The following is a 72089-nucleotide window of genomic DNA, read 5'->3' as shown; positions in this document are numbered from 1 at the left end:
CCTTCCAAGGAGTAAGCGTCTTTTAATTTCATGGCTGCAGTCACCATCTGCAGTGATTTTGGAGCCCCAAAAAATAAAGTCTGACACTGTTTCCACTGTTTCCCCTGCTTCCCCATCTCTTTGCCATGAAGTGATGGGACCAGATGCCATGATCTTCGTTTTCTGAATGTTGAGCTTTAAGCCAACTTTTTTGCCCTCCTCTTTCACTTTCATCAAGAGGCTTTTTAGTTCCTCTTCACTTCCTGCCAAAAGGGTGGTTTCATCTGCATAGCTGAGGTTCTTGATATTTCTCCCGGCAATCTTGATTCCAGCTTGTGTTTCTTCCAGCCCAGCGTTTCTCATGATGTACTCTGCATAGAAGTTAAATGGGTAGGGTGACAATATACAGCCATGACGTACTCCTTTTCCTATTTGGAACCAGTCTGTTGTTCCATGTCGAGTTCTGACTGTTGCTTCCTGACCTGCATAATGCGGGGTAAATTTGGTGGTGTTGTAGCTGCTGCTGCTGCAAGTCGCTTCAGTTGTGTCCGACTCTATGTGACCCCATAGATGCAGCCCACCAGGTGTTGCAGGGAGGAAGCCAATTCTGACTCCGTGTTGGAAACTGTTCTTGTTTTTATTATTATAAGCATATTCAATGGCTTGCCTAGAGGACCCTGCCGCTCTGCTTAATTGTAGACTAAAGTGCCTTTGTTCAGCTCAGGGAGACATAGTTTGCTCCTGCTCACCTGTGAATAGAAGAGATTAACACACTCCTTCTGGAGGCTGGCCATTCCCTGGGAGTTGTTTTGCAAGACAGAACACCCTTTCGCTTAACTTCCCCACTGCATCTCCCTCTCTATTCTGCCTTTTGGCTTTAGTTCCTCATGGCTTCTTTCTCTTTAATCTATACAAGAAACAATGGAAACAGTGAGACGCTTCTTTTTTGGGGGCTCCAAAATCACTTCTGATGGTGACTGCAGCCATGAAATTAAAAGACGCTTGCTCCTTGGAAGAAAAGCTATGACCAACCTAGACAGCATATTAAAAAGCAGAGACATTACTTTGCCAATAAAGGTCCATCTAGTCAAGGTTATGGCTTTTCCAGTGGTCATGTATGGATGTGAGAGTTGGATTATGAAGAAAGCAGAGCACGGAAGAATTGGTGCTTTTGAAACATGGTGTCAGAGAAGACTCTTGAGAGTCCCTTGGACTGCAAGGAGATCCAACGAGTCCATCCTAAAGGAACTCAGTCCTGAATAATCATTGGAAGGACTGATGTTGAAGCTGAAACTCCAATACTTTGGCCACCTGATGCGAAGAGCTGACTCACTGGAAAAGACCCTGATGCTGGGAAAAGTTGAAGGCAGGAGGAGAAGGGGGCAACAGAGGATGAGATGGTTGGATGGTATCCATCCATGAGTTTGAGTTTGAGTAAGCTCTGGGAGTTGGTGGTGGACAGGGAAGCCTGGCATGCTGCAGTTCATGGGGTCGTGAAGAGTTGGACATGACTGAGTGACTGAACTGAACTGATAAAAGAACCTGGCATCCAGGCCCCCAAAAGATGGTTATTTTGCGGTGCTAGCCTGACATCTTCTCAGTCTGCTGGCTCCATGATTACAGTCTCTTCCTTGCCTCAACACCTCATCTCTCGGATTCATTGGCCTATATCGTGTGGTGAGCAGAGCGAGCTTGGACTTGATAACAGTGGCTTTGTCCTTGTCATAGCTCTGGGAGCAGGAACAAAGGATTTATGCTAGGGAGCTACATTATTTGTTTATCTATTTTTGGCTGTGCTGAGTCTCCATTGCTTTACATGGGCTTTCTCTAGTTGCTGTGAGCAGGGGCTACTCTCTACTTGCTTCTCTACGGTGGCTTCTCTTGTTGCGGAGCACAGGCTTTAGGATGTGTGGGCTTCAGTAATTGCAGTCCATGGGCTCAGGCTCCATAGTTGCTGCTCACAGGCTCCAGAGCACAGACTCAGTAGCTGTGTACAGCCTTAGTCACTCTTAGTTGCTCTGCAGAATGTCAAATGTGGAATCTTGTCAGATGAGGGATAGAACCCATGTCCCTTGCATTGGTAGGTGGATTCTTAACCACTGTGCCACCAGGGAAGTCTGCAGCTACATTATTAAAAATAACAACTGAAAAATAGTCAAGAAACATTTTATATTAATACCAAATCATTTAGCTATATCTCGAGTCCCTAAAGATTTGTGGAGTCATAAACTTCTAGGAATTACATACCTTTGTCCATCACTTTTGTTGTTAGTCACCTCATCATGTCTGACTCTTTTACAACCCCATGGAGTGTAGCTTGCCAAGTTCCTCTGCCCATGGGATTTTCCAGACAAGAATACTGGAGTGGGTTGCCATTTCCTTCTCCAGGGGATTTTTCCGACCCAGGGATTGAACCCATGTCTCCTGCATTGCAGGGATCCTTTCCCTCTGAGTTCCCAGGGGAAGCCAAACAATTTTAATGGTTTTGACATGGGCAAATCCAGTCTCTCACCTATGGCATGGTATCCTTGGGGGCAGGGGGAACTAATCCTTGTTCATTTTGGCTGTGTCTAGATGCTTCATCTCTGTTATCTCAGTCCTTGTGCCCTGCCCCTCGCCCCTCATCAGCACAGGTAGGTGTCTCTCCCTACTGTGCAGGTGAGGATGGTGAGGTTCAGAGCCTGGTACCCTGTCCAGTGTAATCATAGCTAAGCGGCAGGAGGTAAGAAAGGTCAGTTCTGGAATTGGAGCTCAGGCCAGTCTGACTTGGAAAGCTTTGCTCTTTCCATTACCCCATGTCATCTTTCTATGGCTTTGGTTCCTGATTTAAAGGTCACACACACAAAATATTCCATCTTTTCAGATCAGGTGGGCCAAAATCCCTGGTTTGGCACTGGCCCCTTGGACTGCATGAATACCTTCAAGGGGAAGCCTGTAATTTTCGCATGTGCCCTCTCTGCCTCCCGCAGCTGTGTGCTAAGTTGGGTTGGTAGGGCAGGTGGCACATAAGGTGGATAATTGATTTTCTTCTTATGAATATTTATTTGAGGTTACTTCTCCATCTGTTCTCCTTCTGTAATTTCTGAATGTCCACCACACACTGTCCAGGAGCATGCCTGTCCCTTTCCTTCTAGGTCACTCCTCTCACCACTGGAGGGGCAGAGCAGAGCCAGGGATCACTGGAAGACTGAACATAGAGCACTGGATACCCTCTCTGGGCTTGGGGCTCTTCCAGATTGCATATCCTTAATTGCACAGAGTTCTTTGGAGCTGTCTGATGAACTGATTCTCAGCACGGTCGTCTGCACAAAAATGCAAGGCTGCTTGCACGGCTGCAAAGCAGTTATGCCCGAATTATGTGGATGAACCTCCAGGCAGCTCTTAGAAGGGGAGAACTCATAGGTCGCCGATAATAGTCTATGATGGAGAGGAAGAGCCATAAAGTGCAGAGGGCTCATTAGTTTTGATGGATTGGACTGAAATAGTATAACATTTTAGTCCCTTGAGTAAAATCTAGGCTAAGTACCAAACAGAAATGTCTCTTTGAGCCCATGGTAATTGCCTCTTGGGGGAGGGGGAAATTTGTGATCCTCTTCCTCTGGTTCAGGGGTTCAGAAGTGACTAAGTTTGTGTAGCAACTATGTCTTTACCTCAGAAAAGGATGTTTTCCCAGTGTTTTATCAATAAGAACTGAATATCAAGCAACTCTTCCCTCATCCATGAAATGTGATAACTGATATTCCTAATAATGACCCTGAAAGATGGAAATACCTTAAATGGCCCCTCTGTAGTATTGTGTATTGTTAAGTCACTTCATTGTGTCCCACTCTTTGAGACCCCATGGACTGTGGCCTGCCAAGTTCCTTTGTCCATGGGATTCTTCAGGCAAGAACACTGGAGTGAATTGCCATTTCCTCCTCTAGGGGATCTTTCCTACCCAGGGACTGAACCCTAGACCCTTAGGTCTCCTGCACTGGCAGGTGAGTTCTTTACCATTAGCTCTGGGAAGCCATAATGATTATGGATGGACAAATTATGTTCACTGAAGTTTCAATGTAAGATGTAGTTCATGGGTTCAATTTTGGGACCAATTACAATGTGTGGGCTTTTTTCACCCACCACCAGCCAATTCTCCTATCCTTAAGTGATTCCAAAAATCCCTTCATTAACATAAACTCAGCTGTGGTGGAAAGAGTTTTGTTATGAATAATGTGATACCCATTACACCTTGATGGTTCTGAAGAGATTTCAGGAACTGAGGACAAAGGACCAAATAGAATAGAAAAACACAATCCCATTGCTTTTATTGCTCAGGACATTTCAAAGGTTTTGGGAGGTGAGCCAAAAACCAAGAAGGATGACCCAAATACAAATCTATTATAATTACAATGACACAATAGGGTACGCATTCTTTACAAGTTGTTAGTCTTTGCATTGCATATTTAGGAATACGCTCAGTGACATGCAGCTTATTTTAGGTTTCTCGTTCAGTATTCATTCTTTCCTCATTAACAATTCACTCTTTCATTCTTTTTTTACACAGTGCCTGGCACAAGGTAAACAACTAACAAAATTTAGATTTTGGTATTATCAAAAAACGTGTTACCTGAGCATCAGTCTTAGGCACCATAATAGGCCTCGGTGATGGAAAGCTGAGTGAGATACAGCGAGTGCTGAAACGGAACATATGGCTAGTGGGGGAGACAGGCCAGGAAATCAGGCAATGAATGCCCCAGAGTGGGTCACGCCGGAGAGGAAGCTTTCCCATCATCCAGGCGACTGTGTGTCTTAGGCTGTATTTTTGTCAGCATTCCTAGCATTGTTGACACAGTTTTCCATTTCAGTTTGCACCGTGCAAAGATTAAGCTGTAATCTGGTGAATTATAGGAATAGGAAGAAGAGTTGTCAAGAGGAAGTGGGGAGGGTGATCTTGAGGATCTATTCCGAGTCCTCCTGGAACTCCTTTCTCTAGCCTTTTTCTGGCCCCTCTCTGCTGGGATGGGTTTGGGCTTGGTGATCCTCATCCACCTTCAGAATTGTATCGATACCCTGCTGTCTGCTATCCATTTCTCAGAGTAGCCTATGGCCCTGGACTGACTGGGGCAATGTTATTTTACTTTTGCTCTACTACAGGCTCCCCTGGTGGCTCAGATGGTAAAGAATCTACCTGCAAAGCTGGTGGCCCAGGTTTGACCCCTGGGTGGGGAAAATGCCCTCTTGAAGGGAATGGCCCCCCACTCTAGTATTCTTGCCTGGAGAAATACATGGACAGAGGAGCCTGGTGGGCTGCAGTCTGTGGGGTCACAAAGAGTCAGACAAGACTGAGCAACAAACACTTTACCATTCATTCACTTTAAATTCTGGTGTTTTCATTTGAAATGTGAAGAGAAACTAGGCTGAGGAAGACAGCTGAGTTGGAACACGATTCTTGGAAGAGAAGTGACATTTTGGCCCTGGGTACATCTGGTGAAACAAATGTTTTCCTTTCAAGCTGAGGTGGAAGAATTTCTTTGATGGGGCAGGAGGAGGCATTGACTTCTGATTCCCTCATATTTGATTCCGAGATTTCAGTGACAACTTATTGTTTTCCTGCATCATCTCCAAGCATTAAGTGTACAGAGCAAAATAAAAATAATTCTTTAATTTCCTTTCTTTCTGAAAACTCGAACAGCTCTGAAAACAGCTCTGATAGCTGTATCAACTAAAATTCTCCTCTTCTAAAGCCCATCCTACCCTCAACATTTGCCAGTTTAGTAGATTGAAGACAAAGTGTAAAGTTAATACAGGCTCATTGTACTGTGTGTGAAACAATACAAAGCTGTATGTATGTGTACATGTTAAGCTGCTTCAGTCATGTCTGACTCTTTGCCACCCTATGGACTGTCGTCTGCAAGATTCCCCTGTCCATAGGATTCTCCAGGCAGCAATACCGGAGTGAGCTGCCGTGGCTTCCTCCAGGAAATCTTCCCAATCCAGGGACTGAACCTGAGTCTCTTGCATCTCCTGCATTGGCAGGCAGGTTCTTTACAGCTAGTGCCACCTGAAAAGCATATATAATAGCTAGTAATATTCTGTCATCCAGCCTCTTCAAATTGTGTTCTGTTGAAATAGACAGTATTAAAAGCCTGATAAATATAGTCTTCAACATCTTTCTTCATACTCATGCAAGCCTACATAAGCATACCTGATACTCGTAGGTGCCTCTTGTAGGTTCCTTTTTTCCTTTAAACTTGAACTCTATGATCTAATGTTCTCTACTTTGCATTTCCCTTGGGTGAAATGACCAGGGAATGGTTTTCCTAGGGAAACCAAATGACCAGGTTTCCCTAATGTTGTTCTGTGCAGTACAGTAGCTACTAGTCACGTGTGAGTATTGAGCATTTGACATGTGACTAATCCACATTTCCAGGGCTTAGAATTAAAATAAAATAATGTAAACTGCCTTAATGATTTTTGTTGATTGCATGTTGAAATGATAATATTTTCAATATATATTGAGTTAAATAGCATGTATTATTAAAATTAATTTCACCCATTTCCTTTTACTTTTTAAAATTGTGGCTATCATGAGATTCGAAATTACTTGCATTATATTTGTATTCAACAACATTGCTTTAACCTATCCTTTAGAATAGTTAATTATATTCCAAAGAACTTACTTTGTAAGTTGATGATAAGAATGTAAAAGTATTTCTTTTAAAACTTTTTCTATTAGAACAGTTTAACCATTATAGCCTAGAAAAATGGCCATTTTTCTTGAAGAATACAACAAAAAAGTCATAGATAATACCAGACACACATTTCTAACAGGGTACGGAGCTCCCAGCAGAATCCCAACTGCACTTGTTGTACGGGCAATTTCCCCAAGTCCCATTCTTTTTGAGTAGTTGTTGTATATGCAAATAATTTTACAAAATTCCATACTTTCAGTACTGAAGCTGGAGGCCCTGGACCTGCTAGAACAGGCAGAGCTTGGAAGGCTTCCAGGAAGCTTTAAACTTAGTATAGGGCTTGCTTGACAAGAGGCATGTAGTACTGTAATTTGGAAGAATATTCTAGGAGGGGCAGGAACTGGTGAGTCTCAGTGACAAGTTGGGAGGACCTGCAGCATTTTCACCACATTTTGGAATCAGAAGACTTGGGTTAAAATTTGGACTCAGCTATTTAAAAGCTGTCAGATCTCAGATAAGTCACCTAACTTCTCTGGGCCTTGGATGTCTCATGGGGAAATGAATTTAAATGACTCCCCATGTAGCATTCTTTTCTTCCATGTTATGATGCTTCTCAGAGTTGGTGGGAGGAGCTAGTGACTTGAAATGGATAAATGAAATCATCAAATTATTTAATTTCTTTGATTAAAAGCAAAGTCCATTTTAAAATATGCAGCAGTAGTGTTATATATGTATATATATATTTATACTCATATATTAAACTATATCATTTACTTCTAGTTACTTGCATTGTATTTGTAGCTCTCTAATTTTTCTCTGTTTTGTGGTCACGGATACAGAGAACTCCAGCTTGGTCACTGTTGTCCCTACATTAGTGGTGGAGACAGGTCCAGCTTCTCAGTCCTGTCCTTAAATTGATTCCCTGCCCTCTAATACATACCACTACACTGTTTCCTAATCATTTCAAGCCTTCTTCATACATTTCAGTAACTACATCCTTCCAAAAAAGAAAACTATTTTAGGAGTGGAAAATTTGGAGGCTATATATCTTGGACATAAAGTTTGGCTATATAATTTAAACAGGAACTTTAAAACATGGCTTTACTAATGACTATTACAGATGGTCTCACATTCATTGGCAGGGATCTTCTTTGGAGAATTCTAGCTGCCACTGTGCAGTGGTCTTTGCTGTTAGACTCTAGCGTCTGGCTGTGTCTCGCATCTATGGTGCTGTAGGCTAGAGGAAAAGTGGATTTGCTCCATGGCTAATAGAGAACATCAGTCTTGTGATTCTTGCATTGGGTTTGGCTGATGGTCCAGGGTTAATGACCTTGTTGCAGAAACTCTATCAGTCACTGCATAGAGTTGGATAACTTCCATCTGGCAGGCTGGGCAAATTTCAGGGCTTTAGACTAAGTCTTCCAGGGAGAAATGAAAATGCAGAGAAAGGGAGAGAGGGACAGGATTCTGGTTGGGACAATAGGCTTGTGTGTGTGTGTGTGTGTGTGTGTATGTGTGTGTGTGTGTGTCCCACTCTCCAGATATGGGTTACTCTTGGTTACCAGGTGAAGATCACTCTACTCTTCTAAGTTATCTTCAAGTTCTCCAAGAAGAAATTGATCTATTGTAATTCTGAGGGTCCCAAGGCTGACTATATTTCCCACAGTTTCACATTATTCATTTCCAGGAAGTAATTTTGGTTGATTGTCTTGTGGTCCTTTGAATGAGGCATTTTAAGAAATAGGAGAAAATTGAAAGGTTTGGCTCACCATCAAAATATATGCCTCTGAATGCTCCCAAGGGAAGTACAACAGCCACTTTGGGATGGAAACTTATTGGAATTTCCATCTCTGGAGGATTTTAGTAAGATGAGACAACTGTCTTCCTTGGTTCATTTACTTGGATGCCTGTCTGGAACAGATATTCTTGTAGTATTGGGGGTGGGTATCAGGTAACCCTGTAGTCCTTTTCAGTATTGACTTTTATGATTGGGTAGTAGATTCATGAGGAGGAGGCAATGGTACCCCACTCCAGCACTCTTGCCTGGAAAATCCCATGGACGGAGGAGCCTGGTAGGCTGCAGTCCATGGGGTCACTAGGAGTCAGACACGACTGACTTCACTTTCACTTTCACATTTTAAATTATTTGAGGTGCTGCGTTGTGTTTCTTTCATGATCTTTGTGGAAGAGAGAGGGTGGGGGTAAGTTGTGGAGAACGTTTCTGGAGGAGGTGGTGTCCAGGGAGAGAGGAGCCAGGTCCTAGGTGAAAGGAAACCATACTTTCTGAGACTGGTGAGAAAGAATCAAAGGTGATGCGGATGTAAATAAATTAACAGATAACTGTGGGAAAAGTTGAGGGAGATCACACTTCATAACCTCAGCTTCACTGATGGAGAATGGGTGAGATTATCTATTGACAGAAGGAAATAAGGGATAAAGATAGAAATAGAATAGTCGACATTGGCAATAATTATTGCAGAGAATGGAAGAGGGTCCTGACCAAAATAAGTGAAAGCTTTGTTGGCTGGCGCTAGAGATCAGATGCATTTGGAATCCATGAATATATAGTGGAATCAATCCTGAGAGCTGCCTGGTTTTTGTTATCAGGTGCAGCTGCTGGGTACAGGGATGGAGAAAGAGGACTGAAGGATTAACTCAGAGTTGGAATATTCCTGAGAAATGTGGTAGACAGATAATAATGCAAGGAAATTGAGGTTAGCAGACAGAATAGTTTGGGTAACCTATCCAGGTATGTAGGCTTGAATGGGAAGGAAAAGTATTGCTGATTGCAAAAAAAAAAAAAAAAAACCAAAAACAAAAACTTGAGAAGTCAAGATATTGGAATACCTGTCAGGCCAGGGAGCAAGCGTAGTAGGGATAAGAAACTATGAAAACTTAGAGGATAGATGAAGGACCAGAGAGCAGAATATTGCAGTTTGTGATTTTGGGGTGGTGACAAAACCCAGGTGTGGCCATGAGGATGGGTGGTCAAAATGCAGTGGAGAAAATAAGCAAAATTAGGGAGGTCCATGAACTTCAAGATCACTTTGTTGGATGGATTATCACAAGGGTGGTTAATCTTCATGGACATGTGTATCTCCTAGGATTTGGTTAGGAGTAAGAGTGGAAATACAAGACTGGAAAAGGTCAGTTTTCATTCCAATCCCAAAGAAAGGCAATGCCAAAGAATGCTCAAACTACCGCACAATTGCACTTATCTCACATGCTAGTAAAGTAATGCTCAAAATTCTCCAAGCCAGGTCTCAGCAATACATGAATTGTGAACTTCCAGATGTTCAAGCTGGTTTTAGAAAAGGCAAAGGAACCAGAGATCAAATTGCCAACATTCTCTGGATCATTGAAAAAGCAAGAGAGTTCCAGGAAAACATCTATTTCTGCTTTATTGACTATGCCAAAGCCTTTGATTGTGTGGATCACAATCAACTGTGGAAAATTCTGAAAGAGATGGGAATACCAGACCACCTGACCTGCCTCTTGAGAAACCTACATGCAGGTCAGGAAACAACAGTTAGAACTGGACATGGAACAATAGACTGGTTCCAAAAAGGAAAAGGAGTACGTCATGGCTGTATATTGTCACCCTGCTTATTTAACTTCTATGTAGAGTACATCATGAGAAACGGTGGGCTGGAAGAAACACAAGCTGGAATCAAGATTGCAGGGAGAAATATCAAGAACCTCAGCTATGCAGATGACACCACCCTTATGGCAGAAAGTCAAGAGGAACTAAAAAGCCTCTTGATGAAAGTGAAAGAGGAGAGTGAAAAAGTTGGCTTAAAGCTCAACATTCAGAAAACGAAGATCATGGCATCTGGTCCCATCACTTCATGGGAAATAGATGGGGAAACAGTGGAAACAGTGTCGGACTTTATTTTGGGGGGCTCCAAAATCACTGCAGATGGTGACTGCAGCCATGAAATTAAAAGACGCTTACTCCTTGGAAGGAAAGTTATGACCAACCGAGATAGCATATTCAAAAGCAGAGACATTACTTTGCCGACTAAGGTCTGTCTAGTCAAGGCTATGGTTTTTCCAGTAGTCATGTATGGATGTGAGAGTTGGACTGTGAAGAAAGCTGAGTGCCGAAGAATTGATGCTTTTGAACTGTGGTGTTGGAGAAAGACTCTTGAGAGTCCCTTGGACTGCAAGGAGATCCAACCAGTCCATTCTAAAGGAGATCAGTCCTGGGTGTTCTTTGGAAGGAATGATGCTGAAGCTGAAGCTCCAGTACTTTGGCCACCTCATGCGAAGAGTTGACTCATTGGAAAAGACTCTGATGCTGGGAGGGATTGGAGGCAGGAGGAGAAGGGGATGACAGAGGATGAGATGGCTGGATGGCATCACTGACTCGATGGACGTGAGTCTGAGTGAACTCCGGGAGTTGGTGATGGACAGCCTTCCTGTCCTGGTGTGCTGCGATTCATGGGATCGCAAAGAGTTGGACATGACTGAGTGACTGAACTGAATTGAACTGAACTGAAGAGCGGAAAGAAGGGCTGGGAGTGAGGACTTAAAGAGTTATAATGCAGGGAGTATACAGCGCTTTGGGTCTCCATAGCAGGTCTTCTAACTCAGATCTGGGGAGTCTACAGACTTCTAGGGGAAACTGGTAGCTAACATGAGCCCCTATAGACAAGTTAAATTAGCCAAGGTAGGAAAAAGTAGGTCAGGGAAGAGAGTAGGATTGTTTAAGGTAAAGTGAGGAAGAATGTTAAACAGAGCAGTGTTTTATAAAGTGCCTAGGTTCATAAAATTGATGATAATTTGGAGATGCAGAGCCTATTATTAAATAACATAGTCTATAGCTTGGCAATCTTTTCCACTTACAGTAGCCCTTATTCTGTTATTTTTAATTAAATTTTTTTTTATGAACTCAGACTTCTGGGGGCTATGATTTATATCCTTACATTCATAACATCTGGTGAAACCATTTAGTATAAGGAAGGAGATGAACTATTCCCCAGAACCTATCCTCCTCACATACTGTATGACTTACCCTTCTGTTTCCAGGTTAATTTTCAATTACAGAGCAAGTGCATTATTTATCCTATATGACTGAGTTGGAAAAAGGGAAGAGAAAGGCATGGGACTGGCAACGCAGAGAACCTACAGTGAAAGATGAACAGTATAGCCAAGCGCATTATGATGTGTGCCTAGGTGAGATGCAAAGGAGGGGCATGATTTATATCTGCCAATATTCACAGGCTAAAAGTAGATTAAGAAGAGAGAAAAGCATTCAGAGGAGAGAGCCAAAATGTCTGCAAGGGAAAAAAGTCACAAAAGAAGCCAACTCATTTCCACTAAGTAAGGGGGTCATAAATTACATCCAAGGAGATTTAGCTAACGGACATGTTGGACGTGGAACCCACACATTCCTTTTTCCCCCTCGTTCTCACTGTGAAGAGAGCTTGGATGTGGTGCAGTGTGAAGAGCCCAGTGTTTGGACCAGAATGGAGCAGGACCAGCATCCTGGCTCTGCCTCCCTGCTGATGAACGCTGTGACCTTGAGCATACATCTAAGCTTCTCTGAGCCTCCGATTCAGCATCAGTAGAAGAATCAAAAACTTAAGTGGAAGGATGAACATGATGACTGGACATTATGGATGTGAAACACTCAAAACAATATCTAATACATAGGAGGCAGCCAATAAATGGTAGCTATAAGCTATTACTACTGTGGCCACAACTTCTTCTATTACTAAGGCTCCCAGCATTCTGTTTAACAAATGAATCTGTCCATTAGCGGGACTGCCTGCCAGGGATATTTGATATGTTATTTGATGTGTGTATACTATACTCTTAATAACTTCTTGACCGAACAGAGTATTTCTAAATGTGAATGGAACCTCTGCAGTCCTGCAGACAGGGTCATACTTCCTCCAGGAGGCCAATAGATGTCTATCAGTGACCTTATGTGTGTGTGTTTGTGGGGATGGGGTGTTGGGAAGACAAGGTGATAGGGAAGCTGGAAGCATCTTCCTTTCCCTAAATACAAAATCTAGAAGTCTAGCACCATGGGACTTCTGGTAAGTTGACTTAGAGGCATAAGCCAACCCTGGCAGCAATGCACAAACGCCCCTGGGATCCATTTTTCAGTTGGAAGATGTGACTCTTGGCAGCATTCCCAGCTCCTTCTTCAAGGAAAGGTTCAGAGAAGGAGTGTCATTGGGATGCTTGGTGTAAGGACAGTGACCTGGTGGAAGGAGAGGTAAATACCGAGCCTTTTAGTGAGAGCCCACGTGTTGCATATCTGGATGGGGCTCTGTCGATCTCTTTCCTGGCTTCAGCCATGGTATGTGTCCAGCTGGACTGAGTATGATGTATCTTTTGGTTCTAACTGTGCACGTGTCCTTAGTTAGGTGCCAGGGAGCTTCCACCTTCCTGCCTGATAAATTAAGTCAAGTTTAGATTTGTTTTTTTTTTTACATAGTTTCTGGCAAATACAATTTTAAGCATATACTATCTATTTTAATGCCCTTGGAAATAAGAAAAGCAAATTTGGTACATTATAAAAGCTAGGTGAGAAAGGGTCATTAGGGAAATAGAGCAGAAATCAAGAAAAAATGAAAGAGGGGAGAGCAAATATGGGGTTGGTGATTGCAGAACTGGGAAGCACAGTGCCAGGAGGACAAGTTTCTTTTTGGTAAACACGATTAAATTTACAGGAAAATTACCTAAGAAAGCGGTGAGCTTGTCTTCTTTGGACTCCTTGAGGACAGACCTTTGTCTGCTGGGAATACATGAAGGAAGTCTGCCTATAGGCAGGGAGACTGACTAGATAATTGCTGGTCCCACACTGTACCTTTCTGATTCCATATTGAAGAGTAGAGATGCACATTTTAAACAAGGGATTTAAAAATATTTAGACAAGAAGATTTTTGGAGTCATGCAACTCACAAAGTATTAGAGAGCATGCGTGTGCATGCCCATTTGTGTCTGACTCTTTGCAACCCCATGGATTGTAGCCCACCAGGCTCCTCTGTCCTTGTGATTTCTCAGACAAGAATACTGGAGTGGGTTGCTATTTCTTTCTCCAGGGGATCTTCCCTACCAGGGATCGAACCTGCTTCTTCTGCATCTCCTGCATGGCAGGTGGATTCTTTACCACTGTGCTACCTGGATTATATTGTCTTAATTCACATGGGCGAACCTGGCACACATTGGTGGCTGGATGCTGGCAATTGACAAGATGCTCCCACAGGTAGTGATACTGGGATGCATCCTCATTTTTGATGTCCCTTTTTGGCCCGTTACATTTATGCCATTGCTGGCTAAAGCCTCAGGGTCGACAACTTGGTTTAATATCCATTTCCAATTTAGCTCCAGGTCTGCTGCCGGACACAGCACACGAATCTCCTTACTGATCTCTCTGTGACTCCCTTTCACCCTCCCTGGCTCCACCCTGGGTCCCAAGGGACCGAACAAGCAGGACCAGCCAGTGTATTGTCCCCTAAAGCTCTGATCTGTCAGAGAAGCGTGAAAGAATTGTATGAGTCTTTTGGGTTAATATATCTGTTATGGGAAGAACATTCAGGTTACTTCATATGAAATAAACAAGTAAAGAAGACGTAAAATGTAATGTATGGCATGGTGACTATAGTTAATACTGTATTTCAGATAGAGTGAAAAAGTTGGCTTAAAGCTCAACATTCAGAAAACAAAGACCATGGCATCCGGTCCCATCACTTCATGGCAAAGAGATGGAGAAACAGTGGAAACAGTGTCAGACTTTATTTGTTTGGGCTCCAAAATCACTGCAGGTGGTGATTGCAGCCAGGAAATTAAAAGACACTTACTCCTTTGAAGGAAAGTTATAACCAACCTAGATAGCATATTAAAAAGCAGAGATATTACTTTGCCAACAAAAGTCTGTCTAGTCAAGGCTATGGTTTTTCCAGTGGTCATGTATGGATGTGAGAGTTGGACTGTGAAGAAAGCTGAGTGCCGAAGAATTGATGCTTTCAAACTGTGGTGCTGGAGAAGACTCTTGTGAGTCCCTTGGACTATAAGGAGATCCAACCAGTCTATCCTAAAGGAGACCAGTCCTGGTTGTTCATTGGAAGGACTGATGCTGAGGCTGAAACTCCAAAACTTTGGCCACCTTATACGAAGAGTTGACTCACTGGAAAAGACCCTGTTGCTGGGAGGGATTGGGGGCAGGAGGAGAAGGGGACGACAGAGGATGAGATGGCTGGATGGCATCACCGGCTCGATGCACATGAGTTTGGGTGAACTCTGGGAGTTAGTAATGGACAGGGAGGCCTGACCTGCTGTGATTCATGGGGTTGCAAGGAGTTGGACACGACTGAGTGACTGAACTGAACTGAACTGAACAGGGTAAAAGTTCTTGCCACAAGAAAAAAATATATTGTAACTGCATTTGACTCTTGAATGCCAGGGATTTGAACTGCAAGGGTTCACTTACACATTAATTTTTTCCCACTAAATATGTACTGTGGTACTAGAGAGTCTATGGTTGGTTGAACTTAAAGATGTGGAACATAGATATGGAGGTGGGTGGCAACTGCAAAGTTATACCCAGATTTTTAACTGGATGGAGGGTCAGCATCATTAACCTCTACATTGTTCAAGAGTCAAGAGCTTCCCAGGTGGCTCAGTGGTAAAGAATCTGCCTGCCAGTGTAGGAGATGCAGGTTGAATTGAACTCAGGTTCAATTCCTGGGTCAGGAAGATACCCTGGAGAAGGAAACTGCAAGCCATTTCAGTATTCTTGCCTGGGAAATCCCATAGACAGAAGGAGCCTGGTGGGCTACAGTCCATGGGGTTGCAAAGAGTTGGACATAACGGAGTGACTGAACATGCACACATCTACCCATCAATATATCTATTTATCATACGTTACTATCTATCTATCATCTCTCTACTTTTATCTACCTATTTTACTGAGATATAATTAACATACAACATTGTGTAAGTTTGGGGTGTACAATGTGTTGATCTGATCAGTTTATATATTGCAATATGATTGCCTCTGTAGTGTTAGCTAGTACCTTGGTCATGACACGTAATTGTCATTTCTTTTTTGTGGTGAGAACAGGAGAAAAAAAAAAAAAGAAACTTCATAGTGTCTGTGACTCTTTCCTAGAACAAGGACATTCATCTCCTTTACTATGACTTTAGGAAATAAAAGCATACTTGCAGTTCTGCAGATGACATTTACATTTGCAAAATATTGCCTATCAAGCCAGAGAGTCAGGCTCAGCAAATCTACTTTCAAAGCTAATGGTTCTAATGACAGATCTTTTAAGCTGAAAATTTAGCATGGAAAGAGAGGTACACATATGCTCAAACTTACTAGCTGCTTGTAGACACTGACTTTTAGTTCAGAGGATCTGGTGGCAGACTTCCCACTGCCTCTTGAATGGGCTTTGGAAAAGTAGAAAATTCTGGAATCTAGTCTCTTCCCACCAGGAAGGTTCACTGTAGGATTATTACTGCAAACTCATTTCTAGAAAGAGCATCCTGTGAGGAGTAAATTTCTTCCACAAAAGTCTAATCATGATTCTCCTGCTCACTGAAGGGGTGTGCTAGTTCTGGGAAGGAAGGATACCATCAATCAATCAATCGATCGATCCATCAATCATCACTATCACAGTGTCTTCGAAACCACTGTTATGTCCTATCTCTGAGTTCATAAAACAGTGTCATGTGAGTGATCTGACTTGATTCTCCCAACAATCTCAGAGGTAGACAAGTCGGGTATCATTTATCACCATTTTGCAGATAAGTAAACTGTGGCCCAGAGAGGTAAGACACTTGCCTGAAGTCTCATAGCTGAAAAGTGGCAGGACTTGTACTAGAAACCAGCTCTCTGAAGTCTGAGTCTTTGCTTTTGTTTTGTGCCATTCTGCATTGAAAGTAAATACAGTTACACCGCAAGGGTCCTGTTAAGTGCTTCATAAGGTTGATGAATCATCATGCTAAATGCCTAGGGACTGTCCAGCGTTATTAATCCTTTCACTTCTGATCCCTGTCTTTAGACTCTCCAGAGAGGAGATCCAGCCTATTAACACTCCGCATTACTTGGTCATGCCCTGCATTATGCTGATGGGGTTCATCTGTTCTTATGCAAACAGAGCCTGCAACTCTGGGGTCTGGCTCTGGCAAGTCATGAGCTGCCCTGGCCAGGAGAGGCAGGAACTCAGGACCACCATCAATCATTCAGCTTAACTGTGGCTCTCTGATTCTTGGAACACCTGTCTGTGGCTAGTGACTTCATCCAGGGGAATTAGGCCACCATAGAAAAAAGACGAAAACAGATTCATAAAAATGAGCACACGATAAAGATAAGGATATACTTTGCTACATCTTTTACTCCAGGCCAGAGATGATAGAACATGGCACTATATCGCGTGCTGATGCCCACAGCAGAAAACAAGGATGTAAATAGCTAGAAAGAGCCCTGAGCTGGCAGCCAGCAGCATTCTGATTCTGGTTCTCCTTGTCAAGTGTCTTCAGCTATAACTACATCCACCTGTCCCTTATATACCTCTCTACTCTGCCATGCTTTTTAGGTATGTAAAATGAGGAAGATCTTGCCTAATATCATCCTTTTTTGTAGGATGAAGCAGATTGCAGATTTAAAGTGTCTGAATGAAGTGTTGCATAGACAAGATGATAACCAACATCTCTGGCATATGTGAGCGAATATTTACAAGATGTCATTAGCTGGTATTTCACAGTATTTTATGTAACATTTTTGAGTACATTTTTCCTTTGGATGCCCCAAAATTATTACTCATTTTTGCCTTTTAGACATTAGGAAATGGGGCTAATGCCCAGGTCAGTATAGTGGTAAAAGTCAAGTTCACGGTGGCTCCTGACTCTGAAATACCTGCCCTTCCTCTTAGGATGTTTTCTCCCTATGGAAGGTCCAGGTTAGGCTTTGGGCTTGACTCTGATGTAAGTATTCTGCATTTTGGACAGCTGCTTGAGTGCCTTATTTCTGTGTTCTCTGCTGTTTTGAAATATTGGAAAGGTTTATCTTCTACTTTGTTTTAGTGGGAAGGACAGCTCTCCAGCTGGAGTCTGCATCCTGGCACTGAGCAGAAACACAGACCCAAGATGCTTTTTGCATGGCTTCATGAAGACCACTGGGGTATAGACTCTGGTGCTGTTTCAGGGCCAATATTGTTAGCGTAGCTGCAATTCTACTGCATTCTTGGGTCAGAGGTGAGGAATAAATGGGGTGCTACTTTGTGATACTCAAACCTTGGGGTTTACTGTCATTTTCACAGTAATATTGCTTTACTAAGAAAAAAGCTGGATGCAATCTAAATGTCCGTCAAGAGAAGATGGGTTAAATTATGATACATCATCATTAAACAGAATAAAGTAAATTTCTATGTGCTACTATGGAGAAATATCCAATTAATAGCATTAAGTAAAAAGGGATATATATTTTACTATGATTCCATTTTTATAAAGAGCTATCTACCTATAATCCATCTATCATCTATTTTAATATTCTGATAGATAAAAATTTATGGAATGATATTCTTAATATAAGGGAGGATTCTTAAGAAAATGTTAGTGGTTGTTAGTTCTAGTGAGTAGCCTGAGAGTTGAAGAGGGAGGGGAATTTTAACTTATTTCCTTATTTTTTGAAATTTTAACCATAATCCTACTTTCTGTGTGCCTTGGTTTCCTCATTTACAAAATGGGGATAATAATAAGTGGGTGAAATTTTGGTTCATGACAGTCAAACCTTGGGGTTTACCCTTGTCTTTCATTGTAATACTGTTTTTTGTTAAGAAAAACATCAGAAACAATCTAACTGTCTATCAAGAGGGGATTGGTTAATACCTCATAAGATTTTTGAGGGGCTTGAATAATTAAATACATATAAAATGCTTAGGATGCCTAGCACATAATGAGTGCTCAACAAAAGTTAATGATGATGACTTCTGGAATTTTTAGTGAAGAGGAATAACTGCTTACATTTCAATTCTGCCAGAACAATATGTCTATAAGCAGAACAAACACTCACTCCTAGGTCTTTCCTCATTTGAGCCTAGTGAGAGATGACAAACTCAGCTTCAAACAATTCTGTCTCTTTCCTCTTACTGTGGCAGATGGCAACTGGTTTGTACTTTGAGAGTTGGACTGTGAAGAAGGCTGAGCGCCGAAGAATTGATGCTTTTGAACTGTGGTGTTGGAGAAGACTCTTGAGAGTCCCTTGGACTGTAAGGAGATCCAACCAGTCCATTCTGAAGGAGATCAGCCCTGGGATTTCTTTGGAAGGAATGATGCTAAAGCTGAAACTCCAGTACTTTGGCCACCTCATGCGAAGAGCTGACTCATTGGAAAAGACTGTGATGCTGGGAGGGATTGGGGGCAGGAGGAGAAAGGGACGACCGAGGATGGGATGGCTGGATGGCATCACGGACTCGATGGACATGAGTCCGAGTGAACTCCAGGAGATGGTGATGGACAGGGAGGCCTGGCGTGCTGCGATTCATGGGGTCGCAAAGAGTCGGACACGACTGAGCGACTGAACTGAACTGGACTGAACTGATGTAGAAAATATTGTGAAGGTCAAGTGGATGACATTTTCAAAAAGTTTGTATCGTATAGAGGAATAACTGAATGTGGTATCATAAAGAATATATCTAGTATTCATCGCTGGTTCTTGATACGGAACTTCAAAAACCCTTGGAATTTCCTAAGTGTCTTTCTTATGCTAATGAGCTTAATCGTGGTGGACTCCTCCACAGCTTGAAGATGGAGGCTGGTCAATAGAGAGACTAGATTTGTGATTAGGAGTTTGGAACCTTGGACCAACTCCCTTCTGAGGAAGGGAAGGGGCTGGAGATTGAATTCAATCTTGCGGCCAATGATTGAATCAATTATGCCTGTGTAAGGAAATGCTGGTAAAAACTCTGTCTATGGAGCTCAGTAGAGCTTCCTGGTTGATGACCCAGTTGCTGTGCTAGGAGGAAGATGTGCCTGATTTTACAGGGCGAGGGCCAGAGGCCGTGACTCCCTCCTAGGCCCAGCCCTATGTGGATCCTCTGTAACACCCTGCGATCGTAAGTTAACACTTTCCTGAGTCTGTGAGCTCTTCTAGGGAATTATTGAACCCAAGAGGGTCCTAAGAACCTCCAAATTTGTAACAAGGTTGTCAGACATGTGGGTGGCCTGGGACCCCTGTAACTTGTGGCTGGAAGCTGGAGTAGGTCGGTCCTGTGCAGGACTGAATCCCAAACCCGTGGAGTTTGGTAATAATCCTGGATGGTGAGTGCCAGAATTGAGTCATAGTATACCCAGGTGGGGTGGAAGTGGAGTCCAAGTCATTTGGTTGAACTAGTCACTAACAAGTTCTCTCACTCTCTTTCCTATCAGCTAGAAAGCCCATCTCACTGTTGTTATTATGGAGCACAGTAACCCAGACCAGAGGCTGGAAGTAACAGGATGTTACCATGAGCCTCTTTCCCTTACTTTTTCTCACTCTCTGTCCTTTGATGCTTGTGAGAAGTCGTCATTAGAGAAGATGGTGAAGCCTCTTAAGTGCCGTCTTTCCATTTGTACCCAGGAACTTTTCTACACATTGGTCAAACGCAGTCCTTAGTGTACAAATTGCAGTAATCGGGTTTTCTTGTTTTTATTTTCCCACTGGCTGTCCTCAAATAGGGACTGCCAAGGACATATGCTTGCTGAATAGGAATTTCATTTGCAAGACCTCTCTGATCTGTTAGACTTGGAGCTCACACAGAGTGGCTGCTCAGGTTTAAATGTAACTCATTAATTATAAGACATGTTACTGATCCTCAGTGCTTACATTTTAAAGTAGTGCAAGTAGCATCTTATTTCAAAGCTGGGAAAAGCAGCCCACAAAGTGCCAAAATTGTCTTGACTGGTTTTAAGTAATTGCTGAAGCAAGGTATACAAACCCTCTCACCATGGACTAAATAGCATCCTGTGTCCTGATGCCAAAGGTTGTTTTTATTTTTCCTGTTTTTAAGCTTGATCATCCGTCTGCAAACTAACCACCATTTCCCACCACCATCAGCGTATTACAGCGTTTCCTCCTGTGAAAAACAAAATGAAACCGGTGTGTATTTAGGAAATGCATACCCATTATATTACGAGTATCACGAAACAAAATAAATGTGAGCGTGTTAGCAAATATGTGTAACACAAAAGCACCTCAGGGCCAAATAGGTCCAGGTGTTCAGATATTCTTTAGGTCATATGACTCTCTTTGGGGGAACAGGATGGGAATGTGGCAAACCATATTAATGAGAACTGCATAGAATTAAAACATCTTAGAGGTGAAAAGATCTTACCTATGAACCGCCTGTACCATTCCCGCTTATAAAACGTCATTTGGATTCTGTAGGAACAGTTAAAATCCAGTGGGTCTCATGGAACTCTGGGTGGTCCACCCTCAGTGAGATGAGCGACTCTAACAATTACATGGTTCTTTTTATGTTGAGCTATGTCTTGCAGCCAGTGGTTCTTGCAGCCAGTGTTTCTTCCTGCTGGTCCCACACAGAGGGAGTGTACACCCTGCTTGATGTAGAGGTCATCTCATGTGGGGAGGCATTTCCTTGGTACGCACCAATACTGGTTTCCTGGGGTTGTTGTAATAAAGCACCATGAACTGTGTGGCTTAAAGCAACAGAAATTTATTGGTACGTAATTCTAGGACCTAAAAGTGTGAAATCAAGGTGTCAGCAGTGTTGCAGCCTTTGGAGGGAGGAGCTGTTTCATGCTTCTAGCTTCTGGAGATGGCAGATGTCCTCGGAGGTCCTTGGCTTGTCAGTGCATCACTCCAATCTTTGCTTGCTTCTTCAGATGGCATTTTCCCTGTGTCTCCACATCGTCATTCTCCCTCTGTGTCTCTGTCCATTTCTTATCAAGTCACCAGTCATATTGTATTAAGGGTCTAGCCTACTCCAGCATGACATCATCTTTGTTGTTGTTCAGTCACTAGGTCAAGTCAGACTCTTTGGAACCCCATGGACTACAGCCCTCCAGCCTCCTCTGTCCTTCACTATCTCTTGGATCTTGCTCAAATTCACTTCCATTGAGTTGGTGATGTTACCATCTCATCCCCTGCCACCTGCTTCTCCTTTTGTCTTCAATCTTTCTCAGCATCAGAATCTTTTCCAGTGAGTTGGCTCTTTGCATCAGGTGGCCAAAGTATTGGAGCTTCAGCTTCAGCATCAGTCTTTCCAATGAATATTCAGGATTGATTTCCTGTAGAATTGACTGGTTTGATCTCCTTGCAGTCCAAAGGACTCTGAAGACACCACCTTAACTTCGGTAATTATATCTACAACAGCCTTATTTCCAAATAAGGTCCTATTCTGTGGTCCTGGAGGTGAGGCTCTAAGTGTCTTTTCTGGGAGACACAACTCAACCTAAAACAGTACTTGAGTCCCCTTAACTATTCTTGAAGAAACAACGCTTCCTCTCTCCTCCTTACCCAGTTCATTTCCATTCACAGGATCCAGGTTGTCAATGACCCTCAGGGAACTATCTTTTACTCTCTGAGTCTAAGAATAAAACATGACTAGTTGTAAGTGTTAGAAAGGGTCAGTTTCGAAAGAATGTTTTCAGGCAAATGAAACTTTTAAAAGTCCTGTTTATCTGTTAATATGAAAGTGCCTCGCTGTCTCACAGAACTGAAACCTCCTTTTCTCAAAGGCTTCTCCTCTCCTGTCTCCATCCCTGGCTTTCTCAGGATCCTAGAGCATTGTATTGCCTGCTATTCTGTCTGCAAAATGATTGTTCTGGAAAATGCATGAATGTTAACCAAACTCAGAGAGCAAAGGAAACAACAAGAGGGCAACCTGTGGAGTGAAGTCTGAATGGTGGGACATGAACCTCCAGGGCATTTATGTTGGTGGAGTCGATTCTCTAAGATCTGTTTGTGGCCACAATGAGTGATGAGTCCTTTCTACACAGAGACCACCCCTCTCCTCCCACCCCCGGCAGGAGTGCAAGGGAGTAGTTCTGCAGTTGTTTGTTAGCGGTTCTGTTGCCATGACCCTGTCCACGTTCCTTTCTGCAGAGCCATGTGCAGCATTTGGAAACCTTCCTTGTTCTTGTCCCATTTCGGGACCTGACCTTGTCGTTACTCACTCGGTCATGACCTAAGCCACAAACGAGGATTTGGTGGTAGAGGCATGGGAAGGGGATTATGGAGAGTGGGTAAAAACAACCAGTGAATCACTACTTATGCTAAGGTAATGGTGCTTTCTATGTATCCTGGCATCAATATGCCTACATTACAACCACCATGCATATGAATCAGAAAAATTCTCAAATTTATTTTTATAGCTTTTAAGAAACATTTAAATTCTTGCCACATACACTATCCTGCATTCTTAATAGGAGGGAGTGTAATTCCTGAATGGGCGTTTGTTACAGAATGCATCAATAATGCATTGAGTTTTGGAATATTTTTCCTGCAGTCATCATTGTAGTGATAGACTGTGAGTCTAAGGCGAGTCAGTTAATGCCACCATGATTTATCAGAACATGATGTGTTTGGAAAGGTCTAGAATTAGACCTTTACCCAGAAGTAGAAGGAGAAGGTTGTCATGGTGGTGACAAGGGGGTGATAACTCTGCTATTCTATTGAGGATTTGGAAATACTAACTGTCCCTCATTAATTAGTCACCTGTTTCCTCTGCCTTTTCTCATCCTCACGAAGTTGTTGCAAGTATTCATATTGGTATCTGTAGTGAGGTCCAATGGAACAAAAAGGTATTTTGTGTCAATGTTTTTGGGAAAAGCACAAGCTGGAGTAGAGTTTTGAAAGTAATATAGTTCATGGGGCCAATGGGGCAAAATATTTTGATTGTTCTGGTCATTTTTACTTATTGACTGGAATCTAATGTTACCAGTTTAATTCCATCTAACTAAAGCAGTACTGGCTTCCCAGGTGGTACCAGTGGTTAAAGAATCTACCTGCCAATGCAGGAGATGCAAGAGACATGGGTTTGATCCCTGGGTTGGGAAGATCCCCTGGAGAAGGAACGGCAACCCACTCCAGTACTCTTGCCTGGAAAACTCCATGGACAGAGGAGCCTGGCGGGCTACAGTCCATGAGGTCTCAAAGAGTCAGACACGACTGAGCATGCTGAGTCGGACACGACTGAGCCAAAGCATTACTGAGTGCCCACTACATCTAAAGGTGTGGGTGGATCCATCAGACATAGCTTTAATACAAAGCAAAATGAAATGAGTGTCACCAATGTGATGTTAAAAGTGCCATTTGGGGGTCAAAGGAAGAAGAGATTGTATTTATTTAGTGTGTTGGTTGATGTTCTAGGAAAAAAGAACTTGAAGCAAAATCTCATATGGCAATACTCTTGGTGCTGCAATCCCGGGGAAGCAGCAGTGAAGCAAAAAGGAGGAGCAAATGCAAGATGTTGCATTACCAAGCTGGCTGGAGCTTTGCAGAAAACCAGATGGCTGCTCCATCACCTGGGCCATTTTCAGAGAGACTGCTCTGGACTGTTATCTGTTCATCATAGAGAAAGGAGAGGGAGCTCTTGCTTCTCTTCTCTTTGTCTTTAAGTCAAAGTCCACTCTGGATGGACCCCAACAACCTCCCAGATTTGGGCTGTGTTATCCAGCTCTTAGGGATTGTTGGGGAGGCCAGAGCCTCAGTGGGTCCAGTCTGTCCAAAGCACAGACGTAGTTGTTACCTGTAAGAGCCTCTTGGTCTGTGGTGGTAGCAGTGACGGTTTGGGCTTTGTGACCATAGAAACAAGATGAGGTGTTACTAAGATCAGTCTGGCTGGGATGTAAGACAAGTGAGTAAGACTGGGGGTGAGGAGATAGTCACACTTGAGTAAATCTAGGGTGGTTAACATCCATAAAGTTAGTATAAGGAAAAACTATCAAGGAAGACAGCATGTAAGATGACACTTAAAAGGATGAGTAGGATTTTGATAGGTAGAGACAGATTGATGTTGGTAGTAAGATTTGAATCAAATAAATACGTGAACGTGGGAAAGCAGGGTTGGCCGAGGGCCCAGTGAGTAGTCCAGTTTACTGGGACTATAAGATATGTGTAGAGGGAAAATAGGAGATAATGTTGTAAATGTAGACTGTGGCTTGGTGAGGGAGAGCCTTGAGAGTAAGTGGGGCTTCCCTGGTGGCTCAGGTGGTAAATAATCTGCCTGCAATGCAGGAGACCCGGGTTTGATCCCTGGGTTGGGAAGATACCCTCGAGAAGAAAATGGCAGCCCATTCCAGTATTCTTGCCTGGAAAAGCCCATTGGCAGAGGAGTCTGGCAGGGGCCATGGGGCTACCAAGAGTCGAACACGACTGAGAAACTAACACTTTCACTTTGAGAGCAAGTGTATCAGTCAGCTATTGCTGTATAACAAACACAAGCATTCAGTGGCATGTAACAATAGGCATTTATTTCCTGTATATCTGCTGATCAGCTGATATTTCTCTGGGCTTCAATTCTGTGGATTGCCTGGGTACCTCTGCTCTGTATGTGTTCATTCGGGGTCCAGGTTGAAGGAGTAGAAGGTCTGTGGGGGAAGATCTTCCCATGGAGATAGCAGAAATTCAAAAGAGCTTGTCTAGCCATAGAGTCAGTCAGTTAGTTCAGTCACTCAGTCGTGTCTGAATCACATGAATCACAGCACGCCAGGCCTCCCTGTCCATCACCAACTCCTGGAGTTCACTCAAACTCTTGTCCATCAAGTCAGTGATGCCATCCAGCCATCTCATCCTCTGTCGTCTCCTTCTCCTCCTGCCCCCAGTCTCTCCCAGCTTCAGAGTCTTCTCCAATGAGTCAACACTTTGCATGAGGTGGCCAAAGTACTGGAGTTTCAGCTTTAGCATCATTCCTTCCAAAGAACACCCAGGACTGATCTCCTTTAGGATGGACTGGTTGGATCTCCTTGCAGTCCAAGGGACTCTCAAGAGTCTTCTCCAACACCACAGTTCAAAAGCATCAATTCTTCAGCACTCAGCTGTCTTCCTAGTCCAATGCTCACATCCATACATGACCACTGGAAAAAACCATAGCCTTGATTAGACGGACCTTTGTTGGCAAAGTAATGTCTCTGCTTTTGAATATGCTGTCGCAAGCATACTTCAAACTACTGCTGTGTCATGTCACTTACACACTATTGACCTAGGAAGTCACCTGGCCAAGGCCAAAGTGTGTGGAGCCAGGAAATATTCCCAGCTACTATGACACTGGGATAAGGATGTGTATGCATAAATAATTCAGTTCAGTTCAGTTCAGTTCAGTTCAGTCGCTCAGTTGTGTCCGACTCTTTGTGACCCCATGAATCGTAGCACGCCAGGCCTCCCTGTCCATCACCAACTCCTGGAGTTCACTCAGACTCACGTCCATTGAGTCCGTGATGCCATCCAGCCATCTCATCCTCTGTCATCCCCTTCTCCTCCTGCCCTCAATCCCTCTCAGCATCAGAGTCTTTTCCAATGAGTCAACTCTTTGCATGAAGTGGCCAAAGTACTGGAGTTTCAGCTTTAGCGTCTTTCCTTCCAAAGAAATCCCAGGGTTGATCTCCTTCAGAATGGACTGGTTGGATCTCCTTGCATTAAGACCAAGTCAAACTAACAATGCCAAAGTGAGAAGTTTATGGACTTAAGGAAAAGAATGGTATTTTAGTCATTATATTTGCATTTCTAGTGCCAAACAAAATGCCTGGAACACAGTAGGTACTCCATGTTTGCTGAACGCATAACTGAATGAAGGCCAACTGCTATGCACTCAGCACTGTGAACACCGCAAATTGAGTTTGAAGCTTACCTCCTCCAGCATTTTCTCCAGATTAAGCTATAAGATAAACATATCCAATTAGATTAACACACTTATTTCCATGTGATCTTTTTCAGACTTTCCTTTTCTATGTCCCTTCCTTTGTCGTTGGTTAGTTGCTAAGTCCTGTCCAACATTTTTGTGACCCCGTGGACTGTAGACTGCCAGACTCCTCTGTCCACGGGATCTCCCAGGCAAGAATACCGGAGTGGGCTGTCATTTCATTCTCTAGGGGATCTTCCTGATCCAGGGTTCAAACCTGCGTCTCCTGCATTGACAGACAGAATCTTTATCGCTGAGCCACCTGGGAAGCCCCACGTCCCTTCTTTACTCAAGAACTAATTGTAACCTCTTTTTGATGACCTTCTCAAGCCTACTTTCTCTGACTGACCTTCCTTCATTCAGCTGCTTCCCCCACCCCTGACACAAACTGTCCACACGATCATGGTCTGTTCCTGGGCCTCCCACCCCATGCTGGTTCCTGTCATGTCTGTTGTTTCAGTACCTCCATTCTGACTGCTGTCTTCGTAAGGGTGTCTTCTAGCTCAGGTCAGTCCAGTTGCTAATTACTCTACTGGCTTGGTTAAACGTCTCTTTTTCCATAGCTTCTGGGACTATTCCAGGCCTCATAGACCCCTTCTTTTTTTGAGCACCCATTCCAGCCTGTGAAACACTTGAACTCTTCATTGCTCAATAAATGTCACCTGTAGGTGAATCCCATTTGCCCAACCAGCTTGTGAACCTTTTCAAGTCTGGCCCCAAATCTTTTGCCTCTTTGAGTCACTCATAGCATCTAGTGTGGTTCTTGATACCAAGTAGATGAGTAGCAAATACTGATGGGTGAATCCTATAGGCAGTATGTACATATTTAATGAGCTTGGCTGTTGGCCATCTTGCATGCATAAGAAGGAAGCTACTTGAGGGCAGTAATAAAGCCTTCTGCGTCTGTGTGGCTTCCCCCCAGTTGCCCTGCCCTAGCCCTTGCATCAATAATTATTGAATTTTGGGGACTTCCTTGGTAGTCCTGTGGTTAAGAATTTGCCTGCCAATGCAGGAGACATAGGTTCGATCTCTGTTCTGGGAACCAAGATCCCACATGCCAAGGGTCAACTGGCAGAACTACTGAGCCTGTGTGCCTAGAACCTGTGCTTGGTAGCAAGAGAAGCCAGCGCAATGAGAAGCCCATGCACCGCAAAGGAGAGTAGCACCCGCTCATCGTGACTAGAGAAAGCTCGAGGGCAGCAGCAAAGAGCTGGTGTGCTGCAACGGAGACCCAGTGCATTATCATTAGACGCTCCCTGATTTAGAGGCTGGTGGGGCCTGTACAATTATTATCAATAAAGCAAGCTAAGGTCTTGAGGTCTGCTGTACGTGAACCTGTGGGAGTGTGTGTCTGCCCTCTGCTGGGCTTCAAGGATGCAGCTGATTCCGGTCATCCCAAGGGCCTGAAGAGGCTGCCATTGTCCTGTGGGCTATGTGTTCTTTTTTGTCCATTATGCAAATGAGGTACAAAGATAATAGGCAGTTTTTTATTTCTCCCTCTGAAACCATGCAAATAGAGAACATATGGTTCTAACTTTGCCTGGGATAAAAGACGAGGCTCATACTGCCTTTTTTTTTTTTTTTTTTTTTTATGGTGACGAAGAGTCAGTGTTTCTCTTGTCACTTCTTAAAGTGATATCCTTGGGACTTTCCTGGTGGTCCAGTGGCTAAGACTTAGTGCTTCCAATGCAAGGGGCCCAAGTTTGATCCATGATCAGGGAACTAGATCCTATATGCTAAAAGTAAAGATTCCACATGCCCCAATTAAGACCCAGGGCAGCTGGATTAAATAAATATTGAAGAAAAAACAAAAAAACCCTTGAAAACAGCAAAAAGAAATCAAAAAAGTTTAAAATAAAGTGATCTCCTTCCTTAGAGTGGTGCTGACTCAGAGGCTATTTTTGAAGCTTTGGGGTTATGCTTCTTAGAAGTCTGAATAGAAACATTAGCTCTGCTTCCTCCCTGTGAAAGGGAAAGTCGCTCAGCTGTGTCCAACTCTTTTGGACCCCACTGGCTATACAGTCCATGGAATTCTCCAGGGCAGGATATTTCAGTGGGTAAGCCTTTCTTTCCCTTGCTCCAGGGGATCTTTCCAACCCAGGGATCAAACCCAGGTCTCCCACATTGCAGGCAGATTCTTTGCCAGCTAAGCCACAAAGGAAGCTCAAGAGTATTGGAGTGGGTAGCCTATCCCTTCTCCAGCAGATCTTCCCGACCTAGGAATCGAACCGGGGTCTCCTGCATTGCAAGTGGATTCTTTACAAACTGAGCTATGAGGGAAGCCTTCCTGCCTATATTATATGCTATTGACTACCACCAGTGGTTTTGTTGACCTGGAATATGACAGGCCAAGATCATGCACACTCTTAACTTTATTCTTAGTATATTTCTATTGTGCCTTCTTTCTCCTCTCTCCACGCCTTCTTTTCCCTGGGGATCCGTCGCTCCAGTATACTTCCCCCCACCTACTGTGTCGGACTCCATTACAACATGCATCTGGAGTGGAAGGATTGTGCGTTCCCATCCTTCTTATCCACCTTCTTCCTAAATTTAAAACTTATCTAACTTGTGCTTCATTCTCTCAGCTCTCTGCCAAGTCTGACCTGATTACATGTCATGTCATGGTTTTTAATGGCTTCGTGATCTACTTTTTAAGTAGAACTTCCCAGTGAAATGCAAACAGGTGACGAGTCACAAGATACTCCTGACATGTCCTTTTCAGCATCACTTTTATTCAGTGGCTGCTGCTGCTGCTGCTGCTAAGTCGCGTCAGTCGTGTCCGACTCTGTGCGACCACATAGATGGCAGCCCACCAGGCTCCCCCGTCCCTGGGATTCTCCAGGCAAGAACACTGGAGTGTGTTGCCATTTCCTTCTCCAGTGCTTGAAAGTGTAAAGTGAAAGTGAAGTCGCCCAGTCATGTCTGACTCAGCGATCCCATGGACTGCAGCCCACCAGACTCCTCCGTCCATGGGATTTTCCAGGCAAGAGCACTGGAGTGGGGTGCCATGGCCTTCTCCGTTATTCAGTGGCAGGTGATTTTAAATATCTTAGAAAACTAAGATGAATGTTGATAAAATGTGAAATAGAAGGCAAAGTTCAAAAGAAAGTTTAAATTAAAGCGCAAGACAATACATTTGTGCTCTTTGTGGGGTGTTCTGGGCTATGACTTCTACTCTCACTGGTTTTAATGCCTGAAAGCTTTGGAGGTGGAAGCCTAAAACGCATTTTGTAAATACTCCCTGGCATAAATGCAAGGTTGTGGAGAAAAGCAAACCTGAAGGGTCAGGTGAGTTCAGGGAATTAGTGAATCAAAGAGTGAGTCAGTCTTTATCCTGAGGCAAAGCAAGCACAGCCTGTAGAGAAACTGCTGGAAGAAACCTGAAGTCCAGCAAGGTGGATGCTAGAAGTGAAGCAGGAAGGAATAAAAAATTGCAGATTGGAAAGCAACGTCAAAGTCTGGAGGACTCTCAGCTGAGTCTGTTGAATCCAGCTGCTCAGCCTGGGGTGGCTTTTCTCCCCAAGTGACTTAAAGGAATGCCCTTCACTCTGGACACATATGTTCATGGAGGTTCACAAAGACTTTCCAGAGAATTTTTAAGGGAAGCAGTATCCATATCCTTGATTCGTAAATATTTTCTCTCCTAAAATTTCTCTCTTAAACAGGCCTGTAGTGCTTCTCTCCTACCTTCTTATTTACAACTACCTTTCTTCCACTTTACAAAATAAATGAGTAAGTTTCTCCCATTCTGAGTCTTACTGTGAGGCTCAAAACTGCAAGAGGACTAAATTGAGTTTTCAGCTCTAAGACCACAAAAATAAAGTTTTATTTTAGATTATTATATGATTTTTGACCTATAACTCAGAACTTCAAATAGAGGGACAATGCTATAACTAAAGATTCATTCCCATCACTACATATATATATATGAACAAGGTTTATTATATATGTATATATGAATCACATATTTATATGAACAAAGTTTATTATATATATGTATATGAATCACATATTTATAAGAACAAAGTTTCTTAGTGCTATTGTCTATGAAAACACAAAGTATAAATATAATTGATTTTTGCAAGATAATTTTCAAAAATAAAAAATCCTGAATCATACATATATGCAGGCAATCATAAATGCTACAATGAATGTGATGATAGATGAGAAACTTGCTATTATCTTCTAGAGCAATGGAATCTAATGTTTGGAGCCATGTTTTCTAAAAAGCAGAAATCAATTGCATCACTACTGGATGGAATTAGTTTACATATTTTATGGACAAGAATACTTTTTATTACATTCAATGTGTTAACAATTTGCAGAGTAGTAAAATAAACAGTCAAAGACAACCAAAGTCACATATAGAACCAGATAAATTCTGTAGGGACAGGGATATCTCTCTAGACAACACACAGCTTTTCGCTGAAAGAAGACCCAATAATATTTGTTGCCTGTGTCAAAGTCTTTCACAATTTTCCTAAATGGATTCTAAACTATCTCAGTTTAGCTCAGTTCAGTTCAGTTCATTTCAGTCATTCAGTCGTGTCCGACTCTTTGCGACCCCATGAATCTCAGCACGCCAGGCCTCCCTGTCCATCACCATCTCCCGGAGTTCACTCAGACTCACGTCCATCAAGTCTGTGATGCCATCCAGCCATCTCATCCTCGGTCGTCCCCTTCTCCTCCTGCCCCCAATCCCTCCCAGCATCAGAGTCTTTTCCAATGAGTCAACTCTTCGCATGAGGTGGCCAAAGTACTGGAACTTCAGCTTTAGCATCATTCCTTCCAAAGAAATCCCAGGGTTGATCTCCTTCAGAATGGACTGGTTGGATCTCCTTGCAGTCCAAGGGACTCTCAAGAGTCTTCTCCAACACCACAGTTCAAAAGCATCAGTTCTTTGGCGTTCAGCCTTCTTCACAGTCCAACTCTCACATCCATACATGACCACAGGAAAAACCATAGCCTTGACTAGACGGATCTTAGCTATAAGTAATTTTTATTTTCACATAGAAACTCTAATTGAAAAAGAAACCAGCCTCATCAATCTCACTAAAAGATGACATTTAAAAAATTGCATTTAATAATTAGTGAAAATTTTAATATATTCATGTTACTTTGATCAATTTTATATTAATAATTATAACAATAACTAAAACCCAGGAAAAAAATTTAAACTCATAAAGCCTTATAGCTATCAAATACCTAAAACACAATGTACATATCTTATTGTAGCGAATTTTGATAAAGCAGTTTTAAGCAAGTAAAATGTTAATTAAGATAAGATCTGTGGAGAAGTAGAAAGAAACTAAAATCAAGGAGAAAAAGTATTGTTGTAAATATCCTGACATAAAGAATTGCTCATGTATTTAAAGAAATGGATAGTGGTGGAAAGTAAATTATATTAGTTAAATTCCATCTCATAAAAACTTACATTACTAACATGAGTATTTATTTTAAAATATTAATATTTATAATATCTAATAAATCACCCTTTGTGATTCTAAAGTTGTGATGAGAAATTTAGATGTCAGCTAAAGAAGGATGAAGGAATACATAGATTTTCAAAAAGTTTTTAGGGAGCATGCAAATGAAAGTTTGAAGAGGAATGTTTGTAAAGAAACCACTTAGCATCCAACAGGAATATTAATATTTTTAGTTTTTTCAATACAAAATTTGCACAAAAGTAGCATCAGGCTATTTTCCCTTAGTGCCAATGACAGACATTGCTAACTGATCACAGAATTTTTTGCTGCAGAGCCTGAAAGGGGTCTCAATATTTCAACGCAGTACTTGACATAGTTACTTACCAGTGGGTTGAATTGGCACAAGCCTTAATTTACAGGTTCTCTTGAAGCTTGGATAAGGCTGGTATTGCTGTGATTGAAGTGTGAGTTGGGTGTTTGGAGAGCCCTTTCCCCATAAGTTGTTGATGAAGCAGTTGGATGAATCTCCTTTGCTGAAGGATTATTTGAAAATCAAAGTCCCACCTCTAGGATTTATGGCTAGAATCTGCTGCTCACTCCCAGCTTTCTGGGAAAAGGAGTCACATGACTTGGGAAGTTCAACACCGCAATCTGGAACTTGAGCCTCTGTATCCCTTCTCAGCACTGGACACTTCCCTCATCCTCTATGGCTCAACTGCAAAACCAGAGGTTGAAGCAGTTCTTGGAGATCCGGAAGGAGGTCTTGGAGATCCAGAAGGAGGTCTTGGGGATCCTTCAAGGGACAGTGTTTCACTGCCTGTATGATTGTTTGCCTTTGAAGGGAGGCTGGCTAGTGATTAAGGTCAGGAAAGACGGTAAGTCTTGGAGCTGGTGCTTCTCTGATCCTTCTCTATTTATGACAATAATGACATTGTTTCAGTAGTCCCAAAATAAAATGGATTACTTTTCTTACTCTAAGGAAATGTCAAAAGACACACAAAATTATATACATTAGTTCCTTGGTTCAAATCAGATGCCCTGTGAACGTCTGTTAGTGTAACTTTTTTTTTCCTGCTAGACAAGAACACCAGGTGGGCACTCTGGAGCCCTGCCTATTTGGACCTGACAGCAGACATAGGAATCCAAAGAACTGCTAGAAGTTGTGTGGTATTTTTGAGTGAACCTCTGATTAGATGTGCCTTATCATTAGTGGAATAAATAGGCATATTATGTCACTTATGTGCATATATATATATATATATATACATTTGCAAATACATATACATTTGTATGGGCTTCCCAGGTGGTGCCAGTGGTAAATAACACACCTGCCAATGTGGGAGGTGTAAGGGATGTGGGTTTGATCCCTGAGTCAGAAAGGTCCCCTGGAGGGGGGCAAAGCAACCTACTCGAGCATTCTTGCCTAGAGAATCCCATGGACAGAGGAGCCTGGCAGGCAGGCTATAGTCCATAAGTTTGCAAAGAGTTGACAACTGAAGTAATTTGGCACGCAGGCATTCTATTTGTACAATGGAAACCAACATATTTTAGAATAAGCAAAAGGCATCTTAAGTGCAAAAATCTCCTAAAGCATTGCCAGCAATGAAAAATTCAGAGAGTGTGATCAGTTATAAAATGAATCTAAATATGTAGACATAGGTACAAAAACTAATTTGTAAAATAGTTTGAAAAATTAGACCCTAAATTCATGAGAATGGTCTTTTAAGTATGTGTGTGTGTGCGTGTGTGTGTGTGTGTGTGTGTGTGTATGTAGTATGCGTCTGATTGTGTGGGGAGTCTTGGGGACTTGGGGAAAAGGGAAGGCCAGAGAGTAGTCTGTAAAAGATATTATATCTTTATATTGTATCAGTTATCATTTAGACAGTCACATGTAACAAGGCTAATTTTTAATTGAGTGGAGAAACTATGGTCTTTGTTTGGTAGTTTAGTTTTTTTACTTTCTGTTTTTATACTTTTAAAAACACAAATTTTTTCTAAAACCAACCCCTTAATTTTGAGTGAAGCTTTTTGTTTCTAAAACCATCATGTGTTGTCCAACCTGTTACCTGCTGCTGTCATCTTCATAGTATCTACTGGACTCCCTACCCCGACTTCCTATTCTTGTTTTCAATACTTCCTTTGGACAACTGGTAGTCTTTCTCTTGTAGAAGAATTGCAACTATCAGACTTTGACCCTAAGACTGAGCTGCTGGGAATACCTTGTATCCAGCTTCCTCCCCAGGAGATGGAGGGGCTTGAAGCAGGTGGCTGCCTGAGATTAGAGCAGTAAATCTAGGGTGCCTGAAAAAGAAGACTCTGCCAATGTGAGTGTAGACAGCACTCCCTCTGGTACAGAGCTGGGTGCTTTAGGACTGCATCTGGGGAATGGGACACGCTTGTCATCTTATGTCTGAAAGGCTGGTCTGGCTGTTTGGAGTTAATGTTGCTTGGATCTTACAGATTTTAACTAAGTGCCTTCACCAAAGCCACCTGCAGAATGAGAGACACACAGGATGAACTGGGACTAAGATTTCTCTTACCAGTGATGGTTTGAAGAGCTGCTACTTCTAAGGGGTGAGGGAGGCTGCAGGAGATGACCTCTTAATGCACTTTCACAGATAAGGGATTTTAGAATTGGAAGGGACCTTAATGGAAAATAAATTTGCCAATCCAAGCTCCTCATTATTCAAATGAGGGAACTTCAGCCAGAAAGGTTGAAGTGACTTTCCTCAGGTCACCCTGCCAGTTTGTGGCCAGCCGAGGCACTGGACATAAATCTGTCACTAAAAAGACAGAACGTGTGAACCTGTCTATTACCATTGCATCTTTTTATCTTTACTGTTGTCATTAGTTAAAATTTTTATTTTATATTGGAGCATAGTTGACCGTGCTGACACGGTCTCCTTCTGTGTCTGCCGACGAGGACTTTGGGCCACAGGATGCACGCGGGGCTCTAGGCCTATTGGGCTTCCCTGGTGGCTCAGAGGTTAAAGCGTCTGCCTATAATGCGGGAGACCTCGGTTTGATCCCTGGGTTGGGGAGATCCCCTGGAGAAGGAAATGGCAACCCACTCCAGTATTCTTGCCTGGAGAATCCCATGGACGGAAGAGTCTGGTGGGCTAGAGTCCACGGGGTCGCAAAGAATCGGACACGACTGAGCGACTTCAGTTCAGTTCAGTTCATAGTTGATTAACAATGCTTTGTTAGTTTCAAGTGTATAGCAGAGTGATTCAGTTAATGAAAAAGAATAGATACAACTGCATCTTTCTTTTTTATTTAGCAGCCTCCACTGTGCCCACATTAGCAAAGCTGTATTAATATGAACTATTAACTGAGACGGGGAGGCAACCTCATTAGGAAGAAATGGACATTACAATGATACCTGTTAAAATGTTTTTTCATCAGTAAAATGAGACAGTTGCAGCAGATGAACTTTTAGTTCCTTTTTCCTTGAAAGTCTCTGAACTCCTGCACTCATGATTGAGGGTTAGAGTTGCTGAGTTAAGATACATCTTGGGCACCTCTGTGAGTGCCTTTGGAAACATTTGGTTTGAAGTTTGGAGACCAAGTTCTACCTCTATCACTTATCCGTCTAGTCACCATGGGTGATTCACCTTCCTAAACTCAGTTTTCTCATCTATAAACTGGGAATAATTGTGTCTTCCTTACTTATCTCCTATGTTCCTCAACCTAACTGAGGACCACTGAAGACGACTTGAGTGATGATTTTCTTAATTCTGTTAATCATGATACATGCATAGTACCATGAGTAGGAAAGAAGTCAACTCATTACATGTGATGCGTATGTTTGTGTGTATGAAGCCATCTGCACTTTAGCCTTAGAGCATAGCTCTCTCCCAGAACCTTAGGTGGGAAGGGCCACAAAATATAAGACATATACAATATGGTAAAAATGTAAGAGATTATTTTCCTTTGTATCCAACTCTTATTTTTGTTAATTCTGTATTCAAGAGAAGAGTGGGGTAAGAGTCTCATGGTTCCTCTATTCTGAGGCTCAGGTGGCGTGACCTTGGTTCCACTGGGGCAGGTTAGGGGTGGAAGGTGTGGCTCCTTATCATTCTAATCAAAACTTCAGCTGTCCTGTAGTGGCTTTGTTCTCCTCAACTTCACTCCTTCCCATGAAGAACTTAGGCAGTAAAAAGCTAACTGGCTTTGAGATTGGCTGGCAAATTAAGTAAGGCTCACAGGTAGGGATGGGAAACCTTTGGCTTGTACACTTCCTTTTACAAAGCCCTTAAAGCAAGGCCCTCTGACAGTCCTTATGTGGGCATGATCATAAATTGGGTGACTATAAAAATAATAAGTTGGATTCTGGTTACCTGGGGAAAGGGTAGGGGGAAGGGATCTTTTGGGAGTTTGGGATCAACATGTACACACTGCTATATCTGAAATGGATAACTAACAAGGACCTCCTGGATAGCACAGGAAGCTCTGCTCAATGTCATGTGGCAGGCTGAATGGGAGGGGAGTTTGGGGGAGAAAGGATACACATATATGTATGGCTGAGTCCTTTTGCTGTCCTCCTGAAACTATTACAACTTGTTAATCAGTTATACTCCAATATAAAGAATTTAAATATTAATAAAAAAATAAGTCAGAGATGTAGACACTGCTGCCGCTGCTAAGTCGCTTCAGTCGTGTGTGACTCTGTGCGTCCCCATAGACGGCAGCCCACCAGGCTCCTCCGTCCCTGGGATTCTCCAGGCAAGAACACTGGAGTGGATTGCCATTTCCTTCTCCAATGCATGAAAGTGAAAAGTGAAAGTGAAGTCGCTCAGTCGCATCCCACTCTTAACGACCTCATGGACTGCAGCCTGCCAGGCTTCTCCGTCCATGGGATTTTCCAGGCAAGAGTACTGGAGTGGCGTGCCATTGCCTTGATGTAGACACTAGTTACTTTATAAATAACAGGAAACTGAGGATCAAGATCGTTACGCACTGGCTCAAGTAGCTCTGCTAGTTCACTGCTGGTTAGTGGTCGGACTGTGGCCTGCCCCAGCTTGTCATTCACAATGCAGTTTGTGAATGGCGCCCCCTGGAGGCGACAATGTGATGGTGCTCCCTGGAGTAGTGCCGTAGACAGAGCGGGAGGCTCACTCCAACTCCATGCGGCCTCAATTCTGTTCTGAATCACTATGACCCAGTGCTGTTCCTTCTCCATCAAGGGCTGGTTCTAAATGGTTGATGGGGTGGAAGGGGGTGGCGCTTACTTCCTATCTCTTAATCCACGTGTGACCTATGTGTGGAGCCTGGTTGAGCTGGGCCATTGAGAAAGCCAGTTCTGGCCACGGTAGGGGACCTGGAAGGCAGACTAGTGGCTGGGAACCTGGGGAAGCGGTAGGTGTTGGCTGTATGTGTCTGTGTAACTGGAGTTCCATCTGTTGTTCAGTCACTCAGTCGTGTTGGACTCTTTGCAGCTCCATGGACTGCAGCACGCCAGGCTTCCCTGTCGTTCACTATCTCCTGGAATTTGCTCAAACTCACGTCCATTTAGTCAGTTATGCCATCCAACCATCTCATCCTGTGTTGCCCCTTTCTCCTCCTGCCCTCAATCTTTCCCAGCATCAGGCTCTTTTCCAATGAGTCGGTTCTTCGCATCAGGGGGCCAAAGTATTGATTTTTAAGGAGAGAGATTAGAAAACCCTAGGATATTGTGTTGGGCAGAACTATGAGTCTCTCATGAACTATCTTCCTGTCTCCATGCCTCATTATAACTTGTGTGTGTGTGTGTGTGTGTGTGTGTGTGTGTGTGTGCGCGCGTGTGCATGCATGTATGCGATGAAACCAAAGTTCTGCACACACAGTGCATGTACTGTGGAGAAGAAGGGGTGCGTGCAGGAGGCACCACACCATGGTAACCATAGTAACCACTGGCAGGGGGCATGCATTCTCTATGAGGTGGGGAGAGACTCATAAAGATGACATCCTCTTTTTCTGAGTGACTATGTGGAGCTTTGAACAAAGAACTGGGTTGGGAGACAGAAGGCTTGAGTATTGGCTTGAGTCACCTTGGGCAATACGCTGAACCTGTGTGAAAGCTAGCTAGGCCCCTAGCTAGGAGGAAGATGATTCTCCTTTTGCTGGACAGACATGAAGGGCCAGCGGTCCCACAGTTGGCCGGTGATGGAGCAATCCGTACGCCATGCTTCGGAAGAGGAAATGGCCTGGGTTCTTTCGATCAGTATGGTTTTTTGAAAGAGTTTGCTAAGTAGAGGCCCCTTTCTCATCAAATCTTCACTGTCGTATAGACTCCAAAACTGACATACCACGTGGAGGAAAATCTCCTCTCCTGAAAACGAACCATCAATTATGCATTGCTCTAATTACGTACTTCAATTTAATGCAACTAAAGAAGAGACTGTGCTTTGCTATGCAATCTACGTGCTCATTAGAGATCACTCTCCTTGTAGTGTCTCACGTTTAGATCAGACTTGATTTTGGAGACCATGGAAGGGAAGACACTGTGAATAGCACAGATGTTACCTTGGTGCACTGGGTGGACCTCCAGGGCTGCGATATCATATGCTGAGCACACCGCACTGTGCTCTGTATGCAGGGCTGGCTCCTGGCTGGCTGTTTGGAGGCATTAGTTTTAATCCAAAATGTCCTTTTGCTCTTCTGCAGTCAGAATTAGTTAAAGTTATTTCATAGGGGAATGGGAGCCTGAGTGAACAGCCTTCTCTTTAAGCTGAACTTCACAAACTGTAGCAGGTAATTCACATCTCCCCACCTGAAAAAGCACAAAAAATCCTCATGGTCTCCCCCTTCTAGGGCAGGTCTTGTGCTAGGTCACCTGGCTGCCCTCTGGTGGCCGCTGTTTTCCTATAGGTAATTCATGGATGGCCTTGTTACCCTTCTGGACTGCTGTGGCTTCTGACTGAGGGGTGGATTGTGTGACTCAGATCCAACTAGTGTGTTCTTACTCCCTCTCCTTTTCTGGAAGTGTTTACAAATGGTAGCAGTTTGGTACCACTCTAGAATTATTTAGGAGTCATCCCGGTGGAGGGTAGGAGAACAGGGTAGAAAGCTTCTCAAAGCCCATTTTCTTGAAGGGCTCCCCTCCAGACCTAAGCCTTGGAGATGTGCAAGGAAGTTCACAACTGTATCCTGGCTTCTGTGGAAAATCAACAGAAGAATGCCTTCTTGAGAGGTCTCTCCAAGCCTCTTAATAATCAATTTAGTATCAATCTAAATCCCAACATGAACTGAGGGGGCATCCTGTCCTTAGGGAACTAGTGGAGGGATTACCTCTGCACCTTGGGGTTGAGATCCCCTTGCCTGGCCCCAGCAGAACATCAGTAATTCATTGTCTTCATAAGCACAGTGGCTCTGGGCAGACATGGCGTCTTTTTGTGAGGCTGTCAGTGGGGTCAAGAAAGCATATGGTCCAGGTAGTCAGCTTCTGGGGTGGGAAAGTCTCAGCAGAGGATCAAGGAGCAGATGGATCAAGTCAAAACAGACACATGGTCCTGCTCCTGGCCTGTGGCTATGCTTGGGCTCACAAGGGCTTATGGAAGCTTTCACTGGGAACATGTGAGCCTGTATATATTTTTTTCAATTTTTTGATTGAAGTATAGTTGATTTGCAATATTGTGTTGGTTTCAGGTATACAGCAGAGTGATTCAGTACTACCTCATAGGTTTGTTGTGAGGAATAAATGACAAAAATGGCTAGTTTTAAAATATCTCCTGCTTTCCTCCAGCCAGAGCACTTGCTACATGTGAATACTCCCTCTCTCTCTCCCTCTAGAGCTTCTATAACTGTTAAAATAAAGCAAGATCTGAGGAGCTGAAGGTTGGCACTAAGCTATTCGCTCATTCATTCATTCAATTATTACTCCTTCATTTAACCAATACTGATCAAATTCCTACTATGGGCTAGGACTGTTCTAGCCACTAGAAACATTGTAATGGACAGTCTAAGTCCTTGCCCTCAAGAAATTTACATTCTAAGTGAATATACACACATACACAATAAACAAATGGGTACTATAATGAATATGATGCTAAATGCTATAAAGAAGATGACTAATAAAATGCAGTTACTCAAGTGGTAATGATTTTGATTATGATCACAGTAGGGGAATCATGTTCTGGTGCTTTGGTTGGGATATTCTCCAGTATTCTTCTCTTTCTTACATCTCTTATGGGAAAGGACACACTGATGAGCTTTGGCTGGCCCCCAGAGCCCAGAAGATCCACTGGGTACAGGTTGATCTGGAGACTCCTCACCCCTAGTTATTCTTTAATATTTTGAGGGGTTCCAAAAATCTGCAGCATGTCGAGTCTCATCAGCTCACTCTGGGTCAGGGGTAGAAGTCCCGGTCTTGTGCTGAGAGCAGGACCTTGGGGAGAATGTGAGCTTTCCATTTCTGCACAAAGCGAGAAGAGCATCGGGGGTGAAGTAGACAGATTGGTGCCCTTTCCAGTTCTCTTGTGGGAGGAGGAGAAAGAAAATGGATTAGGAAAGAGGAGATGCTGATTCTTGATCCTTTTTCAGGGGTCTGAGGGGTTATATTCATCGTTCACTGATTACTTGATTAATGCTACTCTTCTCTAGTAGGTGATTAGCTCCTGAGGCCAATGACCTCATCTGCCGACTTTGTTCACTTTTGTACTTGACAAATGTGTATTCAATTGAATGAGGTTGTTTATTCTTTATGGATATTACTAAATCAGAATTGCATTTGGAGACTGCAGTTATTCCATAAGATGTTTATTGGATGAGCCCTGTCCAATCCATGGATTGGGAACCCCAGGAGGCAGAGTTAGAGAACGAGTTTAGCTTCAGGCTGTTTGTTAAGGAATGTGTATGCGTGTGTGTGTGTGTGTGTGTGTGTGTGTGTTAATCGCTCAGTCAAGTCTGACTCTTTGTGACCCTATGAACTGTAGCCCATAAGTCTCCTCTGTCCATGGAATTCTCCAGGCAAGAATACTGGAGTGGGTAGACATTCCCTTCTCCCGGGGATCTTTCCAAACCAGGGATTGAACCCAGGTTTCCTGCATTGCAGGGAGATTCTTTACTGTCTGAGCCATCAGGAAAACCCTTATTAAGGAATGCTTTTGGCATGGACATTGATGGAAGGGAGGGAGGAAAAAGGGAGAATTTTAGAGAGTCAGAGGGAGATTTTTTACTCTAATGAGAGTCCAAAAGTAGCCTCAGCTGACCCTGTGGGGAATGTTGGAGCTAGAATACCTCTGCAGGGTTGGTTCTAGTTATTTATTGCTCAGTGACATTAACCCCCAAATTTATCTCATAACCCCTATGGATCAGAAATCTGGGCATGACTAGCTGTGCTCTCTGCTTCAGGAACTCTCACAAGGCTGCACATAAGGTGTCAGCTGGGGCTGTGGTCTCATCTGAAGGCTTGGCTGGGGAGGATTTTCTTCCAAGCCCACTCCTGTAGTTGCTGGCTGGGTTCAGTTTCTCATGGGTTATTCGTTCATCACAAGCTATTGGTAAAAGTTCTGCCCTGTTCTTTGCTAAATGGGGCTCTCCACAGAGCATCTCACAACAGAGTGAGCATGCTAAAGGGAAAGTGAGGGTTCTAGCAAGAGACAGAGAGAGAGAGAGAGCTAGCAATATGGCAGTCATAGTTTTTGTAAGTTGGTCACAGAAGTAACATTCCACCACTTTGCCATATTCTATTTGTTAGAAGCAGATTATTCAGGGAGATGGAATTCTACCTGGGCATGAGCAGATGAGGGTGGGACCACAGGGACTGTCCTAAGTTGACGGAAATGGCCAGGCTTTGGTATTCCTGCATAGATCAGGCACCGGATGTGGACCATGTGGACAAGAGTGTGACCCTGGGCGTGGTGGTGGCTCACTGCAGTCCCTGGAGGCTGACGTTGGAGGCTGTCTGCTGACAGCACTTCCAGCAACTGGGTTGGGAAATCCTTCACTGAAAGGGGACGGGACAGGCACACTTTCAAATTCACCACCACTCCAGTCCACATGCAGACTGCGGACACATTCAGACATGCATAGGCTTTAGTTTCATAGCAGATCCTGTTGATCTGTGAGTGGGAGGAAGAATGGGGAAGAAGAAAGATTTCTTTTTAGTATCTGTATTTACAAGGAATGATTCTGCTTAATCATATTCCTCCTCTTTATTTTTTTCTTTTTTGACCCCTGGGTTGGAACTTTTCTGAATGCTAAGCAGAAACTCTACCAGGGAACAAAGTTGCGCTGTAACAAGAAATATAAAAAAGGCATGAGGGCGAAGCCGCAGGCTGGGGCTCCTGCACCCGCACCTCTCTCCGGTGAGTGTTTGAGGTTGCATCTCAGCAGGGCAAAAACAGCGCTGGACCTTGAGTTTTCCTTTCGCATCCTTCCCTCTATATGGTCTGTTTCACATCCCTTCTTTCCAATCTTCTTTGCAAACGTACGCCTCTTGGACACCTTGAATTGTGGATTCTAAGAAGCCAGGGGTGGACTCTAAGAAACCTTGGTGTTTCTCTAGAAGCACAGCCAGAAATGGGGCTTCTTCTGCAAGAGGGGAGTATGCTCAGGAGAGCGGGTTGAGCAGTGGGTAACGCAGGTAATGATGAGATCCCTGTTGGCCACTAGCTGCAATCTGGTGAACCTCTGGAGAACCACAGAGTTGATCCTGCTGGGATCCCAGTGGTCCAGCCTTTTGTACCCCCGTGTCAGCCAGTCAGTCATCACCTGTGGTGGGCAGAATGGGGGAGTTTGGGGTGGGATAAGGGGCTAGCCTCTTATTTGTGTGTGTGTATATGCTCAGTCTCTCAGTCATGTCCAACTCTTTGTGACCCAATGGATTGTAGCCTACCCGTCTCCTCTGTCCATGGGACTTTCTTGGTAAGAATGCTGGAGCGGGTTGCCATTTTCCTTCTCCAGAGAATCTTCCCCACCCAGGGATCAAACTTGCATCTCCTGCATGTCTTACACTGGCAGGTGGATTCTTTACCACCGAGCCACCTGCGAAGCCCACCCTTTTGTTTGCTAGAGGACAATTCTCCTGAGAAGGGAGTAGATAGCATTTACTAGTTGACATTCTTCAGCTCCTGGGGAGATGGATCCACAACCAGTAAAGACCCTGGGGTATGGGCTGGGGTGAGGCATTGATAGCACCCAGGACAATTCTTTCTTATGTTGAATCACTATCTTCTTTCCTGATTTTTGTTCCTCGGGCAAATTTTCTCTCGTGGAATAATGGAAAGGATAGGGCTGGGAATCACATAGATGCAGACTGAAATCTAATTCTCATCCATTGGGAATTGGCCATCTTGGATAAATTATTTTTGGCCTCAGTTTGTCTGACTGGAAAATGGGTATGAAAATGCTTCCCTCATAGCGTTGTGGTAAGGACAGAATGGTAATATTTGTGAAATGCTTCTTGCAGTGCCTCCCCTTCTTTCCTCTTATGTATGCCCCTTGTCACTACACAGAGCAGCCTCTTTCCCTCCCAGCACAGCCCTTCAGAGCCCTGCAGGCTTAGCCTTCTGTTTCCCTTGTTAATGAAGCCCTTTCTTCTTGCTCATGTGACGACCCTCTGGTCCCTGCGGTGTGCTCACTGCTGTCCTCTGGATGAATTCTGGTCCATCACCTTCCCTCTTACAGAGTGGTACCCAGAAGTGAATTCAGTCTCCTTCCATTGGCCTGACAGGTGGAGAGCAGCAGAGCTGCACTGCTTTCTTGATCATAACTCTCCGAGATGCTACTCAAGGTTGCATTTGCTTTTGAAAACTTTAGAGGCTGCCATTATGAGTAGATTTTTAGTTCTTAGAACACGCTAAAATATTTTCCCGACTCTTTCCCAGATGTCTTTGGAGATCTTCAGGCTTCTCCTCCATCTAGATTCCTCAGCCAGGCCTCTGGGCTTCCAGTCAACCTGGTATGGCACATTTCAGAGCCAGCTCCCATCCTTCGTGCATATGTGTGTTGCAGCCCAGATTGGGAAGTTAAAATCAGAATCAGGAAGGCTTTACATTGATGACTTAATGGAATCCCTGGGAGCTTTTAAAATTAGGCAAATTGAACTTGGAGATCTGACTTGCCTCTTAGAATCTCAGAGGCAGGCATGTGTAGCTTGTATTAACTCCCCAGGTAACTTATGGAGTCTCCACCTTGAGACTGTCTGGACAGCTTTTGCTTCTGGAAATGAGAGCTTTCCTTGTTGTTTAGTTGCTAAGTCGTGTGTGACTCTTTGTGACCCCATGGATTGTAGCCCATCAGGCTTCTCTGTCCATGGGATTTTCCAGGCAAGAATATTGGCGTGGATTCCCATTTCTTCCCAGGGGGATCTTCCTGACCCAGGGATCGAACCTGGGTCTGCTGCCTTGCAAGCAGTTTCTTTACCATCTGGGCCACCAGGGAAGCCAACTCCCTATGTAAATTACTGAGCTGTTGTTTCTATCTTGAAACTCTGCTCTGCAGCTGCTTCTGGAAATGAGAGCTTTTCTACTTGGGTGACTGTCTACCTGCAGCTGAATCAGATGTTGTGATAAATCCCTGAAGCATCCAGATCTCTGCAGTGGCTCTAGAGCCATAGCTCTCTCGAAGGACGAGTGACATTTCCGGTCTGCCAGTCTTTGCAAATTATGTTTGTTCCTCCCCCTTTCCTGACCACCCTGCTCCCACCAGCTGCCTGGAACCTGATGGGCGGGGGTGGGGTGGGGAGGTGCTGCCTGAATACACAGGCCTTTCTCTCTCCCCTTTCTAACACCCTCCAGGGATAGACCTGGAGGGAAATCTCTCATGTTTCAAAGAATAAATCTGTAAAAGAGGCAACATTTCCAGAGCAGCAAATCTTCGCTCTCTGTGTGTGGGCCTGCATTTGTGCATATGTGTCTGAAATCCATGCTCTGTGTGTGTATCTGTGTGTCTGCAGAGAGGAGAATGGAGTCGACAGCATTAAAGAGCCTTTTAATTTCTGAAAAGTGAAATCACAAGAAGGAAGGAAGCACTGAGGAAAGCAAGGAGCGGGGGCATCACACTGATGGGAGAAAGAGTGGAGCTGAGGGAAGGGGCGTGCTGGGCAGAAAGTGTCCCCAGTTTGATCTGTTGCCCTGGTACATCTGCACAGTTCTTCAGCAGCCATGCCAGGTCAGAACAAGCTGCCCTCCTCATTATTGGGTACTGTCTCTCAATTGCTTTGGGGAGGTGGAAGTGAAATGGGGGGGGAAGGGGCGGGACATAACCTTTAACAGAATGACATAGTCCAAGAACATGGCACAAGCTGATTAGAACCAAGTAGGTCTAAGACGGCAGTTGAGTTGACTTCCACTAGACTTAAAAAAAAAAGAAAATGATTACGTTTGGCTGTCCTGGGCCTTTGTTGCTGTGCGGGCTACTCTGGTTGTGGTAGATAGGCTTCTCATCACAGTAGCTTCTCTTGTTGTGGAGCACAGGCTCCAGGGCACACAGACTCAGGAGCTGCAGCTCCCAGCTCTAGAGCACAGGCTTGCTAGTGGTGTGGTGCATGGACCTAGTTCCTCTGTGGCATGTGAGATCTTCCCAGATCAGGGGTCGAACCCACGTGTCCTGCCCTGGCGGGCGGATTCTTCACCACTGAACCACTAAGGAAAGCTTCCAGTAGCCCTTGAGCTTCAGTGTACTCTCATTGTAACACATCAGCGAGCTAAAGGACACACACACCCACAGGCTTGATGACCGTTCCAAGGCTGACCATAAAGGTCAAAAAGTGGGTGGTATCCCAATTCCTGGAAACCCCCACCCCTTCCCTAAAATAACTGGAATACTCCTCCTACTCATTAACCTATGAAATTACCCATCCCTATAAAAGTTGACAACCCCATACCCTCATGTTTCTTTTGCCTTCTGAGATGGTCCACACTTTGTGGAGTGTTTCTTTCTAAATAAACCCGCCTCATACCTGTCACTTTGTCTCTCAATGAATTCTTTCTGTGATGAGATGTCAAGAACCTGAGCTTCATTAAGTCCTGAGACCAGGTGAGATCTCAGTTAAAAGACCATGGGTTCAAGACACAATCTGAGTTGCTCATTCTCAGCAGGTACTCCTGCCTATCCTTGGACGCTGAGCCCCCTGGCCAGTCAGTCATTGGACTTTGTTTTCTCAGATACTATGTTATATTTCCTCTCTATTGTCCAGAGGAAAGGACCAGAGGGAAACCATGGAGAAGACACTGAATCAACTTTAATTCTCCAAACAGTTTTCTGGAAAGTTGTGAATGAAAGCAAAACTCTTCCAGGCCAATAACCAATGAGTTCACTATCCAGCCCTAAACAGAGCCCAGATGCATGGAGATGGCAAAATCACTGGGCTGAAATCCAGTTCATTGTCTCTGGTTCTTGTGAGTGTGACTGAGATCTTGTGAGTGTGACGGGGTGCAGTGGAAGTCAGCCAGGGGACAAAGTTAATTATGATGAGGGGGTCCTGTGGGAAACAGGGGACTCACTGTGCCACAGGACTGCTAATGACTGATCATGGACCACGCTTGATCCCTCACGATTGAGGGGAGAGGAGCAATATGGATTGAATTGAATTGAAAACCACTGAGAGTTCTTCAGCCTTACTTTTTAGCCTCCCCTCTCCCACAAGTGAATATGAAGGAAGAAAGGCTCCAAAGGATCTCCATAAACATCATGGGTCTGGCTGTTTAATGTGCAGAGTCTGCAAAGAGCATGTATCCTTTTAACAAGTGGGATGTTTCTGCAACTGTGATGTCGGGCAGAGGTGGAGTGGAGGGAAGGATAGAGGGCTCATAGGAGGGAAGAATAAGAAGGTATTTTGGAGTTTATTGCTAAAGAGAAGGTATGGGTTCAGAGACAGAATGAGGTCACAAAGGGGAAGAAGAACACACTTCCTGAGCTGGGAAGAAGCCAAGAGGTTCAGCTAGGTTTCCAGAAACAGGGATTTCTGTCCAAACCAACAGATGGGCCACTGCCTGTGAGAAGGATCTTAATCTGGAGGCGCAGGTGAGTAGATCGAGGCTCAGCAGCATGAGTCCTCACTTCCCTAGGCACCGAAGAGGCTGGCACAGCATCCTGGCTCTGCTTAGGCTATGAGGGAGGTTGGGTAGACGCACAGTGATGCCCCCAAACTGCAGCCAGAGGTGAACTTGTGGGTGATGCCCCCAAACTGCAGCCAGAGGTGAACTTGTGGGATACAAGAAGTGACACAAGAAAACTCCCAGAAGGGTTTGTTTGATGTTTTAAAGCCACGTCATGGTGGCTAAGTCATGTGGTATCATATATACTGTGACTTTGTCTCAGTTGCATGGAATTGTGGCCTTAGATTCCATGCATGTCATGTCGAGAACATATGTGGAAAAAGTCATGAGATGCCTCACCCCAAGCATGTTGTCCAGGAAAGGTCACCTGCGTTCAACCTTCTTTATTTACATGTCTGTCCATGTTGGATCCTTGGGTGATGGCAAAATGGTATTCAAGGCAAGGATCAGAGGAAACATTATTGAAGAATTCTTCTGGCTTAGAGGCAGTTTTTATCCCAACTTTTATTCAACCAAAGCTTTTGCTGAGCTAACCTGATATTATTCTATTTATTGCTTTGAGTCCCACCTCTTTTTACTTCTTCCCATGGTCAACACCCAGGGTGCTCACTTGTTACAGTGCCTGGTTCATGCCATAATGCAAGCTTACATAATGTAGGCGCAGTATTGCCAAATCTTCCAATTTTTCAACAGCAAGTGAAAGAGTGTCCATAAGTTAGAAATCACCTCTGGTTCATTCATTCACTCAGCAAATGTTTATCAAACCCCTGGCCCCTTCCAGTTACTGAGGTACAGTGGTAAACAAAATCTGTAAGGTTCTCCATTTCTGGAACTCATTCAAGAGGGGGAAATTGATATGTTTGTGAAGACATAGGTTAGCAAATCACCCCATGTACACTTTGGGATAAGGATCCATGCTGTGAAGGAACTTGAACAGGATGATGGGCTAGAAGGATGTGGAGGGGTGACTGTTCTGAAAAGATGTGTGATCTGCTTGGTGAGAAGGAGGCTGCCACATCCAAATCTGAAGGAGAAAGCCCTTCAGACAGGGGGTAGAGGTAGGTAAGCCTCAAGGCTCGGTGTGTTCAGGAACTGAAAGATGGTGGAGTGGGTGCTGTGCACAAAGAGGTTGGGAAATATGAGAATGTTTCTGAGTCAACCTTGCCAAGCCAATCTTTTTCTATTTTAGAATGTGTTCAGGCCTCCTTTAAAGGCTCCTGGAGGCCACGGGTACACAGATCTGGTGGCTTCATGTTGCAGTGAGGAAGAACCTTGGAAGCGAGAGCTGGGAGAAGCCTGCTTGGGGGTTGGACACACTTTCCCTCAGGCGTGTGGGCACTTTCTTCCCAAAACCTATGTCTGCACCTCAGGGTTGGTAGGTGTAGGGAGACAGAGACAGAAAGGCATCCCATAAGTAGACTGAACCTTCTGAATTAGTTTTAGTGAGACTTGCATTTAGGTTCAGACACGTAGCCTGGTGGCTGTGGAGAGTCCAAAGACAGCCACGTTGTCTCAGAGGAAGATCCCGTGGGCCTGGGGACAGCTCTGTTTTGTAGGCACGAGTTTCTGGCTTCTATTTTAGGGAGGTAATTTTTCCTGAGATGCTCATTATTTATGGATTCCAGATCACTGCCCAGTCTGGAAATCTGTGAAGCCAATTGGCATGTGGGGAGAGTAGCTTGGGAGAAGCAAGCTGCAAAGCAGAAGTGTTCAAAATCACCTCACCCAGCACTGGGGGGATGGTGCATTCAGGCCACAAATCAAGCCCAGGCACCTTCCTCCCCCCACCCCCAGCCTTGGGGCAGAGTTGGGTTCTCTGGGCCTACGGTCCTCAATCAGGCTGTCTATCAGAGCTAGGTCAAAGTCAACTAAAAAAAGAACTATTATAGAAACCATATGTTTGTGTGAAAATGTGTTGCCCTTTTTTTCCTCCTCCTGTGACTTGTAGAATGTGTTGCCCTTTTCCTTGGAGCTTTTCTGACTTGGAAACAATGTGATTCTCTGAGGGAAGATTACTTTTCAAGCAGCGCAAATCTGGTGAAAAGGCAGATTCATTGTTGGTGTGAATTGTGGACTTGCTAACCATCAGTTCAGTTCAGTTCAGTCGCTCAGTCATGTCCGACTCTTTGCGACCCCATGAACTGCAGCACACCAGGCCTCCCTGTCCATCACCAACTCCCGGAGTTCACTCAGACTCACGTCCATTGAGTCAGTGATGCCATCCAGCCATCTCATCCTCGGTCGTGCCCTTCTCCTCCTGCCCCCAATCCCTCCCAGCATCAGAGTCTTTTCCAATGAGTCAACTCTTCGCATGAGGTGGCCAAAGTACTGGAGTTTCAGCTTTAGCATCATTCCTTCCAAAGAAATCCCAGGGCTGATCTCCTTCAGAATGGACTGGTTGGATCTCCTTGCAGTCCAAGGGACTCTCAAGAGTCTTCTCCAACACCACAGTTCAAAAACATCAATTCTTCAGCCTTCTTCACAGTCCAAATCTCACATCCACATATGACTACTGGAAAACCATAGCCTTGACTAGACGGACCTTAGTCGGCAAAGTAATGCCTCTGCTTTTGAATATGCTATCTAGGTTGGTCATAACTTTTCTTCCAAGGAGTAAGCGTTTTTTAATTTCATGGCTGCAGTCACCATCTGCAGTGATTTTGGAGCCCAGAAAAATAAAGTCTGACACTGTTTCCACTGTTTCCCCAATAGTCCCTTTTATTTTTGTTTATTTTATTATTTTTCTGGAAGTATGGTTGCCTTGTAATGTTATGTTAGTTCCTACTGTACAGCAAGGTGAATCAGCTATATACATCCCCTCTCTTTTGGATTTCCTTCTCATTTACAACAGTCCCTTTTAAACTGGTGGTGTTTGAGGACTTATTGGTCACTATAATGAGACAGGCAGCCCCAGAATGTAAACTATTCCTATAAATTTTATGGGCTCCCCAAAGAAAACTGCCTTAGTATTTTATTTACTAAGTTCATTTCTCTCCCCATTGATATAATTATAAATCTGAGCTCTCAAGGTCCCAGGTTTAAGACCAGCCATTTAAACGTTTGTTCATCGCTTCCTTAGAGATGCCCTCTTCCTCTAGCCTCTTTCCTGGGCTTTTGGGAGATAATATCTTTGTCTATATTCTAATTCTCACTGGACTTTGAGGTATATAAGCCAACATATCCCCTTTGCCTGCTTGAGCCAGATTGTTGTTGTCATTTGTAAGCCAAGGAATCTTAAAATTCATAGGACTTATCACCGAAGTGATGATAAATAAGACTGGCCTCCAGTTAGATGGTTCAGAAGGCCCAGCAAGAACTTGCAGTATTGTTGCATATATTAACGACATTTCCTTCCTTATTTTTGTATGCTTGGTGCTCTGGCATCTGTTGCTACATGGCCTGGGGAGGGACTGCCCCTCTCAGGGCTGGCGGGTCTTAGCAATGGGAAAGGACTTGCCCAGAAACAGGCCTTTCAAGTGCAAACTCGCCAATCCAGAGCCCATACTCGAAACCATCTTTTCTCTCTGGGTCTTATACTCTAGGAGGTAATATACCTCTTTCCTGTTTATCCATAATCAGGCACTGGATAACGAGAGAGCCCCAATACCCCAGAACCCACTGAAATTATTTGAACTAGGTAATCCTAAGCCTACTTTGGCTTCCCAGGTGGCGCTAGTGGTAAAGAATCTGCCTGCCAATGTTGGAGATGTAAGAGACACGTGTTCAATCCCCTGGTTGGGAAGATCCCTTGGAGGAGAGGGCATGGCAACCCACTCCAGTATTCTTGCCAGGAGAATCCCATGGACAGAGGAGTCTGGCAGGCTGCAGTCCATACAGCCACACAGAGTTGGATACAACTGAAGCAACTTAGCATGCACAAGTCCACTTACCTTACCCCACTTTGTTTTTCTAGTGAAAGGCATGATAAAGTTCTCACCCACCCTTTCCCCTTGCTCCTTCCGCTCCCTGATGAACCCTGGTTCTCCTCTGCATGGCCCAGCGTGGTGCATCGCTCCTTCCTACTGGGAATTGTGAATGACAAACTGTGGAGGTCATCTCCTGATCTGTTGGCTTCATCACACCTGAAAGACAATAAAATCTGCTTTTCAAACACTGCCATGAATTTCAGATATTGCAGTAGGTATACTGTGGATGCCGGATAAAGCCATTTTCATGAATATTTTGGGGCCAGGAGCAGAGAATGTCTGTTGTTAAATTCTGTTTTGCTTTTGTTCAGAGGGTGTTAATGAGTATCAAAACCATTTATCCTGCAAAGATGGCATAGCAATAGATAATGATGGTTGGGACTCTGTGCTCTTCATTAGATTTTTTTTTTCCTTTTAGATTTTTACTGTATAGAGGGGCTTCCCTGGTGGGTTAGATAGTAAAGAATCTGCTTGCAATGCGGGAAACCCGGGTTTGATCCCAGGGTCAGGAAGATCTCCCTGGAGAAGCAAATGGCTACCCAGTCTAGTATTCTTGCCTGGAGAATTCCATGGACAGAAAAGCCTGGTGGGTCATAGTCCATGGGGTCATAAAGAGTTGAACATGACTGAGCAACAATTATAGCTGATTAGCAATGTTGTGATAGTTTCAGGTACACAGCAAGGGGACTCAGCCATATATATATGTATCTATTCTTTCGCAAACTCCCCTTCCATCCAGGCTGTCACACAACATTGACAAGTTCCCTGTGCTGTACAGTAGGACCTTGTTGGTTATCCATTTTAAATAGAGTAGTGTGTACATATTGATCCCAAACTCTGTAACCCTTACCACCACCCTTACCCCCTGGCAATCATAGTTCTCTAAGTCTGTGAGTCTGTTTCTGTTTCTTAAATAAGTTCACTTGTATCCTTTCTTTTTAGATCCTGCATGTAAGAGAGGTCCTATGACATTTCTCCTTCTCTGTCTGACTTACTTCACTCAGTATGTTGTCCTTGTTGTTGTTCAGTCACTAAGTCATGTCTAACACTTTGCAACCCCATTGACTGCAGCACACCAGGCTTCTGTATCCTTCACTATCTCCCAAGAGTTTGCTCAAACTCTTGTCTGTTGAGCTGGTGATGCTATCCAATCATCTTTTCCTCTGTGGCCCCCTTTTCCTCCTGCTCTCAATCTTTCCCAGCATCAGGATCTTTTCCGATGAGTTGGCTCTTCACATGAGGCGGCCAAAGCATTGGAGCTTCAGCTTCAGCATCAGTCCTTCCAATGAATATTCAGAGTTAATTTCCTTTAGGACTGACTGGTTTGCTCACTCAGTATAACAGTCTCTAAGTTCATCAATGTTGCTGCAAATGGCATTATTTCATTCTTTTTAATGGGTGAGTAATAATCTATTGCATATATGGACATTTAGATTTGTTGTATTTTATCTTCTGCTTTTAGTGGAGGTGCCAGGGACGTGGAAAAAAGTCTAAATAAGTGCAAATGGTGATGCAGAAGTTTTGTGGCTCTGTTGTCTATCCTAGCAGCACTCTGAGGGTAGAAACATGGTAGAAAGATATTATATCAATTTGTTTCACAAATTTTAAAATATCAATTTTAATCTAAGAATTTTTTGTAATCATATATGGTTTAAGAGTCAGAATAGTGCCATCATTCATCTGCTTCCCACCATCCAAGACTAAAAGTCCCTCTATCTCCAGATCCTCTACTATGTTCTATTTGTTGGTCTCTTGACTCAGCTTTAGGTCTGGTAAGAGTAACAAGTGAAGCAGAGTACGTAAATAAGGACCTTTGTATATAACTAGGAGTTCTAAACACATGGTCACCTATTCTGGAGGGCTGAAATCTGGAATTCATTCATTTCCACATTCATTTATTTGTAATGAGGTATCTATTGGAATGTTAAATTTTTTAAAGCTGGAAAACTAACATTTTGGGTCTTGCAAGAAGTTTCTGAATTATGTTTATATAAAGCCTCTGTGAGAGTCTGGGTCCTTGGTTTTAAGAAAAAGCAACTAAGGCTGAATAGCTTAGGCTGAAAACGAGTTATTTGAAGAATAACGGAAGGATATCAGCTCACAGAACTGACAGTGAAAGCTCACAGGAAAGAATTCAGCTTGTAGAATGGGCAGAAGCCCATCAGCCCAGGATGCGGGACCATCATTTCAGGACATTGCTGCTGATGCGGGACTTGACCGCTACTGGACACAGCTACCACCACTGGACCCAGCCAATTTTGTTGAACCTCTTCTCCTCCTTGATCTGTTGGCTTCTGTATTGGCTACAATGGACATAGTGCTTGTGATACTGTGATTTATAAACAGAAATGTGTATTTGGTTTTGTTTCTTGTTCTTGGCACAGAGCTCCTAAAACCCGTGGTATTTCTTAAATGGTGAGAATGATAAAGGGATCTTTTACCATGTTAATGGGATGACTTTTGGAAATTCTCTAAGTAACTGAAGAAGGGGGGCTGTAGCCAGAGGAACAACCATGAGATTCACATTAGAAAATCAGAGTCTATTCAGGTGAGAACAAATTGATGCCCTTCCATGATGGTAGGAGTTTAAAATAAACCATATCTATAAGCTTGTCTCCTGGGTGCACAGTGCCCTGTAAGGATTCTGAGTAGGGTATTGGGCTGGGGAGCTGAAAGAGGTTATCTTTCCGTTTTTCCATTGAATGAGGGCATTTGTCTCCTTCTTTAGGTTATGATGATGCTGATAAGAAGGAGGTATACTCTGCAGACAAGAAGAGGCTCTTGGAGAGAGAGGTTACGACTTCAAGAGTGGAGTCGCTCAGTTGTGTCCGACTCTGTGACCCCATGGACTGCAGTCTGCCAGGCTCCTCTGTCTATGAAATTCTCCAGGCAAGAATACTGGAGCAGGTTGCGTTGCTCTTCTCCAGAGGATCTTCCCCACCCAAGGATTGAATTGCAGGCAGATTCTTTACCATCTGAGCCACCAGGGAAGCCCCTGGACGGGGTAAGTAGGGATGAACTCCAGCGTAAAGTGATGGGTTGGCTAAGACAGGACCAGGCAGGACGACTTGTTCATTTTAATGGGAGAGAAGGGAGAGCAGGTGGGTACAGTTGTTTGTCATTTTTTCCTGTGTTTTTTTTTTTTTTTTTTTTGCAGTGAAATGGAGCATGAAGTTTTCAACTAAAAATGGGGATGGGGAGAGGAGCTATTAGAGGAGATAATAGAATTATTGAGGAGAGACAAAGTGGTGTAAAATAGTGTCTTGAAAAGCAGGAAAACCAATTTCCTATGGAAATATTGCATGATTGCTGGGCAGCTTGCTTGATCATGAGTTTTCTTCTGTGTATATCTAGCTGTACAGAGCAGGCATGGAGCTGGAAGAATCCTGACTAACTCACAGAATCAGTGTGGAACCCAGGTGTGGGAAAATAGTTAGTAACCAATGGAGATGCAGCTGAAGGGACGTGGAGGTCAGAGTGTGGCTGCTGCCACTGGTATATATGCTACTGCCACTGCATATGGCTGTCAACGGACACAGTCATCACTGGATTCTATAGCCACTGCAGATGGGTCCCAGGGCTATAAACTTTGACAGCTACTACAGGGGAATGATGCTAAACCTGAAACTCCATTACTTTGGCTACCTCATGTGAAGAGTTGACTCATTGGAAAAGACCCTGATGCTGGGAGGGATTGGGGGCAGGAGGAGAAGGGGACGACAGAGGATGAGATGGCTGGATGGCATCACTGACTCGATGGACGTGAGTCTGGGTGAACTCCGGGAGTTGGACAGGGAGGCCTGGCGTGCTGCGATTCATGGGGTCGCAAAGAGTCAGACACGACTGCGCTACTGAACTGAACTGAACTGAACAGAACAGAGCTAACCTGACCTTTGGTCTTTGTGTTCCTCGTTTACGATTTAAAGTATTGACTGGCACTGAACCAGGATCACCACTAGCCTAACTAAAACCTTCTCGTCAATTCCTCTGCCAGAGTTTTGTTATAATCAACGCACAAATGAGGAATGACTACAATGCACGTGAGACATCCTGGAGGTGAGCAGTGTGAAAACAAGCAGTGGCAGCCCTGGACCCTTGCGTGTTCTTGATTTGGTTGCCAAGGTGTGGAAAGGATGAGATCGTTCAAGTTTAGCATTTGTGGACCTGCATAAGGGATTCCCTTGAACAGGGAAGGAGCTTTGGATCCAGGTCAGCAGTCAAATAAAAATGTCCAATACACTTCCATAGTTTAGATAAGACCTTTTAAAGACATTATTGAAGTACAGTGGTTTTCAATGTTGTGTTAATTTCTACTGTATAGTAAAGTGGTTCAGTTATACATATTATTCTTTCCCATTATGGTTTATCACAGGATATTGAACATAGTCCCCTGTTCTATAGAGTAGGGCCTTGCTTATCCATCTTATATGTAACAGTTTGCATCTGCTAAACCCACACTCCCAATCCATCCCTTCCCCCCATCCGTCCCCCTTGGCAACCACAAGTCTGTCCTCTGCATCTATAAGTCTTTCTACTTGGTAGATAAGTTCATTTGTATCATATTTTAGATTCTGCATATAAGCAATATGCTGACCCTGTTCATGATGCCAGTTGTCTTGCTGTTCACACTGTTTGCGGAACTTAGGCAAGGTGTGAGCTAAGAAGCTGGGAGAAGATGCGAGGAGCCATAGGAACTGCAGACATGTTTATCCTCTCCTGGCTGGCACAGGGGCCAGAACACAGTCTCTCTCCTGGCTGACGCGGCAGCCATAGAAGCAGCCACAACATAAGCATAAGGTAGCCATAACAGCTTCACATAACATGACCGCGATGCTGCACCAGTGTAACCCTGAAGCCAGTGCAGCAGCCAGGGCTTACATGGTGAAGCTCATACAGGTGAGCCATACACAGTGGCCCGTGACCAGGTGAGTCCCTCGTGACACGCATGTGCAGTGACCATGCCATCTTGGCTAATTTGCTCTTTCCCCACGTATGGTATTTGTCTTTCTCTCTCTGAGCTACTTCACTTACTATGCTAATCCCTAGGTCCATCCATGTTGCTGCAAATGGCATTATTTCATTCTTTTTATGGCTGAGTAGAGAAGGCAATGGCAGCCCACTCCAGTACTCTTGCCTGGAGAATCCCATGGACGGAGGAGCCTGGTGGGCCGCAGTCCATGGGGTCGCGAAGAGTCGGACACGACTGAGCGACTTGACTTTCACTTTTCACTTTCATGCATTGGAGAAGGAAATAGCAACCCACTCCAGTGTTCTTGCCTGGAGAATCCCAGGGACGGGGGAGCCTGGTGGGCTGCCGTCTGTGGGGTCGCACAGAGTCAGACACGACTGAAGCGACTTAGCAGCAGCAGCAGCAGCAGCAGTATTCCATTATAGGTATGTACCACTAGAAAGTACTTTTAATCAGGCAAACACAAAGCACAAACCTGCCCTAATATATTGAAAGACACCCGAAGTGACAAAGTCACTCAAAAACAAATTCTTTAGACTGAGATATTCAGTCTTCTGTTCAGTAAAGTGCCTCGAATGTGTCTTTAGCAGTTAGTTTCCCACTTAATCCTGGATTTGTGCTGCCCTATGTTGAAACACTTTTATTTCTTCTTGGGAGATAAGGGTGTCCCAGATTTGTTCACAGAGGACTGGACTGGGCCAGGAGGGATGATGTGTTTGACCTTTCCTTTTCTTTGCTCCTGAGGAATGACTGTGAAAAAGGCCAGGCCTGGGCTTAGCCCAGTGTTACCTGGGCTATACTAGTGAAGTCTGTCAATGGTCTTATTTAAGATTGAATAAACCCACATTTTGGGATTCTCAGATTGTTTGGATGTAAAAAATCTGCCTGCCAACACAGGAGATGTGGGTTCTATCCCTGGGTCAGGATCTTCCTGACATTCCTGGAGAAAGAAATGGCGACCCACTCCAGTATTCTTGCCTGGGAAATTCCATGGACAGAGGAGCCTTGTGGGCTACATGGGGTTGCAAAGAGTTGGACATGACTTAGCGACTAGGCAGAATGGAAATCCATATCTTAGAAATTATTGATAAATATACTTATTATTTGGGGAATAATGGGGGTCAAATTGCACCATGTTCCCAAATAAGATGATGCTTCCATCATCACTCATCTTGAGGTGGGAAATGAGATGGGAGGGAGGACTTTGCTGTCATTCTTTGTTTTGAAACTGGGATTGGGCCTGGTATTTGGGCAGAGAAAGGCATGGAGGTTCTTACGAGGGTTGAGCTCCTACCTCACCTTTATCCCACCAAATGGAAATACCAAATGTAGGGAAATAGGCAGGGAGAAGGAGTCAAATATGGCCAGGGGGCCTGGGGAGTATCCACCTGTCTGGGAGATGTGTGCTCACTTGGTCTCTTAGAATGGTTGGTAACAGATCTGTTAAACACTATAAACCTGCTCTTAGCAGTGCGCTAGGTGACTCAAATGGGCATTCACACATGAGGTGCAACTATATGGAGTGAGCAACAACAAAAGGCGGCCAGAAGTACACCTGAAGGATGACTGATAGAAGAGTTAGATGTCCACTGGATTCGTGGAACACGTTATTCTTCCTTGGGAATGCCCAGAAACTCCTTGACAGGAGGAAATCTGAAAAACTAAAGCATTCCCCCAAATCCATGGGATGTGGGCTTGAATTATCTTGAAGGTGAGAGAGCTCGGAGACCCGGCAGTCGCACATTTAATGAATGCATGCCTTTATTGAACTTCTACCGTACGACAGGCACTGTTTTTGAGCACATGAGAGAGACAACTGAAGAAGATATAGTTCTTATGCTCCCACAATGCTGGGGAGGAAACTAGGCTAGTAACTTACTAACCACAACTCATTGCAATTTTATATAAACACCTAACATGGGATCTCAGAGTATCTGGCCATGGCCTGGGAGGGAAGGTCTCTAAAGTTAGGCCATACCCAACCTCTAGGAGTTAGATTTCTTCATCTTCCTGATCCTCCAGCAGATTTTCTGCAGCATTCACTTGGGCTGATACTGGCCATGGTGCAATGCAGCCACATTAATATTCTGGTCATACTCAGAGCTTCCCCTTGCCTGGCTGTGATCTATGGCTATCTGCAGCTTCAGCATTGCACTCACAGATGTACCTACAAAGAGGGCATCGCTGAACTGTAAGGGGACTTTCTACCCCTTAGAAGAGGATGCAAAGCAGACCTGGAAATCTCCTTTGCCTTCTGGAGATCTTAGGAACAAGGGGCAGAGTTCAATATTATATCAGTAAAGACTGAGACCTGTGGATGGGGTCGGGGGGACAGTGAAATCTGTTTATAGGACACATGTTTAGGTAACCTTACAAATGCATTCTAATATACAGTGGATGCAGACAAACGTGATTTCATTCTGCTTATACGAGATACCTAGAATAGTCAAATCCATAGAGTTAGAAAATACATTGGTAGATTCCAGGGCCCAGGAATGGGGGTTGTGGAAGGGGAATGGGACTTAGTGTTTAGTGGGGACAGAGTTTCAGTTTAGGAAGGTGAAAAATTCGGGAGGCGGGTGATGGAGAGAGTTGCACAACAGTGTGAATATACTTAGTAACACCGAACTGTACAGTTAACTATGGTTAAAATAAAACAGTATGTTTTATATTATGTGACTTTTGGTGGTGGTAAAGGTCGCTCAGTGGTGTCCGACTCTTTGCAACCCCATCGACTATAGTCCATGGAATCCAGGCCATAATACTGGAGTGAGTAGCCTTTCCCTTCTCCAGGAGAGTTCCCAACCCAGCCATGGAGCCCAGGTCTCCCGCATTGCAGACGATTCTTTACCAGCTGAGCCACCAAAGATACTGGAGCAGGTAGCCTGTCCCTTCTCCAGGGGATCTTCCCGACCCAGGAATCGAACCGGGGTCTCCCGACTGAGACCTGTGGAGAATTCTTTAAAGGCAACTTCTCTAATTTACAAAAGACAATAGCTGTCATTTATTGGGTCTTATTATGCTAGAAAGACTAAAGGTAAAAGGAGAAAGGGGCAGCGGAGGATGAGATGGTTAGACAGCATCACCACCACAATGGACATGAATTTGAGCAAACTCTGGGAGATACTGAAGGACGGGGAGCCTGGTGTGCTGCAGTCCATGGGGTTGCAGAGTCGGATACAACTTAGCAACCAAGCAACAATAATGCGACAGATGCTTTTCATGTGCTATCTCATTTAATCCTCAGCAACACTGCAACTCCATGGGATAGGTGAGGAAAACAAAGACCAGAGAGTTTAACTGCATTGTTCAAGGCCACAGCAAAAAGTAATTAAAGAAAAATCAGAATTAAAAATCTTTGTATTTCTGACCCAATGCCCTGAGGCAGTGTTTCTAAGCCAGAGCTTTAAGACTGGGAGGATGCTACTGGCATCTAGTGGGTAGAAGTCAGAGATGCTGCCCAACATCCTAGAGTGCCCAGGACATTCCCCTGTTCTGGGTTGAATTGTGTCCCTCCGAAAAGTTATGCTAAAGTGGTGACCCTCAACACCTCAGAATGTGACTTCATTTGGAAATGGGATTGCCACATATGTATCATTATATAACTAATATACTAATATTACGTATATAATATCACATATTTATTACTTATATATATCATATACAACAAACCATATATATCATATATAATTCATTAAGACAATGTCACGCTCGGTTGGGTGGACCTTCTAATCAGTGTGACTTGATTACCTTACCCTTATAAGAAGATGGCCTTGTGAAGATACAGAGATGCCTGTACAGGGAGACAGGGAGACCTGTAGGAAGATTGGAGTGATACATTTCTCCATGCCTTGATGAGCCAAGGAACGCCAAGGATCGCCAGTCGTCAACAGCAACCTACTCTATGAGAAAGCCATGGAATAGATTCTCCCTCCCAGCTTGGTTGGTTCTTAGAAAGATCCAACCCTGCTGACCCCTTGATTTTGGATTTTTGGCTTCCAGAACTAGGAGAGAATAAATCTCTGTTGTTTTAAGCCATGCAGTTTGTGGTAGTTTGTTACAGCAGCTCTAACAAACCAATACAGACTTGCAACAAAGAATTATCCAGTCCAAAACATCAGTATTGCCACATCTGAGAAACCTTTATCCAGTCCAAAACATCAGTATCGCCACATCTGAGAAACCTTGCCTTGAGAGAATGTTACACTTCCCTGCTCTTAACAAGTAACAAGCATTCCTGACTCCTTCCTTTTCTTTCAAGGGTCATGAACATTCTATGGCAGGTTGGGAGCACTTAGGCCTATATCCAGAATGAGGGAGAGGAGGCTGTCTCAGAGAGTAAAAGCCTATCTCTTAAAAGGTTTTACACAGTCCATCTGGCAACTAAATTAGCCTTGATCCATGTCAGGAGTGAGTGGTCCTGGCTGGAGCTAAGCTGATGGATCATGATACTGTTTTCATAGAACCAGACCCTGGGTCTCTTCCCAGCCTGAGCTGAAAATCTCTGGCTTTCAGGACTTGGCTGGGTGGTCTGAAGTTTCCTCTGCAATGTCTCATTCTATTTTATTAGTCTCTGTTTCTCCTTACAAGGCTCAGGGCTGTGTTTTACTCCATAGCAACAGTGGTATTTCTTGAGAATTGGAAAAGAAAACATTCCTCCAAATTGTAACCAGAAAAACAGTGTGGTGGGAAGACCAGTCTTCCTCAAAGCAAGTGAAACAAGCCATTGGTGCAGTTTGCTGATTTTTTATCTTGAGAAGTGTTATTGCCACAAAATTTGTCATCTCGAAGCCTAGATAGCCTATTCATTTCTTGGTGTCAAACCCATTTCATTAATGAGCCTGGCATTTACGTTGGTTTCCTCATATGCTGAGATAGTAAGTAAGTTGGATAATAAAGACAATGTTTCTGGCTTGAGCTTAGTGGTACCTACCTCGCTCTTCAAGCATGAATATTTTAAGTGACATTGTGCATCCAAGCAAAGACGCAAAATGCAAAACACAGAACACCTGCCTCAAATGGTGGGTAGCTCACATGTACATGGAAGCCAGTACCTCTCAAAAGTGGTAAAGAGACTTTAAAAATGAATTCTTTACATCTCCTGAGGATACTTTGAGGTTAGTATGATGGTTCTAAAATGAGCTATGACTCATGAGAAATAGAGCAATGGTCAATGAGAAGTAGGCCTTCCAGGAATGGCACTCCCAGATTCCTTGGAGAAAAGTGAGGATGACCTTGACCCTGTTAACATACACTGTTTGTATTAACAAACTGCTTGAGCTGGTTTGCCCAGGGCAAGACTGTGTCTTCTCATTTTGTGCACCCCTCTTCTCTATCTACCCAAGGTCCTCAGCGATGCTGCTCATTGGTGTGGAAACTACTAGTGGGAATGCCTTGGCATTTCCTTAGCTCCTTCTGGGTCCATCTTCCAGCATCTCGATGCCTCAGTGTGTTTACCGGAAATATAGATGAGAATGGGAATCTAGGTAGATTTACAACAGTGAGATGCTAAGGGGATGCCTTCTGGTATCCTGACACGCCATTCATTCACTTGGGCCAATTTTCTCCTGAAATGTCATTTCAAGAAGCTTGACAACCTAATGCTGTAAGATATTTGCTTTTACTCAGCTCTCATAATAGCAGGTTTTACATATCAAGATGTATTGAGATGAAAGCCTAGAGAACCTGGTTAAAGGACCAGTTTTGTCACTTAGCAGCTGTGTGACTCTGGGGAAGTCACATAACCTTTTCAGACTTTGGTTTGCCCATCAGCCAAATGGGAAGGGGGCTCTGTGTTGCCTGTTTTTAAGGATTCTGTGAGCAGCACATTTGACAATGCATCTGAGAGGGCTTTGAACATATCAAGGCAATGTTTAGTGGTCAAGTATAATTATGAGTTGAAAAGTTTCATAATTATGAGTCAATTCAGACTCACTTTAAAATTTTCATGATTTCATGTGATCATTTTCCTTGTCGGTCCTGTTTTCTTTTTCTTTTTTTAAGGAAGAGATAACAGTTTTTGTGCAGTCCAATTGTGGGTTTTTGTTTTGTTTTTGACTTTATCCTGCTTGCTCTACAAGCAATCTGGTTGCAATTTTACAGTCTGGAGACTGGTTCTTTGGGTGAACATGTTTAGTTCTCATTGTCGTTCATTAAGCCGAGGACAGTGATTTATAAGATACACAGTTGCCCGAGGCTCAGCATTTAAAAGTGCCACATATACTTCTCCATTTTGAGGCAATGCCTTGGGTTTGTGCCTGGGTTTAATTTATGTTTTAAAACCATGTTCGTTTGCAGCATTTGGAGGCATATTCATAGTTAAATCTGCAGCTGCTGTGGAGCAATGAGGATCACTTGTGAATGAGGGGGTTTCTAAGCTGGTGCTGGGGTTTCTGGTGTTAAGAAAGTGTTGAGAGGCTGGGGTGGTGGGGTGGACATTGATGCAGCCTTGGTGTTTGCAGTCTTCCTGCTAATCCAGAAGATCACTGCAGTATTGCTGTTTGCATCTGTAGGAACTATGTATGGATTTTTTTTTCTTTGTGAAAATGTGGTGTCTTTCTCTCCTTCCCAATCCTAATTGAGCTCATCTATCTGTTTTCCTTTGGGCACCTCGTGGCCGATGGTCTCATCATAGTCATCAGATTGCCCTGCCTTCCATCCACATCATCTCTTCTATCCTCTGATCTTTCAAAGTGTGGGATTGTGAGCCAGAATGGGAGGAGCCGCCTTTCGGGGTCCTCGGTGACCCTGGGGCACAGACCTGGGGCAGGACCACAAGAGGAAGCAAAGATGTGACTGTGGCTGCTGTGCCTTGTGGTCAGTGATGCATGGATCCCCTGCCCAGGTCCCCCTCAGAGGCTAGCTGGGCGGGGGGGGGGGGGGGGGGGGGGGGGGGGCGGTGGTTCTCTTTTCTCATTTTGATTGACATCATCTTTAGCCCACCAGTATGGCTAGCGGGAGGCACTGAATAATTGATATGGGGCCATGTCATTCACACAGGGATTCCCAACTTCTTTATCCTGTCACTTTCCTAGAATTTATTTCCCAGACTTGAAGAGTCTAGATCATTCAGCCATGCATGCCTATTTTCAGGTACAGAAGTTTTGGTTGATTTGAACATTGACTGAAATATGTATAGGAAAATGTATAGGTGCTACAACATGTTTAGAAATAACAGAGATTTGCATTATATTTTCACATGTAAACCTTCTTTCACATAAATTATCTCCACGACCTTGTGAGTTAGGGAGGGTGTGAATCATAATGACCTTTTACAGCCAAGAAATTAGAGGCTCAGAGGTGATAGTGCGCTAGTAAACAAAGGAACTGAATCTCTCCTTCATGCCTTTCATTTCATCAGGGTGCTTTCTTTCATGCTGCAGGATCTTGGAATTGTTGAACCATGGGAAAGAAGCGAGAGGGTAAATCAGACAGAAGCTAACAATTTTAATTCCAGTTATGCTTGAGTCAATTTATATAATTGGCTATGTTGGAGGCCAAGAGTTTTGTTTCATGTTATATTGGGAATTCCTCTTTTTTATACTTTCTGGAATAGTGGCTTTTTTTTTTTTTTCAAGGTAGAAGACTTTCCCTTTGGCCAAATGAAATCTGGCATAAAATCCCAACATATAATACTTAAATTGAATGGCTGAAATTGAAGCAAGTGTAGAAACTTGCCTGTTCCCCCTCCTCTTGCCCTTCAAATTGGCCTGGAGACACCTTTGAAAGCTTGAAGAAAGAGGATGCAGCCTTTAGGTCAGAGGGGCTTTATTCTCTCTCTTTCCTTTACTCCTTAGTTTTGTTACCTGTTTATGCTTTAGCTGTTTTCCTCAAACAATTACCTAAAGACCTCATGGCACTTTCCCATCTTGCCATTAGCATGTGAGGAGGCTGCTTTCATGATCCCAACTAAGGCACCAGGAGAAAGACTGGTGTTACGAGCCTTGTGTTACTCAACTGATCTTTGTTTCTCTCACGGTCAGAACACAGAGGGCACAGCTTGTGGGCTAAGGACACCCTGATTCTCAAGCAGTTGGTCAACCAGTCAAGTCCTTGCACCTATTCTGAACAGTCAGCATCTCTCTGGGCATCGTGTTCTCCTGAGTCAATGCCGCAAAGCGCCAAACCGTGATGCATGGTCCTCCAACTGAGTATGGGCTATGGGTGCATTAAATGTCTTCTTGCCACCATCCGTAGTGGGAGAGTCTATGTAAGTTCTGATGATTAGTGCTTGCACGCTTAGTTGCATCTGATACTTTTGGGACCTCATGGACTGTAGCCCACCAGGCTCTTCTGTCCATGGGATTTTCCAGGCAAGAAACTGGAGTGGGTTGCCATTTCCTCCTCCAGAGGATCTTCCTGACCCAGGATGGAACCTACATCTTCAGCATTGGCAGGAGGATTCTTTACCATTTAGTCACCTGGGGAAGCCCTCTGATGATTAGTGCCCAATGCTAAATGATCTTTAGTCATAGCCCTTCTCTGCATAATTGTAACATTTCTTGAAAATTTTCTTAGGCCCCGCGAGGGCAAAGAATCCCAGTAAATCCGTATATTCAAGAATAAATACCTCCCCTTGAACTGGTGGTCTTCGGTGGGATTAAGAAGGAATATCAAACCTTATTGGCCTTTATGTAGGTGTATGGGCTCCCTACCTCTACTCAGGATGGAACTTCTCAGTAAAGCAATCATTGGATATAAAGATATTCTGGCAGAGTGTTGCTTGTATGATTTTTGTTTTATCTCATCTTGTTTCAACATCTCTTGCTCAAGGGCAGCAAACCCAGCCTTCTCCTTCTACGGGGAAGATACTGACATGCACCTGAACACTCTCTTCACCCTCTTTCTTGGTTGAGTATGGATTGGATCTGTTGAGACAGATTGGCCAGTCCTTTTCAAGTAGACCCCAGGCTGCTTATGAAATTGTACCATATTTCTCACTCCAGGAGCATATCATTAAACAGGTAGGAGCCAAGCTGTGCCCTGGAGGAGGTGGCTGGTTCCACTTGGGTCTTCCATTCTGGGCCGTGTGCTCCAATTCAGTTTTATCCAAGAAATCTTGCATGCTGGGACTCTCGGGCACTGTCACAGTTGTAATCAAAAGTGTGTTTTGTTCTCAAATGAGCTGTTGGTTCCTTCTGAGTATTCTCTTTCTGTTGAGAATTCTAGAAGGAAAGAGTGAGAAGTGTGATTCATGCATGAAAAAATCTACCTCCCACCCTAACACTGTAAATAACCTAAGTGGATTCTAAAATTCCACACCCTCTGGGAAGCATTCTCTTTGTTGCTGGGTGTTAGAATTCAGATCACCTTCAATTATTCACTTTCAATTACTCTTTATTATTGCAAGGAATGACCACAGATAACCTGGGTGGGGTGTTTCAAACTCTCTCAGTATTCTCCAAGATATCCCTCTGATGCTGACAACTAAACTTCCAAATCCTAGTTCCTTAAGGGCGTGCGGTAAGCTTTTAGTCACCAGATCCACCTTCCACTCTTCTTTGTCTCACTAGGTTTAGAAGCCACAGCTATTTATGAAATGGCTACCTCAATTAAGTTTATGAATAAAAGTGAAACATCCAGGTGAAATGATCTAGTCATCTCAACCAGTGTAGACAGACAGTCAAGGTCATTTGGAGCACGTAGGCAATATTTCTTTTCCTCACAGTTGTTTTTTTTGACCCATCTAAGTCATCCTTCTTTGAAAAATATCATCAGTACTCTTTTACTCCAGCAGCAAATACAATAAACTAGTGACATTGGAGTCTCCTTAAGCCATGATAAGAGAAGCAGGCATGGTCATTGCTGGGTCCAGATTATATTGTCAAGATGAATTCCTGGGGTAGAATGATGGGGGAGGGAGAGATACTATGAGCTCTCTCCAATCTTTAATTTCTGAACTCTCTCAGCCTTTAAAGGAATCCTCCATCTGTGAAACTCGTCCAGTTCTCAAATCAATAGGGGCAGCTTTCCCTTGTTTGTGGAGTAATGAGGTGTCTGTGGTTCCTCTTTCCAAAGTTCCTTATTTCCCCAGTGTGATCACCCTCTTCCCCTCTCATCAGGTTCCCAGGGACACTTTCCTCTCTCTTTTCCCTTCTGTCTGAAGAGGCTCCCATATCAACATTTTACCCCAATGATGAGCTGCCTCTCTTAGGGAAAACTGCATTTCGATTTTGGTTCTAATTATGGATCCACTGACCTTGCGCCTAATTATACTGTTGCCTGTAAGGGGACTTATCATTTTGGGGAGATGAAGGATACTTTCTTGGAGTCCCCAGCATTACCACAGCATGTCATGTCGTCTGTCTTTGGGACAGCAGCTTCCTAACACCTCCTTACTCCATCCTCCCCATGGCATCTCCAAACCCACCCTGAACTTCTGGACTCCAGAGCAGTCCTGGGCATCACGTTCCTTAAGGCTGTGTGTGCTTCATCAGGAAATCCCTGATGCCAATCTCTTAGCAGCCCTGGTGGATTCTAGAATGGCCCGCCGTGCTATAGAAGCAGCCCAGAGGTTCCTGGGGAGGCACTAGCTGATGTGAACTGACATCTGTCTTTGTGTCCTCGGGGCTTTGTGGCCATACTGGCTGCCTCGTGGGACCCTGCCAGCTGCCTCTGTCTGTGGGAAGCAGCTGTGCAATCGCTGACCAAATTAAATCCCTGGGAGACCAGATTTATAGGCAAGAGGAAAGCAAGTCAGAGCTGATTAGCTCTGTGCAAACTGTCTGTCCCCCAGGCTATGTCTCTCTGGCCTGCAATGGAGGCATGCATATGCTGGTCAGGGTTACCAAATGGGTACTCTGCTTTAGCTGATGGATGACTGATGCTGAGGTAGATAGTGACGCATTTGGGGATTCATCCAGCTGAGGCAGCCCCAGGCAAATGGGAGGACTGGTCATTACTGTGACTCTAATAGTGAATGCATCACCAGAACTCTAATTCCGTCAGCCCGCTAAGCTACTGACTGCAGCTGGGCTAATGCATTGCCTCCAAGGAGCGTCTATTGATGTGCTGCGAAGGAATTAACTTTGACGTAATGGAATTTTGTTTTCACCGCTGCTCATAAAAACAACTGCCTTGAGCAAATGAAAATGTGTGTGGCAATTTGTGTTTCCAGTAATGACTGTGGATGGACAGAGGGTTCTTACTGAAGGAAATGGCATCCCTGCAGACCGGGGCTGGCTGATGAATGATTAATGAAAAGCAGCGCTACCAAGATGCTGGCTTTAGAGAGATAAGAAAGAATGACGGGGCAGGCTAGAGGGGAGGAGAGGTGCCTGGAAAGGTGTGTTTCAGTTGTGGGTAGGATGACAAGGATCGTTTTAGGGGAGAACAACCAGGGTCAATGGCCCTGGAGCTAGAAGAGGAGGGGCTTATGTGGAATCTTCCCTCTTCTTGATTCTTCTCGGAGACCTTGACCATCCCTTCGAGGACAAAGGCACAATGCCTTCCTTCAACACCTCTACCCCTTTGCCCTGTGCATCCCCACATCCGCCATTTCTTCTTATAGAGGTTAACTCTCTTGGCTCTCTTTCCCTGCAATATGCATGCTGAATTGCTTCAGTCCTGACCCACTCTTTGGGACCCTATTGACTGTAGCCTGCCGGCTCCTCTGTCCATGGGATTCTCCAGGCAAGAATACTAGAGTGGGTTGCATCTCCTCCTCCAGGGGATCTTCCCGACCCAGGGATCGAACCCTTGTTTCTTATATCTCCTGCACTGGCAGATGGGTTCTTTACCACTAGTGCCACCCGGGAAGCCCTTCCCTGCAACCCCACTTCCCATTCCTCTAACTCTCTACTAACAAAATCCTTAGGGCCACTGCCAGTTTGACCATCACTACTTACTCATCTCTGGGTAACAGTAAGTTCCTTGGTGAGCCCTATCGTGGACCCCAGATTCTAACTCCACTTGCACCTACCCTCAGTGTTGTTCAGGTAAGTCCCTCAAATGATGTCTGTGCTTGGCCTGGCCTGAAATTTGGTATTACAACAGAATTCTGTGGCTGTCCTCTGAGTTTCCATCTGTCTCACCCCTGGCATAGGCAGGTGTTCAGTTCAGTTCAGTTCAGTTCAGTTCAATTGCTCAGTTGTGTCTGACTCTTTGTGACCCCATGAATTGCAGCACGCCAGGCCTCCCTATCCATCACCAAATCCTGGAGTTCACCCAAACTCATGTCCATCAGGTCAGTGATGCCATCCAGCCATCTCATCCTCTGTCATCCCCTTTTCCTCCTGCCCTCAATCCCTCCCAGCATCAGAGTCTTTTCCAATGAGTCAACTCTTCGCATGAGGTGGCCAAAGTATTGGCGTTTCAGCTTCAGCATCAGTCCTTCCAGTGAATATTCAGGACTGATTTCCTTTAGGATGGACTGGTTGGAACTCCTTGCAGTCCAAGGGACTCTCAAGAGTCTTCTCCAACACCACAGCTCAAAAGCATCAATTCTTCAGCACTCAGCTTACTTCACAGTCCAACTCTCACATCCATACATGACCACTGGAAAAACCAAAGCCCTGACTAGACAGACCTTTGTTGGCAAAGTAACGTCTCTGCTTTTGAATATGCTGTCTAGTTTGGTAATAATTTTCCTTCCAAGGAGTAAGGATCTTTTAATTTCATGGCTGCAATCACCATCTGCTGTGATTTTGGAGCCCAAAAAAATAAATTCTAACACTGTTTTCACTGTTTCTCCATCTATTTGCCATGAAGTGATGGGACCAGATGCCATGATCTTCGTTTTCTGAATGTTGAGCTTTAAGCCAATTTTTTCACTCTCCTCTAGGAATCTGGGTTACCTTTGGATATACTTTTCAAGAACAGGATTCTCTGTGTCAGGGTCCCCAGGGGTAGGGTCTTTGGTCCCTGTACCCACAGACAGCAGCCAGTAGATGCACTGGGACGAAGGGAAGGGCTGAGGTCCTGAGGGAGTCTGTGTCCTCAGTTTTGAGCTTCGAGGAGTCTTGTGTAGGCTCACTACTTTTGCTTCCACGTTCGTAGCTTACTGGAAGTACCTTTCACTGGGAAGAGAATAGAGTGGCTGATTAATAAGAGCATGAGTTTTGATGTCAGGCTGAACTGGATTGAACCTCAGCTTGGCCATCTATCTGCTGTGTGACCTTGAGTAACTTTCTTGACCTCTCTGCGGTAGATTAAAGATGGCTGGAAACTCTCTCATACTCTTCTGTCAGAAGAGGGGATCTCAGAGAGATGATATGGGATGGGAGGTGGGAGGGGGGTTCAGGATTGGGAACTCATGTACACCCGTGGCAGATTCATGTCAATGTATGGCAAAACCAATACAGTATTGTAAAGCAAAATAAAGTAAAAAAAAGAAAAGAGGGGATTTGTTTCTTCTCTTGAATCAGGACTAGCCTTCAAGAGGATGAGCAGCTTCTACCTTGGGCTTCTGGGGCCCTGAGTTGCCACGGAAGAAATCTGAATACCTGTTGGAGATAGAGGCCACGTGGAAGAGACGTGTGAGTGCAGAAGCCATGTTGAATCAAGCCTGGGCCGGGCAAGCCAACTCAATGAATTGTGGCCGCAGCCGACATCTGACTGCAACTTCGTGAGAGACCCCAGAGAGAATTGTCCAGCTAAGCTGCCGTCAACGTACATGACTGTGAGAAATAAAAACCAGTTGCTATTTTCAGTTACTATTTTTTTTGTTTGTTTGTTTGTTTTGGCTGCACTGAGTCTTCTTTGTGGTGGGTTGTTTGTTGCGGCACTTCCATTAAGCCACCAACCTGGGGGCAGAAGTAGTGAGCCTACGCAAGACTCCTCAAAGCTCAAAGCTGAGGGCACTGGCTCCCTCAGCACCTCAGCCCTTCCCTTTATGAGCCAGGTTGCCCTGCGGCAGGTGGGATCTTAGTTCCCCAACTAGGGATTGAACCTATTTCCCTTGCATTGGAAGGCGGATTGTTAAACACTGGGCCACCAGGGAAGTCCCTAAGCCACTATGTTTTGTTATGTGGTTTCTTGTGCAACAACCAGAACACTCTTGGTTTCTATCTCATCATCAGTAAGACTGAGGCGGTGATAGGGCCTCCCTCACTGAGAGGATGGGAGGATTAAATTAGAGGTGATGCAGAAAAGTGCTTAGCTGTGCTTGATAGATATCAACTAATTAGGCTGCATATGACAGATATTCAAGAATATTATGAGTACAGTAAGTTTTAACCTAGATAGTATATTCAAAAGCAGAGACATTATTTTGCCGACTAAGGCCCGTCTAGTCAAGGCTATGCTTTTTCCAGTGGTCATGTGCAGATGTGAGAGTTGGACTGTGAAGAAGGCTGAGCACTGAAGAACTGATGCTTTTGAACTGTGGTGTTGGAGAAGACTCTTGAGAGTCCCTTGGACTGCAAGGAGTTCCAACCAGTCCATTCTGAAGGGGATCAACCCTGGGATTTCTTTGGAAGGAATGATGCTAAAGCTGAAACTCCAGTACTTTGGCCACCTCAAGCGAACAGTTGACTCATTGGGAAAGACTCTGATGCTGGGAGGGATTGGGGGCAGGAGGAGAAGGGGATGACCGAGGATGACATGGCTGGATGGCATCACTGACTCAATGAATGTGAGTCTGGGTGAACTCCGGGAGTTGGTGATGGACAGGGAGGCCTGGCGTGCTGCGATTCATGGGGTCGCAAAGAGTCGGCCATGAATGAACGACTGAACTGAACTGAAGTTTTAACCCTGATACACTAGATTCTGAGATAGGGATAAAGATCTGTGAAGTCAGAAGGGCTTGGATCATGTCTGAGTTGATGGCAAAGGAAATGGACTCTGGGAAGATAGGGCTGACTTGGGTGGTCAGCAAGAACAGAGGGGGTGGGGTTTCAGGTTGCCCTGAAAAGCAAGTGGCTGGTGAAGCAGGGTGATTTAATGACTGGTGACCCTGGTATGTTTAAGAACATACAATGCAAGAGGCCAGTTTTCATTCACCAGTGCTTCCTGGACAGCACCTTACGGAGAAAAAATGAGTCAGAACACGGATATTCAATAAATTTGTTGTTAACCATCTTATCCGATACTGGACGTGTATGTTCTCTGATCTTAAGGAGGAAGGTGAGTCAGAGTATCTTATTGGCTACTTGACAATGTGGTCTCCACTCGACTACCGCTAAGCCGCTTCAGTCGTGTCCGACTCTGTGTGACCCCGTAGATGGCAGCCCACCAGGCTCCGCCGTCCCTGGGATTCTCCAGGCAAGAACACTGGAGTGGGTTGCCATTTCCTTCTCCAATGCATGAAAGTGAAAAGTGAAAGTGAAGTCGCTCAGTCGTGTCTGACCCTCAGCGACCCCATGGACTGCAGCCTACCAGGCTCCTCCGTCCATGGGATTTTCCAGGCAAGAGTACTGGAGTGGGGTGCCTGGGGCTGTTCATATTTCCATGGGTGCTATCAGCATTTGTTAAGTATCTGGGCTTCTCTGGAAAAACCACTTACAACTGAGGCTGAGTTAAAAAGTGCACTAGGCGGGCCTGCATGATGCAGTGCATTCGACCTCAGTCCATTTGTTTCAGACTTTAAGGTAGTTTTGGTTCTTCCTTCCACATGAGTTTCTTTGGTATAATGACAATACCCACGCGCTCAGTCAATTCAGTCATGTCCAGCTCTTTGCGACCCTATGGACCATAACCTGCCAGGCGCCTCTGTCCATGAGGATTCTCCAGGCAAGAATACTGGAGTGGATTGCTATGCCATCCTCCAGGGGATCTTCCCAACCCAGAGATCGAACCCTGCATTGGCAGGTGGGTTCTTTACTGCTAGCGTCCCCTGGGAAGCCCAGTGGTTAAGGACAAAAGTAGGCTTATCACAAAGTAGAAGAGGTTAAGTTAAATAATGCCAGAATGTATATTTTTCTTTCCTCTCTCATTGTAAAAAAAAGTTTCAGATGTAATGAGAGGAATAAAATAGTGTTTGCAGTATGTTCTTGCAATCTTAAGTTTTATTTGAAAGAGTCATGGAAACTTATTTTTCATCTGCTTTTTGCAGCACTGTCACAAACTCCAACCCTAATGAGAAGATTAAAGACCTCTGAATGCCACTTGTTTTGTTTCTAAGCTGTAGGTGACAGGAGAGTTAAATATTCTTAGTTGATGCGGTGCTTCTCAAGGCACAGGGACCAAATGCTGTGGTGACCTTGCTTTTTATGTTCAATTAAATGGACCAGAGATAAAAATCTATATTGTTTCTGAAGTGTTGCGATCCACAGACAGGGGATGAGAAATTTCTTTGCCTGAGCCACTGGGAAAAACAAATGAAACATGTTGGGAATTCAAATG

The sequence above is a fragment of the Ovis aries genome, chromosome 12 (genome assembly GCF_016772045.2).
Source record: "Ovis aries strain OAR_USU_Benz2616 breed Rambouillet chromosome 12, ARS-UI_Ramb_v3.0, whole genome shotgun sequence".
Classification (NCBI taxonomy): Eukaryota; Metazoa; Chordata; class Mammalia; order Artiodactyla; family Bovidae; genus Ovis; species Ovis aries.
The sequence above is the reverse complement of the archived record's forward strand: the minus strand, read 5'-3'. Positions refer to the sequence as shown.